The 72,089-nt window shown below is 46.0% G+C and overlaps 1 long non-coding RNA gene across 1 annotated transcript, besides 2 other annotated features; it reads left to right on the top strand.

The window, feature by feature from the left end:
- Positions 31,351-31,400: an enhancer, noted in NCBI's record as "active region_29526". NCBI's record gives its function as "activates an Ori minimal core promoter by ATAC-STARR-seq in GM12878 lymphoblastoid cells {active_cell/tissue: GM12878}" and the evidence as "EXISTENCE:reporter gene assay evidence [ECO:0000049][PMID:35858748]".
- Positions 31,491-31,770: an enhancer, noted in NCBI's record as "active region_29525". NCBI's record gives its function as "activates an Ori minimal core promoter by ATAC-STARR-seq in GM12878 lymphoblastoid cells {active_cell/tissue: GM12878}" and the evidence as "EXISTENCE:reporter gene assay evidence [ECO:0000049][PMID:35858748]".
- LINC01283 (long intergenic non-protein coding RNA 1283) lies at positions 37,206-70,791 on the top strand. The gene is made up of 4 exons (NR_186823.1): positions 37,206-37,288; positions 68,158-68,442; positions 68,915-69,078; positions 70,525-70,791. It is a non-coding gene; the product is annotated as a long intergenic non-protein coding RNA 1283 (long non-coding RNA).
- The last annotated feature ends 1,298 nt before the right edge of the window (positions 70,792-72,089 follow it).

Raw genomic sequence — 72,089 nt, 5'->3', positions numbered from 1 at the left:
CCCAGAGTTACCCAGGGTAATGCAGTCCCCCAGGGGGTCAGAAGCTGCTTGAGGACTGGTTGGCATTCAGATGCTCCTGCCCATCTTTGGAGATCACCCCTCATCTCCTCACCTTGGTTTGGACTCTTGTGACCAGTTTGCTGTTGCTTCAGGGGCCTTTAGTTCTCCTTTAAAGCCAAATCAGTTCACATCCCTGCCCCCCCTCCAAAGCTCCTGGGGGAAGAATGACTTTTTCCCTTACTTCCCCCCTCCCTTTCTCTTTGATCCTGTGGTTCTTTCACTGGGGCATCTTTCATCCTCTCCTGGGGCAAAGAGGCATCCCTTGTTTACCCACAAATAATTAACTGCTATAGTAATTTAACGTATACACAGACGGCATCACTGTAATTACAGAAAATATATTACACATCAGGCCCATGGAATGGGGGCAATTCACCACACGGCGGGACCTGGAATCAGAAGTGAATGGATACATCTCTGGCCCAGATTTTGTTCCTGGCTGGGCCCCTTTGTTCAGTTCCAGCCTCTCTCCATGCCCTGTAGGAGGGGCGTTGTGGTCCTTGGCCCTGAAGCTGTGATGAGTGGCCCCCTCTGAGTGTAGATATATTCTTAGGTTCACCCCCTGCACTCCCCTTTTTGCTGAGGCAGTAGAAACCGTGGGTTTGGGGAGTGCTCACTGTGTAATTGAGCAAAGGAGAGGAAGCAACAGAATAAGGTGGAGAGAAGAATTCGGTGCTCTCTAAAACTCAGAGAGCAAGGCTTGTCAAACTTGAATGTGTACACGAATCACCCAGGCCAAAAGGGTTGCTGTGGGTGGGGCCCAAGAGTCTGTACTTCTGACATATTCTCTGGCAGGTCCAAGGACCACACTTTGCATAGCAAGGCTTTAGAGTAATTTTAAAATTTATTTTCTCCTTTAATCCTCCCAATGACCCTGTTTTACAGATGAGGGAATTGATGTTCACAGATGCCAAGTAACTTGTGTGAGGTCCCACGGCCATCCAGTCTGCCGCTTTCTGTTTAGTATGTAGGGCCGTGTCTCTGAGTGAGCTGGAGAACATTTCCGCATATGGGGGCTGGGGAGGATGGATCAAGCTCAGAGGGTTGGAGGATGCCTGGGATGTGTCCTGGATGAGAGCCCAGAGGCCTTGTTTTTCAAGTACCAAGAAGCTGAGACACACAGAGGAAAGAAATGGCTCGGGGGGCATGAAACAGGATAGGATTATAAAGAAGAGTTGAATATATCTTCTGTTAGCCCGGGCAAGCTGGACTTTGTTACTAGGTTGTGTGCCTGGAATTTCTCAACCTGGGTATTGGTTGTCTCTTGGAAAATGCTCACACTTTTATAAGATCACATCTTTGTGCTCTGCCTGCAAAGGTCTTGATTTGGATTCATGAAGGAAGAGGGGCTGTCAAAGGAGAGCAAGCAATAGAGCTGTCATTCGAAGGAGGGTGTCCTCTGCATGGATGGGCGGGTGGTAAGGAGAGCAGTTTTTTTGGTGGTGGGGTATATGCCAAGGGTTAGCCATTAAATGAGATAATGCATGTAAAAAGCTTAGCATCATGCTATGGGCTCGTTGCACAATAGTTATTGTTAATTATATTAATAAATCATAGAAGTCTCTTGAAACATGATGTAAGAGTGGTGGCAAGTACCACCCTGCCATGGGTCAGAAACACCTGCCCTAGAGCCATCAAAGTGAGGAGCCTTTGGGATTGTTGTGAGTTCCTACAGAACTTAGAATCTACCAGGGAGATACCAAATTTATAAAGAGGCTTTCCACGAATAAACCGACTCAGGTGTCTGCAAGGGGTCAATATTGGCTAGAGCCAGGGTGGTCCATCTGGACAGGTTGTGGAGAGGGAGGAGGAGGAGGTCATGGCAATGCTTCTGGGTTAGTCTGAGTTCTTCTGGTAGCAGATGCCAGAAGAGAAAAATGGACAAGGATTTTATTAGGGAAAATATCTGTGAGAGAAAGTGAGGCAGGACCTGGGAAAGGCTGGTGGAGTCGAAAGGCTGTGTCTGACCCCAGGTGAGTGGTGGAGGTCAGGGAGGGTGTGTGGCAGCCTCCTAGACTGCGGTGGGGTCTTTGGAAGCTTCAAGGCTGGCAAGCGGTCCTCATATCAAAGCCAACTGTCAGAAAAGTCCTGTTTCTCCCAGGGTGGGCCTGCCCTCATGCCCTGCCATGCACAGTCATTGACTGGGAGCCACCTATGGGAGCTGTAGCCTTGGCCCAAATGCTGGCATGGATTTCAGAGCTCACCAGCTGGGGCTCTGTATTCTTTCTGTCTTAAGCTCTCTGGAGTTGAAGGTCTATGAGGCACATTCTTGCAGATGCCACAATTTCCAGTACAGCTACTTTCCAGTAAGTTGCCTACCAGAAGGGGAAAGACCTTGAGCTCTACTGGGACAGAGGCCCCAAGCCAATTGCAGTGCCTAGCATATAGTTGTCACTCCATAAATATTTGTGAAATGACTGAAAAACTGGAAACAGTATCCATCTCTGAAGTATTTTTTTTCCATTTTGCTAAATGTACTCCCCCTCCAAATGAGGTTGATTCCTTTCTTTCCTAAATTTTCCCCCTTGGTGACATTAATCTATTTTGGTAATATGTTGCTAGAGCCTCATGCAACCCACTGTGAAAGTCCTGCAGGGTGAGAGGCCTGGTGGCTGGGGCCTGCTGGGCTCCCGGGGCCTTTTCTGCTGTGGACAGCATGCCTCTGCTGGATTAGCTGGCTTGGGCAGAGCCTTGGTCCAGCAGAGCCACCTTCGGGTCAGATTTGCCAGGAGAAAGAGATTTGAGTGGAAGCTCCTTTTGCATTTGGAGGGCAAGACTGTGTGTGTCTTTCATTGCAGTGGCTTATTCCTGTCCCTGACCCTCCGCCTGACATGCAGCACGTTTGTCCCCTTGGAGTCTGTGTCCATAGCAGTAAGCCCATGGCAGACACAATAGCAGACAACTTGGAGAGGCTTTGGAACCAGGCAAGCGCTGAAAGACTGGGAAGACCGGGCTTGTGATTAGGAGAAAAGTGGCAGTGACCCACAGCACTGGCCTCCGAGGCCTCCCAGGACTCATGAAGTCAGGACCCCAGGGCCAGCCTCTATCCTGCTTCTCCGGGGGCTGCAGAGCCATCCCGGATGTGTTGTCCTCTGACAATGCAGGCAGATGCTGTGCATCCATCTTCCACACACAGGCATCTGCCTGGAGAGGAAGATAAAGCAGCTTGTTCCTCCTGCACTAATACATTACCACGGTGTGGCCTGCGGCAAACAAGGACTGATTATTGGGTGTGGGTGTGTGTGTGTGCATGAGCATGTATGCGTGTGTGTGTGTGCCCACTTGAGAATTACGGAAGGGAGGTGATACTGAAGAGGGGTAGTGTAAGGAAAGCTAAATTTCCCAGCTGGCAGTTATGCCACTGAAAATATTTTAACAGAATCTGTTAGTGCCAATAGCGTAAAATCCCAAAACAACAACAACAAGAATAACAGGTAGCACTTCCACAGCACTTGCTATGTGCAGGTCCTGTTCTAAGCTCTTTACACATATTAATTCATTTACCCTTGACTTTGCCTTATAAAGAAAGTCTTACTATCATACCCATTTTGTGGATCAGCAAACCAAGGCTTGGAGAGGCTGAGAAACTTGCTTCAGATAATACATGTAGTAAGTGGCAGACTCATACTCTTAACGCCTTTACTCCCAGGTCTGTAATCACCTTTTTGCCTTTCAGAGTGTTCTCTGGTTTGAGTGAGAGGAGAAAAAGAAAGGTATTCCCTAAGTAGCAGCGGGTTTCTGTAAACTTCTCATCACAGTGCACCGCAGCAGTGCCCAGACCCTGGAGAAATTCACGCCTCCTGTTTAAAAAAAAAAAACAAAGCAAAACCCTCCCACCCTCTGTTTCCCATATTATCAATTACCAAAACCTGCTGGTTGGTAGAACACACACTTCTTGGCACCAGAGAGGTGTGGAAATGTTGGAATGGATATGCATGGACCATAGGAATTGCTTTCAGGAAGAATTTTTGCCTTTATGTCATTGGCTTGTTCATTACTTCCTAGGAGTTTAAGTGGCCAAACAATTCTGGACACAAGTGCTTTCTAGTTTTCTGGATTGTGAATGAACCCATGTAGGGCCTGGGAGTTGTTGAGGCTTATTAGACACTTCTCTCTGATACCTGGGCACTGTGCATTGTGAATAGATACTCAACATTCTGTGCTCTGCAACTCTCCAACTGCCTTTTGATGATTAAAGAAAGACTGGATTGTTTAGCCTTGTTTTTGTATTATTGTATATATCTTTATATCTTATTTTATTTTTACTGCATTGACTCATTGACTTTTTTTTTTTTTTTTTTTTTTTTTTTTTTTTTTTTTTTTGAGACAGAGTCTCTCTCTGTTGCCCAGGCTGGAGTGCAGTGGCGTAATCATGACTCACTGCAGCCGCCAAATCCTGGGCTCAGATGATTCTCCCTCTCAGCCTTCTGAGTTGCTGGTACTACAGGAGCATGCCACCATGCCCAACTAATATTTTTATTTTGTAGAGACAGGGTCTTGCTATATTACCCAGGCAGGTCTTGAACTCCTGGACTCATGTGATCCTCCTACCTTGGCCTCCCAAAGAGCTGGGATCACAGGTGAAGGCCATCTGTGCCTGTGCCGGACCCTCACTGACTTTTTTTTTTTTTTTAAGATGGAGTCTTACTCTGTCACCGAAGCTGGAGCGCAGTGGTACAATCTCAGCTCACTGAAACCTCTGCCTCCCGGGTTCAAGCTATTCTCCTGCCTCAGCCTCCCGAGTAGCTGGAATTACAGGTGTGCACCACCATATCTGGCTAATTTTTTGTATTTTTAGTAGAGACAGGGTTTCATCATGTTGGCCAGGCTGGTCTCAAACTCCTGACTTCAAGTGACTCACCCACCTTGGCCTCCCAAAGTGCTTCATTGACTTTTGAAAACTGGTATTATGGAGATGGAAGCTGTTCTGGTTTCTTGTTGTTGTGTGACAAGTCACCCCACAGCTTAGTGATTTAAAACAAAGACAGTCATGTTATTTTCTCCCACAGCTCCTGTGTGTCAGGAACTCAGGAAGGGCTCAGCTGGATGGTTGTGGCTTGGTGGAGTTGCAGTCAGAAGGGGGCTGGAGCTGAAACAGCAGAAGGGAAGCTAGCCAGGCATTTCTCTCAGGGCCTCTCCATGTGGTCTTTTAGCATGGGCTAGTCTGGGCTTCCTGACATGTAGTGGATGAGAGCTCCAAGTCCTAGTGTTCCATTGAACCAGGAACAAGCTGCATTGTTTTTTATTATGTAGTCTCGGAAGTCAGAATCACTTCCACCATAATTAAACTTCAGAGAAGGGAAAGTAGACTTTACCTCTCCATGGAAGGAGTGTCAGTCAGTTCATAAGAAGAGCCTGTGGGCTCGGAGATATTATCAGAGCCATCTTTGGAAAATACAATCCGCCACAGATGGAGTATGAGAAGGGCTTCATGAGAGTGTAAGAGACCTGCAGGGGTCTCTTGACCTGGACTGCGCCCCTGATAGTTACACCTTAGCCACCCATCTGCCTGAGGCTGAATGGAGACTTGCCTGGAGCAGGAGCCCTAGGAAGCAGTGAGTGGGGGGCTGTCAAGGGGCAGGAGGAGGTGAGTGGAGGCAGTGAAGTGACAGAGGAGAGAGCCTGAGTGGCAGCTATGCAGGAGACAGTAAAGCCAGTGGCCCAGGCTTACTAGATCAGAGCAGAGGACTAGTGGCTCATGGGGGCTGAACAGCAGGATGGGACAAAAGGCACTAGGCTCAGACTGCCCTACGGAGACCTCAGATCCAGCTTTGGAGCATGGAAGGGGCTGTGAGTAGGAGGCCAGGCCCAGAGAGGTGAGTTAGCATTAAGGATGGCTGCTCCCCTTACAAGAGGCACCAGGGGAAGTGTGGTGGCAGGGGTGGTTGGGGGGAGGTTGGCAGGTCCTGGACTTCTGCAATTGCCTGGGTTGGCTTGGTGTCAACCCATCCAGCCCCCTGCTCCCAGCACCCCAAGCAAACAGAAACAGCTCCTTTCCGGTAGGGAGGGGGACAAGGACCCTGGGGAGGTGGGTAGAGGGGCTGCGTCCCAAAGCCCTGCCCTGGAGCACGTGGTCCACAGCCAGGCCTATATGAGAAATTGATTAAGTGGCCAACTCTACCGCTTAAGGCCTCAGCGAGCAGAGAGTGGCATCCATAAAGTGCCACCCCCCACGCCAGGCGCCTCAGCGGCCTCTGTTTGAAGGTAAATCCATCCATAAGCCTGCCGTCACTCTGGGCTTAATGTATATGATTTCTGGCATTTACAGCAGCGCAGCTCTGAACGCTGGAAGAAACTCCAGCAGAATAATTTGCCAGGCGAAGGCAAGCAGAGTGGCAATTGCTCATGGCACATCTGAACAGCTACGGCTCCTGGGAAAACAAGCTCCCTGACAACGCACATCCCTGCTGGCCCCTCTCTGATGGTAACCTCACCGCTAAGGAGGCTTTTTCTGATATGGAGATTTTGTGTTCTGTGGGCTTTTGCTCAATGCGTAGGTGCTGATGTTGGGTGTCTTTAAGCCCCTGAATTGGGGCTGGAAGCTGGAGGTGTGGCTCGGTGGCCCAGCGAGGGCCAGGCTGGACCCAGGGTGCTTCTCAGTTTGATGCCAGCCCAGCAGAGGGATGGGGTTGGTCCTTAGGGCCCTGAAGATTTTCTTGGACACTAGGACCCTCCACTTTGATTCAGGGTGAACCACAATGGTGCAGCTTTGCTTCTTGCCCTCTGGTGGGAGGGGCTGGGGGACAGCCACCATCCCCAGCTCTGGATGCTGCCTGCTCTCACCTGAACCCCTGAGAGTAGGTCCTGGCATCTGTCTATGGCCTTCTGGCTATCTGTCTCCTCAGCAGCTCTCTTCTCTCCCTTGATCATCCCCTCTGTTTCTGTTTCTCTGAATCACTCACTCTCCTTTTTGTCTTTATATATCTTTCACTCTCTCTCTCTGAGTCTCTCTCCCTTTGTCTCTCTCTTCCTCACTTTGTCTCTGTGTGCCTACAAATCTCCTGGCTTCTGTGTGTCCTTCTTTCTCTGTCTATCTCTCTATGTCTCTTATTTCCCATCTCTCTTTGTCCCTGTCTCTCTCCTTCCCTTCTCTGTCTCTCTGTCTCTGTTTCTCTGTTTCTCCCTATCTCTCTTGCTGTCTCTCTTTCCTCCTTTTTGTCTTCTCTCTCTTTGTCCCTGTCTTTCTCTTTCCTTGTCTGTCTCCCCATCTCTCCATGTTTCTTTACCTGTCTCTCTCTCCCTGTCTCTGTCTCTGTGTATCTCTGTCTGTCTCTCTCTGACTCTGTCCCTATCTCTGTGTCTCCATCTCCTTGTCTCTGTCTCCATATCTCTGTCTCTTTCCCGGACCCTGTGGCAGGGTGCAACCCGAGAGTGATTCCTGGGTGGACTGTGGGGCCAGTGAGCTTAGCACTGTATTTGGAACTCTTTTTCTTTTCCCTGCCCTGCAGCACCCTCAGCCCCACCTTACCTCCCCTCCCAGTCCTCTTAAGCAGGCAGGGAGTGCGACGGCTGCAGTCAGACTGGGCAGCCTCGTCTCCCAGGCACACGGTCTATTTCTGGTCTATTTTTACCACCAGTTTCTCTCTGGGTCTGCTGGCTTGGGGCTTTAGCTCTCTGAGCAGGTTGGAGACATGCAAACACGAGTGCATCCCATAAGCAAGGCCTCCCAGTGCTGTCCTAGCCATTTCCCTGCCATAGGGATTGTGTCTTCTCCTGCTCCTTTAATTTTGTGACACAAGAGTGCCCAGTATCTACCCACATAATGCAAATATGACCACCTCAATCCAGGTTCAGATGATACAAAACTCCTGCGCCTGTTCCTTCTTCTAGAAAACAATTTTGATGAGATTCCTTCACAAAACCAAACCCTTAGATGAGAATTCACGTGCAAGGGATTTCTGAAGGAAGTGTTCCCTAGGAAACTGGTAAGGGAATGAGGGAAACTAGACAAGGGAGGGAAAGAATCCAGGTAAGGATGTGATCTCAGGTAAGGTCCTTGGAGAATTGCCTCAGCCTGGTTCTGCAGGAGAGCCCTGGACGGTGAGTTGTCCCATTTCAGGGAAGGGACCATGGGACCATTGTATGTTAACAGCTGTAGGGGATAGGGGAGGGGATGTGAAGTCCCAAACATGTTCGATTTCTCACATTTGTAGGGGAAGAGTTCCATAGCCCAGTGACAGCGCTTGGAAGACAGGCTAAGGGTGTGGGACCCTGGAAGTGTGCTCCCGAATGGGGGCACAAAAGCAGTCAAAAGGCATCCCAGGGGCTCTGACAGAGCATGGTATTGCCTGCTCCCCCAGCCAGGACAGTTTTATTTGATTTCTTCTTCACCTTCTCCTATTCTTCTCATGATTTCCCCTGAAGCCTCCCACTGTTCTTAAAAGACCAATCGAAAGCAAAGCCAAAGCAGATATGACACATAGAGCCATCCATCCACCCTTCCCACAGTAAGCCCAATGATCCTCCCCAAAGTCCCATGGATGTGTCTGGTAATGACAATGACGATAATAATGCATTCAATGAACATTTAAATGTATACCAGGCATGAATCTACATGTTTATTAACTTACCGAATCCCCACAACAACCCTATGAAGTAGTTACTATTATTATACCAATTTTATACATGGAGAACACTGAGACAGAAAGAGGTTAAGTCTCCCCAGGAGACACTATGAGTAAGTTTCAGAGCCTGGACTTGAACCCAGCAAGACTGGCTCCAGAGCTCACATTCTTAACCATCATGCTGTGCCCAGTCTCCTCTAACATGTGGTCTTGAACACATGGAAGTGATCCCCGTCCTCCAGCCTTAGAAACACTGACTTTCATCCCTCCCCAAACACTCCATTTTTAGAAACCAACTCTCTGTCAACTTGTACTGATTCTTTTAGTGGTTTTGATGTTTTTGAAAGCCCACATTTCACAGCCTGTGGTCTTAAACTTGCTACTTTTTGGGACAGATGCCAAATGGCACAGCACAAAAAGAGACCCCTAAAGGAGAGAGGCTGTGCCTTCTCTGTAAGCCAAGCCTCTGAGAAAAACCTTCACCTCATAGCAACAGCAGCAACAAAAGCTTCTGCCTTGATGGGCAGAGGGTAGGGATATGAGACATAGTTGATTTGTTTGGTGGCAGCAACCAGGGGTGGACAAAAAACTCATCAGGGCATTTGAAAGCCTGGGCCACCTAACTGGCCTCTTGATATCCACTCACACCCCTTCTTTGCAAAACAGCCAGAGTCATGCAAATATGGCTATAGCACTGACCTGCTTCAAGCTTCAAATGGCTTCTCATCACTCTTGGGCTAAAAACTAAATGTGGGGCAGTCTGCCACGCTGTGTGCACAGTCTGGCCTCTGCTGACATCTTCAGTCTCACCCTCCACCTCTGAAGCTCTCCACACCCCCAGGGCTCCAGCAAATCTGGCCTTACCGAGTCTTATTCTCTCCTGCCTGCCCCAGCATCTTTGCACATGCTGTTCTCACAGCTCTCTTGCAACTCCCTTTGTCCGAGTTCAGTGGTTCTCACGGTGTGGTCCCAGGAACAGCAACATCAACCTCACCTGGAAACTCTTTAGAAATGCACATTTGTAGGATACCTCCAGAGTCCCTGAATCAAAAACTCTGATGCAAGCTAACAGCTGAGAATTCCTGGCTTAGTCAGCCCCTCCTTATGTTCCATATCTCAGCCTTAACACCACTTTTTATACTCTCAGGGAGACCGCCCAGTGTAAGCTGGGGTCCTTTCCTGCAGAGAGGTTGTTTCAGTTTGCAATTGCATATGGTTTGTGGGATTGTTTGGCAATAGCCTGTCTCTCTGACTAGATTGTAAGCTCCTTGAGGGCACGGATCATGTCTGTTTTGCTCAGAACACGGACCCCAAGGATTCTGTAGGATGCCTGGCACACAAATGACACACGATAAGTGGATGAGTGAATAAGGGTAGAATCCTGACTCTTAGTCTCCTTGTCTATTTCATGGGGGTGCCAATAATTCCCCCTGGCCGCAGGCATGTGTGATGGGGAGAAAGTACATCACCGGAAGTAGCATCAGCAATAACAGCATCACCACATGAACATAGCACTCACTATGGGCCAGGTGCTGCTCTAAGCACTTTGTGGAGTTAAATACAAGGGCACATGCATTATAAAGTCTGATGTGGCTGTAGAGCAGTTCTTCTCCCAGCAAGCAGGGGAAAGAGATGGGAAGTAAAGTTTAGGTGGGGCCTGAGGCAGCCTGTGGGGTTATCAAGTGACCGCAGTACATGACACCTTAAAAATCACAAACTCCTGAAAGCAGGAGGCATGCTTACCACTTTACACATTGTCTTAGCTAGCTTGGGCTGCTATAACAAAATACCATAGCCTGGGGGGCTTAAACAACAGACATTGATTTCTTACAATTCTGGAGGCTGGAAGTGCAAGATTAAGGTGCTGGCAGATTCAGTTCTTGGTGAGGGCTCTCTTCATAGCTTGCAGACAGCTGTCTTCTTGCTGTGTTCCTACATGGGAGCAGAGAGAAGGTTCTAGTCTCTTCCTCTTCTTATAAGGACACTAATGCCATCATGGAGGGCCCACTTTTCTGGTCTCATCTAAATATAATTACTGCCCAAAAGCCCCACCTCCTAATATCATCCCATTAGAGGTTAGGGCTTCAACAGATAAATTTTAGGGAGATACAAACATTCATTCCACAGCACACATCCTTTAGGGCCCCTGCAACTGTGCTTGGGGCATGTCAAAGGTCTGGCTCAGTGATCCCTGGGATGTAGGGTACCTGGATTCTGGGATGATGGGCTTTTTCCTTCTCTCCCACCTCTGCAGGATAGGGGTCTCCAGAGTAAAAGCAGTGTTAGTCCGTTTTGTGTTGCTATAAAAGAATACCTGAGACTGGGTAATTTATAAAGAAAAAAGGTTTAATTGGCTCATGGTTCTGCAGGCTGTACACGCATGGTGCCCGCATCTGCTTGGCTTCCAGGGAGGCCTCAGGGAGTTTTTTTACTCATGGCAGAAGGCAAAGTGGGAGCAGGCACGTCACATGGCAAAAGCAGAAGCAAAAGAGAGAGAGAGTTGGGGAAGGTACCACACTTTAAAACAACCAGATCTCTGGAAAACTGGCTCCATGACCCAAACACTTCTCACCAGGCCCCACCTCCAACATTGGGGATTACATTTCAACATGAGATTTGGTGGTGACATATATACAAACTATAACAAGCAGTTAAACTTCTAAAGCCAGAAACCATTCCAAAGAATCTTGCCGAAGCCACAGAGGGTGGGCAGTGTCCTGATGACACCCTTGAGTGCTCCCTGGACCACACACACTGCCACAGGGGCCAGAGCAGTGTGTAACAGGGAGACAGGAAGGAGAATGAGACTGGATCAGAGGTATCATGTCCTCAGGAAGTTAAAGGATGAAAAGAAGAAAACAACTACAGAAAAATCAGCTCAGGGATTATTGCTCTGTACTTGCTAAATCTGCTCTTAGCAGCTTCTGTGGGACCCTGGGGCTCTCAGGGCCACAATGGGGAACTCCTGTTTGATAACAGCCTGAGATGATCTCAGAGGCCAAACACACTCCAACGAGACTAGGATGAGCATAGGAGAGGGGAGGCAGGTGTCTCATCGGGGACATGGCTCCTCTGGCTCACAGACTCTCTGGAGCACTAAGGCCCTGGAGTCTGCAACCTAAGCATTTGACCAGAAATATATAAGGCCTCCCTCCACCTGGAGGGAGGGGAATGGGGCTTCCCTGGCAACGTTGGCCTCTGGCCACCTCTTTTTGTACTAGTGTAACAAACCATCCTTTTACTGTTGCCATGCACAACCGCTCTTGATGGGCTTTCCCGGCCAACACCAGGCATCTGTGTCTTTTGTAGGTGGATTGCCCTCAAGCTACTGCAGCTGCTTCTCCTGGGGGCAAACAGAACAAAAATGCCTGGGAATTTCTGTTTCCCTGGGGTACCCTGGACCAGTAATGCTAATGGGTATGTGTTGGGGTTGGGTAAATACCCCAGCCAAGACTCTTGAGATGTGACCTCCACTGTCCCCATAGTTACCTACCATGGGACTTTGCCTGATTTTACACCTTTGTTGGCCTCCCCTCCTCAGTACCACTTCCTTACTGCCTTACATTTAATACTAAAAGCCACTTTGATGTGAACCTTGTCTCAAGGTCTCCTGAAGAATCCAACCTAAGACAGTTTTCACCAGCCTGAATCATTCAAACAGAAACAATAACAACAATGGCCATTTTCTGAACACTTGCCATGTTCTGACCTTTTTGCAAATAAACTAGCCCCTCGAGTCTTCAAAACACTCCCAGTAACAGTAAGGAAACTGAGGTTTAGAGAGAGCAGATATCTGTGGCCAGACTCACACATCTGCAGTTGCGGACTTTAAAACTGGATGGAATATGCCCCACTGCCATCCACTGCACACATGTTCTTCTCCACGTTCCTGCAGGGGACTCTCTAGCTCCTGCAGGAACATTTCACTCAATGAACAAATATTCTCTTGAGCACCTCCCAGGAGCGAAGCAGTAGGTATTGAAGTGCGATGGTTAAAAAAAGTGTTTGCCCTTTGCCCTCAGTTAGTAGGAAAGATACACAAGCAAACGAACAATTGCAACAGGGTGGAACAAGGTGGGAAAAGGCTGTGAAGTCAGTTTGCTATGGGACTTCCTAAGAGTGGTGCCATACAGCCTGAGGATATTGAGAGCTTGAAGCTGTGTCCAAAAGAGAAATCTTCCTCTCTGCACTTCAAATACTTGGAGAAAGTTAAAGTCTTTGTCTTAAGGCATCTTCTCTTTGGCCGAAGTGTTGCTCCCCATCCTCTTCAGTCTTTCCTCCTTACACTTGGCTCTCAGTCTCTTCAATATGTTGGTTGCCTCGGTTGTAAATATTTCTTCTAAAGCATGAGACCCAGCCTTGCTCAGAACCCCAGATGTGGTTGAATCAGGGCAGAAAGCAGTGGGCACATGGGCTGTAACCTCCCCAAATGAGACCCCTTGCTCCTATTAATGCATCCACAGTTGTTTCACACAGAACTTAGAGCTAGATCACACTCCTGCAGCAATTTCACGTGAAATGTGCCCTATCTAATTTTTATGCAACTGACTTTCTAAACTGAATGCCAACATTTTACATGTATTTCTGGGAATCTTTGCACGAACAATTCTCTTTTTCTACTTCCAGATCCGTTCTCTGCTCTTTGCTGTGTTCTGTGTCTTGGGAGGCTGACCTCTGTAGATGGCATCACTGGTCCTGTGGCTCACTGTTGGCTGTGGTTAATGGGTGGCACCCACAGGAGTTTAGAGTGAGGTAGGAGTGTGAGTTTGGGTATTTTGTCCATATTTTGGGTATTTAACCCATCCCCAAATAATCTCTCTCATCCAGGTCACAATATTGACAGTGGCTGCATTTCTCTACCCATAGCCACAGCTCATGTCTGGTGGCATCTTTTCCATGGTTGTTGTGCTGAATTGTGACAAAACCATTTGTTTCCCTTGCCCTTTCAGGCCTAGAAGCGGCAGCAGCTTTCTGCTGTTCTAGCCTCTGCAAGCTTCAGCATTTGTTGTTAGTTTCCTTAACACTGCCTCCACCTCTGTAAATAGCTCCTTAATTAAACTCTCTTAAGTGAAACTTTCCGAGTGTGTGATTTGTTCCAGATGGGTTCCTGACTAAACTGGAGTGATGAGCTTAACTCAAAAATATTAATTTATATTTAACATTTTAATTAAAATATACCTTAATTTATATTTAATATTTTTGAATTCAGCTCATCACTCCAGTCCAGTGAAATCTTTTTGAGGCTTAGTTTTTTATCCATCATAATAGCTTTTATTTCCAGGTTTGTCTTACCTGGAAACTTGCTAAACAAGCCTTCTTTCCTGTCCAAAGCCAGCCAAGTCCTACACTGCCCAAATGCCTACAGGGGATCTGGTTTGAAAGCTCATGCTTTGCCTAAGCAGGTACCACAACCATTCTCTGGACAAATCAGACACATTTCCTCTCCCACTCAGGAATTTCCATGGAGAAGCAGGATATAGAATTGTTCACCTGGTGGGAGGAGAGGAAGTAGACAAACATACAGAGAGAAGTAAGTTTAGGAGAATAGTTGAGTCACGTTTAATACAGAGCATCATCAAGTGGAGAGAGTGAACTCCTGCTGCCGGGGAGGGGAGAAGGTTTATTTGATAATCTAGACTCTATGGCTGTGTTAGATATTTCCATTTCTGCAATAGTACAGTCGGTGTGAGATCTGGCCATATGGCATTCTCTCTTACTGGAGACTCCCAGTAAACTGCCATTACATAAGATAACCTGAATGAGTTACACCCCAGAGGGATAATAAGGCACATTCTACGTCTTCATCTAAGTCACTGAAAGGAAAGAACGTTGCTTAGGGCAGGGCAAGAGATAGAGTTTTGAGTGCCACCAGAGATCTTCCTGAAGAGTGACATCATTGTGGATCAATACTTGCAGAAGACATTGCTAGTGCTCAGTGATATCCATATTCTCCTCTTCTTTCTGGCCACATGGCTAAACCTCATTTCCCAGCCCCCGTGTACTGTGTGCTCCCATGTGACTGAATTCTTGCCAGTGGAATGTGGGTGGAGATTATGTACACCATTTCTAGTCCTGGCTTGCAGAAATCTCCCACACAAGATTTTCCTCTCTACTCTTTCTCTGGAAGCCTTGGAGGTCATAAATTAAAGATGGTAGTATCATAATATGGAAGGACCCATGCATCTGAATGACTATGTGGGGAAAAGTTTCTCTTGCTGATCATATTTTGCTGTGATGTGAGCAAGGAACTTTATTGCCTAAGCCATTGAAATTTTGGGGTGAGTTGTTAAAGCAGTTAGTATACCCTGGCTAATATAGGAATGGGTACCAGAAGTGGGGTTCAAACCCACATAGGCATACAATTAATTCAATCAGCTTCAATTTAGCAAATTATATTACCAGTCAGTTCACTTTTGCTCATATTTTCCATAAGAATAAGATTTGAGATTTTTGTAAAATGCTCTGCATAAATCAGGTATAATTATGTGCATTGCTTTTCTCTGATCCATCGGGTGACTTACTCTGATATATCACTGAAAAAGATACAGAGTCAGTGTGGCCTGACTTGAGTCCTTCATTCGTTTGTTTGTTCTTTCTTTCCTCCCTCTGATCCTCCCCTATTTTGTCTTTCTTTTGCCAGAAGTTAAAAGACTACCACTTTAACAATCAAATTAATTTTTTTTTCTGGGAAACGTCCTCAACTTCATGGTTCTATAATTCCTCAAAATCTACATTTCTCCTTTTTTTGAAAAGCAAGACATTTGTTCTTTTTCAGTAGATTTAGTTTCCATGAATGTATAAAAAATATGTACTTCTGCCACTTTATAGAAAATGCCAGAACCTTACGACAGTTCAACTCCATTTACTCCCTCCTACCATAATAAATTCCATTTACTAAAGCTATATGCCAGTATTCTAAACACTGCATACATATTAACTCATTTAATCCTCACTGCAAACCTGTGGGGCTGATAATTTATTATCCCCATTGTACAGTTGAGAAAACTGATGCTCATAGAGGGGACATAATTTCCCCTGGGGTTTTTCAGTTTATAAGTGGCAGAGCTGGGATTCCAATCCCAGCAGTCTTCCCTCAGAGGCCACTTGCCCAACCACCAAGCTCTACAGGCATCAGCTGCTGATGGCTAGGCTGGGTTTTGTTTGTTTTGATTGTGTTTTGGCTCCTTTCCCAAAAGTATCATCTCTGCTTTACCCCCCACCCACCCGCTGCCCCGCCCCCAGCAGTGTCCTGGTGAACACAGAAGGGGCACCCCAGCCCAGCAAGGTTCAATTAACAGGCTGGACAAGGAAATCCAGACCTCTGGGGAGTCTGAGCCAAGACTGCTACTCTCAACAGGGAGGATGAAAGCGTCCTTGGCCCTCCTGCCACTGCTCAGCCCCAGTGTCAGTGGAGCCCACCAAAGCCATGTTCTTGGACACCCACTCCGTTACTACCTGGTAACTTCCCTTGGAGCAGTTGGGGGGCAAAGGAGAGGGAACATGCCTGCAATGTAATTAACACTATAACAACTTGTTTCCCCCTTGGAGAATTACACCATTAGCTGCTTCAATTGTGCATGAAATATAAATTACATTACTCGGAGGCATCATGTCGGAGCAGACGCGATGCTAAGTGACGAGGCTCTCCACGGTGCATCCCACTCCCTAGCCAGCAGGTCAGAAGGAACACGGGCCCTGAAGCCTACAGCCAGAAGATCTGCCTATGGTCTCCTTGGCTGTTGCAGCCTCAGAGGGCCCAACACGGAAACTCTTTCCTGGGCAGTGGAGACTCTTTCCTGGGCAGTCCAGGAAGCCAGATCCAGGGAGCATCATCTCTAGCACTTTTTTCTGTGTGCGTGTATGAGTGTGTGTGTGTGTGTGTGTGTGTGCAGGCACACACATTTTGGAAAGCTGGAGGAGCCAGTCCAGAGCATTAAATATCTGTCAGGTAATGGGTGCAGTGGCTCACACCTGTAATCCTAGCACTTTGGGAGGCTGAAGCAGGAGGATTGCTTGAACCCAGGAGTTTGAGACCAGCCTAGGCAACACAATGAGACTTTGTCTCTACTAAGTCTCTACTGAAAAAAAAAATTAGCCGAACATAGTGGCACACACCTGTAGTTCCTGCTACTCAGGAGGCTGAAGGGGGAGGATCCCTTGAACCCAGAAGTTGGAGGCTGCAGTGAGCTATGATTGGGCCACAGCATTCCCATCTGAGTGACAGAGTGAGACCCTGTCTCAAACAAACACACAAACAAATAAATATCTGTCAGGCTGAGTGAGAAGTGAGTGGCCAAATCCACTTGAGAAGGGAGGGAGGTAATCCTTCACCAGGCAGATCCAAACTGGTCCCCAGTATGCATTTTTCCTTCCATTCATTCATTTGGCTTGCTGGAAATGCTCTGATCCCCTACCTGGGCCAGGCCTACATAACTCCCTACTTGCTTGCCACACCAGCTTTCTGGCCACTAACCTAAGCCAGCTTGAGACACTCATTCTGTATATAACTAGGATGGGTTCAGAAGGTGCTGAGAGATATGCTACAGGATTTTGGCTGGTCTTCTTTTTTGAGGACAGTAAGAGAACTTTCCAAATCCTGGTGTCATGAGAAGGTGTCCTTGCTTTTTCAGAAGAAGCACAGGTTTCATTTGTACCTGTTTCCATATTGAGAGGGGGAAGTGACACTGGGTACAATTAACAGTGACCACCATTGTGCCTTTTATGAAGCCACCATACCTCCAACCCGGGGGCCCCATTCTTCCCCTCTTCCTGGTCCTGGAATACTGGGTCCAGCCTGGTTCCATGGAAAGAATGGGAAGGGCTGTCCCTGGGTGCTGTTAGCAGCTGCTTGGGAGGCTCAGAGCCAGCTTCTCTCACTAGAGCCCCTGTTAGGGCAGGAAGTTTGGAAACCCATCCTGAAGCTGCAGGAGAAATTTGGGAAAATATCATGCAATTACCCTAATGACAGCTGTACAAATCACACAACCACCCCTCAAATCCCCTGCCGCTGAGTAGAGCCAAAAACTGGAAGAGCCAAAACCCACATATGGATTCAGGGAGACCTCTGGAAGCTGTCCCTTTGGAAGGCCTTTGTTGGGGTAAGGAGGGAGGGCAGTGAGAGCTGCAAAAGCTCCAGGGCCTCAAGCTCTGTTGGAAGGGAGGGGACCACTTCAAGGCAGCCCCCTCCTGCACAAACCCATTCAGGCCAGACCCACCCCATGGAAGCCTACCGTCTGCCCTCTGCCTGACCGGCTTCCCATCTCACACTCCCTCCCAGACCAGACCAGCTCAGAAGACTCTTTGAACAGGGCACATGGGATAGGGTGACAGCTGTCAGCTGTTAGTGCCCTGGCTTGGGAAACCTCCCTTCTGTAGATCCAAATATTTTCTTGGACTTCAGTCAAGACTCAGATCAAGCCTGTCTTCCCCCTTTTCTCACAGAGCCATCCTAGGTTCCCTCCCACAGGCTGGTCAGATCCACTAAAAGCACTCAGTTGTGCTATGCAGTCCGCCTCTTAGTCCCGATTCCCATAGAACCATCTGCTGTGAGAAATCACAAAACTGCCAGATGGGGGACAGGGAGGTGCTTCTGTTCCAGTCATCTCTCTCTGGCTGTATCATAGTTCAAGGCATACAGTAGGTGTTAACTCACAGATCTGCAGTGCAGTGGGAAAGGATTGTTCTACTAGTCCGACAGCATAGGCTGGGATTCTAGGTAGGTATTAGCATCTTCATTTTACAGATCCTGAAACTGAGACTTGAGAGGCACAGAGGTAGCTGACAGGTACTTGGTGTGTGTTGGGCACTTATGCCAGGTTGAGAATTAGGCACTGGGGATAGAGATGTAAGTCATCATCCCTGCCTCTCCAATGGGCGGGTGGGGGGGGTTGGAGGAGGTTACTGTTGAAAGACAGGGTGAGAGACTCAGGTTCTTTGCTTTGGTAGATTGCAGGGTTGCGGAGAAGCCCATCCCTGGGGCTCAGCTCCTGGGGAGTTCTGAACAATTTACTGAAAAAGAAAGACAAGAGAAGGAAGACCTTGGCTGTGAACTCTTGGCTGGCAGGGCAGTCCCTTGCCTATAGATCGGATGAGAACTGGCAAGACATTACAGGCTGTGTGGTCTAGTGAGGAATCTGAAAAGATGAATGATTTTCTCAAGGACAAGCAGGCTTCTAATGTAATTCACAACAGCAATAGCACTCTTTTTTCGAAAGGGTTACCCTGTGGCAGGCCTGGTGCTGAATTCTTTACCCACATTATCTCTGTAATGGAAAAGGGTACTGGTGGCAACTGTGGCTTCAGTTGCCAGACTGCCCTGGGTTCCAATCCTGGCTCTCTCACCTCCCAGCTCTGCGACTTTGGACAAGTCACTGAAAGCTCCTTGTGCCTCCAGCTTTGTCTGTAGAATGGGGATGTGAATAGGGTTTTTACCTCACTAGGTTATTGTGGGGATTGAATGAATTAACATATGCAAAGAGCTTAGAACTATGGTTCTGCAAGTGTGGTCGGTGGACCAGCATTTCCTGGGAGCTCCCTAAAAATGTAGGGTAACAGGCCTGCCCCAGACCTGCTGAATCTGCATCTGCATGCCTACAAGACCTCCAGGGGGTTCATGTGGAAGTTGGAAGCACTGGCTGTTAACAGTGCCTGAACCAAGTGCTCTATAACTGTTGGCTGTGATTACTGTTATTATTTATTATCCCATCTAATCCTGAAGCACACCCACTGGGCAGGAAACCATGACTCGGAGTAGGTAACAACTCTGCCTCAGCTCCCACAGCCAGGAGGAAGTAGGATTCCAGAGAGTCAGCAATCAGCCTGGTGTGCCTGTGACTGAGCGGCTTTCAGTGCTAAATCAGGAACAGACAGGGCAAACCAGTGTAGTTGGTTACCCTCAGTGCAGATCACTCCACGGTTCTGGGGCCTTGGCGACTAAGGGGTGCAGCATCATTACAGCACACACTTTAAAATTGTGATTACATACACATGACATAAAATTCACCACTTTAAAGTACAATTCAGTGGCATTAAGTAATTTCACAATGTTTGGCAACTGTCACCACTACCCAGTTCTGGAACTTTTTTTATACCCCTAATGGAAACCCCATACCCATTAGCAGTCATTCCTTATTCCCTCTTTCTCCCAGCCCTGGGCAACCATGAATCTACTTTCTGTTTCTATAGATTTATCTATTTTGGACACTTCACGTGAATGGAATCATACAATATGTTGCTTTTCGTCTTTCACTTAGCATAATGTTTTCGAGATTCATCCATATTGTAGCATGTGTCAGCATTTCATCCCTTTTTATGACTGAATAATATTCCATTGTATGTATAAACTATATTTTGTTGATCCATTCATCCATTGATGGACACCTGGGTTGTTTCCACCTTTTGACTCTTGTGAATAATGCTGCTATGAACATCCATGTACACGTATCTGTTTGCATCCCTGCTTTCAATTCTTTGAGGACGTGTATGTAGGAGAGGAATTAGAGGATCATATGGCAATTCTGTGTTGAACTTGCTGATGGTCAACATATGTTTTTAAGTCCCCTCATGTGTAAGCACTGAAGAGTCCTTTAAGATCTAGCAAGAAACAACACCTAGATCCTGCCCTTGAGGGCCCCCAGTCCAGGGGTGAGTTGGAGGGTTTGCCTGTTGAGGCCCAGGTCCCCCACAGTCCCATTCCCCTCTCTGCATCCTCCTTAAGGGAACTGGAGGAGCATTTGCTTTGGGATGAGCCAGCCCCAAAGATTTCTGTCGCTCCCTGACACTTAAGAAAATCAGTGAAAACAACAACAACAAAACTAGCGGAGAGCACCGAAGTATGTTGTGGCTCTCAAGTGTGGGGCCATAGCAGCAGTGACTTAAGGGATAGGGGAGGGAAGGTGGTGGGGGGAAAGGAGAGAGAATCAATTTCTGGATCCATCCTTGGGAAAGCAGGAGTCACTCCAAAGCAAAAGGATGAAAATACCTCTCTGCTTTCAGGAGGAACCCCTCAGCTGAGCAACCCCTTGCTCTGAACATGCCGGGTCTGGTCACGTTGAAGGGCTAGGCGTGGGCGGGCACACAGGAAAGTGTTTGATGCCTGGGTGGTCACTGCTCAGGGGCCTCCTGTGTATTCTGGGCTAATTAATGGTCTTCAGTGATTCCCTGGGGATTCTTTCGTGGTGACCTGTGGCCCCCGAGGCATGATGCCAGGTGAAAGCTGTTGTGGAGAAGTGGGAGGGTTGGCCTGGAGACACCCCCACCCGGGCTGAAGCAGGGAGCTGGGCTGGCTCCCTCACCTTGACCTGGAGGGATGAGAAGTTGGCTTGCTGATTCTCTGGGTTAGAAGTCAAGATTGAGCTAGAGAAGGGGAAGCAGAGGGAGGAAGGAGGAGGAGAAGGAGGAAGATGAGAGCTTTTCCTAGAGGAAATAATGACCAGAAGGGCTACTAGTCAGGATGAAGGGTGGCAGGCCGGCAGGCAGAAGCTGTGCTGAGGTTGCTGCATCATGGAGGAGGGGAGAGTGGAGGGTGAGAGGTCAGCGAAGGCCAGCCTCAAAGCTGCCTCGAAGAATGTTTCCACTTCCTAACCCAGCTGCACAGGCTGGTTTTCTGTCTCTCTACTGTAAACACTGCAGCCTTCACCTCCACCGCGCACTGAACCCCAAAGTGGGGCCCTTATCTGCCCGCCCCTCCCACCGACCTGTCCCTGTTGCCATGGAAACTATCTCCGGGGTAAGGTGATCTCTCTCTACTTGCAACCTCCCTGCTTTCAGCACCAATCAATCAAACCCCCCAACCCCATCTCTAAGGGGGAGGTCCTAGGGGAGAGTAAGGAAGGAGAGAAATTTAACACAGGAAAAAGAACAACATTAATGAAAAATGAACAAAGAGAGGGGGTGATGTAATTCCGGCTGTTGATCAATTCCTTTTGTCCCTCCAGCAACCACACCCTTCCCATGCTTCACTCGTTGGGGAGGAAGGGACTGTCATGGTGAGGGGTGGTTTCAGAGTTGCCCTGGACCCAGGGCAGTATTCTGGCCACGGAGTTCTTCTGAGGATTTGCCTCTCCTCTGAAGGAAGGTCACAGGAATGACAAATCAGCCTGGTCATGGGTAATTAGAGATGGACTAGAGCTTACCTGCCAGAGTGAGCAAGGTCATAACTGGGCTGACCACTGAGGATTTATTTCCTGTGGCAGATTGTATTTTGCACAAACAGCTGAAACAATAGTTTCTGTCCTATATGCTCCTCTGGAAAATGGTCTCACTCCCATGCAAATATGGAGTCTGTGTCCCCTCCTTTTGGACCAGGGCAGGACTTATGGCTGCCTCTACGAATGGAGTACAGCAGAAGTGATGTTCCGTGACTTCCAAGGCTAGGTCAGAAAAGGCAATGCAACTTTTGCCTAGATCACTCTCTCTCTCAGGACATGATCTCTGGAGCCCAGTTGCCTTGCTGTGAGGAAGCCCAGACGATATAGAGATGTGTGGAGAGATTCCTGACAACAGCCCCCAACAAGTCCCAGTTAACAGCCAGCATCCACAGCCAGACATGCAAATGATTATGCTTTTGATATGATTCCAGTATCAGCCACTGTCTGCCTGAAACCACAGGGAGAGTCGCCTAGCTGAGCCCAGCCAATCCCAGAACCATAGGAGAAAATGATAACTGATTGTAGCAGTTTTATGCCATTAGGTTTGGGGTGTCTGGTGTCACAGCAATAGAAAACTAGGATGAAGCTGGACATTAGGAATTAGAAGTTTGGATTCTATGGCAAGATTTGACACAACACACCCACTTTAGACTCTCAACTTATCTGCCTCTAAAGACACAGAGGTTCAGTGGTTTCTCATGACCTGTTTGATGGTTGGTTTTACATTTACACGTAGTCATAATCAGTCACTACTCTGTAAAATGCTGTGAGAGATCTAGGTGAAAATTATGATCCAGATGACAACTTTGTGCTCCAAAAGAAACAAATGTCACATTTCCCCTGGGCACCTGTTTTGCAGTTTGCTCATGGATTACCTATAGATCGTCTATTCTTGTTAATTACAAAACCAGTGGCTACCTGTATGCTTTTCCAATACCTCCTTCTATTTGTGAAGTATTGACCAATTTTCCATCTGAACTGGGCACTGCCTCCTCTGTAAGTAGCTGTCACATTGTTTTCTGTTCACAGTCAAACTTCTTTAAAGTTGTATATATCAGTGGTTCTCAAACTTTAGCATTCATCAGAATCACCTGTAGGCCTTGTTAAAAACAGATTCCTGGATTTCGGCCTCAGAATTTCTAATTCAGTAGATCTGAGGTGAGGCTTGAGAATTTGTGTTTCTAACGAGCTTCCCATATGATACCAATAGCTACTGCTGGTCTGTGGACCCTGCTTTTGGTAGCATGGTAATATATTGTTACCTCAATTTCTTTTATTTCCTTTTCAGCCTATAACAGTGTGGTTTTCTCCTCTATCACGGTTCCTGTGAAGGTCACAAATGCTTTCGTAATAGTCAAAACTAATGACTTTTGCTCATTCCTGACCCTCTTTTGACATCTGTGCATCATCAAATGCCATTGACCACTTTTTTTTTCTTGCAGTGTCCTCCTTTGCCTCTTGCTTACACACCTCTCCTAGTCCTGAACCTGTCTATGGCTCTTTCTCCATCTCTTTCCCTCACTCATCTCTCAACGGTTGACATTCTCTAGTGTTCCTTTTTGATCTTTTTTTCTGACTCCACCCTTTCTTTCTGGTTCCTATTGTCATCTACCACCTCCACACCAAAGTCTTCTGAATTTATAGCTCCCACTGTAGCTTCTCTCCTGATGTCGAGGCCCGTATTTCTGCCAGCTGGGTATGCTGTAGGCATTTGACATATCCCAAACCATCTTCCCCACTTCTTCAGTAAACCTGTGTTATATCCGTTATCTTTTTAGACACAGAAGCTAGTTATCTCTCCCTCAGAGCCAACAGTCATCAAGTCCTAGCCATAAATATCTCTCTGATGCCCCTCTCCTCCTTCCCCTCACCTTTTTTAGGGTCCCCAGTAGGCTTGGACCATTGTCATGGCTTCCTAAGTGCTCTCCTTGCAACCAGCCTGTTTTCTTGCCATTCCATTTTTAACACCATTATCAGTTAGATTTCTGACATAGAGATCAGATCACTTAATTCCTTCATTAAAACATTTTAATGACTCTGCAACAGTAGCAGAGGCTCTTGTCTCACTCTGCAGTCTTTTTGCTATTTTTATGGACATTGGCTCCCAGTGTGCCTCCACTCCTGGAAGCCAGTGTCTCTCTGTTGAGGGACTTCCCTCAGGCTGCCAGAGCCATGCCACTTGCATTGTGGGCTACTGTGGGCAGCTCAAAGTGCCTGGGGGCTGCTCTGAACCAGTGATTACTGGGTGAGAGGCTATAAGTCCTCCCACCTCCTCTTCCAATCTAGACAACTCTGAGATATGACCTATAGTGTCTCCAGAGTACCCTTGTAGGATTGAGCAGAAGTTGCCCTCCATGAGACTTTGCTTAGTACAGTCTGTTGGCTTGGCTTTTGACCCTTCCCTACTTCTTTCTTGGCATTTCAAGGTAATACTTCCTAATAAATCATTTTCACAGGAATCCTTTTCTGCTTCTGGGGATCTTGACCTAAGACAAGTACTTATAGGATAAAGTGAAACCTCCTTAACCTGGAAGACAAGGCCTTTTGGAATCTGATCTTAACAATGTTTCTGGATTTATCTTTCATGAGTCTCATCTGACACTATAGCCATATCAAGAACTCGAGTTCCCAGAAAATGCCATGTGCTTTCAGACTCCTGCATCTCTGATTGTGTGTTTTCCTTTGGAGAATGTCAATACAGCTCACCCTTGAAGGCCCAGCACACACATACTGAAATCTTTCTTCCGGTGCCACCACTCCTGTTCCTTTTGTCCTTGTATTTGTATATTTCCCTGATACAATACTTAATGAGTTAATGCATGAAAATCTGTTTTCCACATTCAAATGTGAACTCCTTAGGGCTAGGACCATGTTTTATTAATGTTTGTATTCTCAGTGCCCTGCAGAATACTTGATCCTTAGTGGGTATTTGTTATGGGTTGAATTGTGTCCTCCCAGAGAAGGTGTGCTGAAGTCCCAACTCCCAGTGCCTCAGAATGGGATGTTGTTTGGAAATAGGGTATTTGCAGATGTCATCGTGTTCAGATGAGGTCATTAGGGTGGGCCCTAATCCAATATGACCAGTGTCCTTACAACAGGGGAAATTTGGACACAGAGGCATGCACACAGGGAGAACACCATATGAACATGAAGGCAGAGATCTGGGTGATGCTTCTATGAACTAAGAAACACCAAAGATCACCAATGACCACCAGAAGCTGGGTGAGAGGCAGGGAACAGATTCTCCTCACAGCCTTCAGAAGAAACCAACCCTAGCAACACCTTGATCTCAGATTTCCAGCCTCCAGAACCGTAAGACAAAACATTTTAGTTGTTGTAAGTCACCAGTGCATGCTACTTTGCTACAGCAGTCCTGGGAAACTAATACAGTGTTCAATAAATGTTGGTTGAGTGAATGAATTTGATGTGACACTTATTTAGCATTTTCCACTTGCCAGGCCCTGTTCTAAGCCCTATACAAATATTAACTCTTTTAATTCTCATAATAGGAAATACTACAATGAGGAAGGTATTGTTATTATCTCCTTTTACAGAGGAGGAAATCCAGACAGAGAAGTTAAGTAACTTGCCCAAAGTTGCACAGTGAGAGATAGAGTCAGAATTTGAAAGGTAGTCTGACTCTGGAGCCTAAGAGCTTTCCAACTGTGCTATGCTGAATTAAGATCATCCTTATAACAACTGTTACACTTGAGGTTCTCAGGACAGCAGAGGCGGAAACTGAGATGGAGAGGATGAACGGCTGAGGTTTGCATGGGCGGTAAGGGGAAGAGATGGAAATCGACCCCTTTTTTCCTGATTCCTAATATATTTTCCTCTCTGCAGACGAGAGGAGATGGGCCTTGAGAGGATCTCATGATAAATACTCACATTTGAGAGTCATTGCCACTAGACTGGGTACCAGCCAGTAAAAACGGGGCGGATAGTTGTTGTCAGGGAGACCTGGCTCCTCGCAGGGGAGGACGCTCTGTCGCTGGTTATGGGCTAACAGTGGTCGTGTAAATTTTCATTCCCCGTGAGTGTAACTTCCATGACTGATGGTCATAGGTAGAATTGCTTGGGCTTTAGATTTGTGGACCTGTTGCCCATAAACCACATTTTCATATAGAATACATGTCTGAGGAGAAGTGGGCATGTTTTAATCTCATGAGTTACGGCGCTGCCTCCCTCTAAAATCTCTGAGCCAGCCTCCGATGAGTGAAGAGGTTGCTGTGGCGAGGGAAAAACCCACCCAACGCCTCACAGCCTCCCTTCCCCACTCTCTCCTCAGAGGCCAGCATTTATTTACTCGGTACGAAGGGAGGATGTTCTAATCGGTTTTTAAGGGCCCTTGCTGCAAGAGTGGGAAGAAGAAAAGAGATGTGCAATTTTGGCCTCTTCAGTCATGATTCCCAATTGCTATTGGCCACCGAGTGGCTTAGCAATGGATGTGGTTGCAAAAGATGATGGTGGTGATGGTGGTGGTGATGGGGTGTGTGTGTGTGTGTATGTATGTGTGTGTGTATGTATGTGTGTGTGTGTCTGTGCCTCTCCACAATCAAGTGGGCTCTGCATACCAGGTTTTTTTAATCTTAGGTTTCTTTGAGGTTAGCCAAGTGTGAGAAAAGAAGGTGTGCTTGCTTAAAAGCTTCCAGAAGAATGGTGCTTGCTATATACATGGATGGAAACTGTTGGCCAAAAGTGGACAAATTACAAACAAGTCTTGTGCCAGAAGGGGGTGCTGTGGAGCACAGACTGGTGATTTGAGGCAGGGTGCAGGTACAAATCTGGGCAGGTGCTGGTTTGAGAGGGGTGGCTGGTAGATCGAGAACTGGAGGCTGGGTGGGAACCGGAGTGGAGTTGGGACATGCATATGCATTCTGGGGCTCTGCGGATGTTTGGATGAGGACCCGGCCAGATGCCAGGAGATATGTATGATACAAGAGGGGAGCACAGAAGCCAGGTCTAGACAAGGACAGGAGCTCAAGCAGAAGGATGTTCCAAGAAACAGGGAGCAGGCAACTGGGGGGCTAAGTGCAGCTTTGTCTATAAGGGGAGGCAAGGGAAGCACTGAGCCAGGTGGAAAGACCCCCGAGGACTTCACCCTCCCTGGAAGGATTTTTGTTGTTATTGTTAGGGGAAATTTTGTGGTGGTGTTATCCCTGTAGCCCACAATGCCTTAATTCTAAAGCCACATCATTCTTTTTTTTTTCTTTTTTCTCTATCATTCTTTTTTTTTCCTTTATGTTCTAGGGTACATATGCACAACGTGCAGGTTTGTTACATATGTATACATGTGCCATGTTGGTGTGCTGCACCCGTTAACTCGTCATTTACATTAGGTATATCTCCTAATGCTATCCCTCCCCACTCCCCTCATCCCCCAGCAGGCCCAGGTGTGTGATGTTCCCCACCCTGTGTCCATGTGTTCTCATTGTTCAATTCCCACCTATGAGTGAGAACATGCAGTGTTTGGTTTTCTGTCCTTGAGATAGTTTGCTCAGAATGATGGTTTCCAGCTTCATCCATGTCCCTATAAAGGACATGAACTCATCCTTTTTTATGGCTGCATAGTATTCCATGGTATATATGTGCCACATTTTCTTTTCTTTTTTTTTTTTTTTTTGAGATGGAGTCTTGCTCTGTTGCCCAGACTGGAGTGCAGTGGCACAATCTCAGCTCACTGCAAGCTCTGCCTCCTGGGTTCATGCCATTCTCCTGCCTCAGCCTCCCGATTAGCTGGGACTACAGGTGCCCGCCACCACGCTCAACTAATTTTTTGTATTTTTAGTAGAGATGGGGTTTCACCGTGTTAGCCAGCATGGTCTCGATCTCCTGACCTCGTGATCTGCCTTCCTCGGCCTCCCAAAGTGCTGGGATTACAGGCGAGAGCTATCACACCCAGCCATGTGCCACATTTTCTTAATCCAGCCTATCATTGATGGACATTTGGGTTGGTTCCAAGTCTTTGCTATTGAAGCCACACCATTCTTTACCTGGCTCCCAGAACATCATCCTGTCTTGGTTTTGCTCATCCCTTTGGCCACACCTTCCCAGCCTCCTTGTCTCATTTGCTTTTCACCTCCTCGACCTCTCACACTCACAGTGTCCCAGGACTCCTGGGCATGTCTTTTTCTCATCTCCCTCTATTCCCTCCCCTAAAGTGGCCCCATTCAGTCATGTGGTGTTGAATGGTATCTATGCACTCAGAACTCCCTGGTTCCTATCCACAGTGCATGCCTTCCCGATTGCTACTCAGCATTTCACCTCCACACCAAATAGCATCTCAGACTCAGCCAAGTTCCCATTATCTCCTTGCTTGAGCCCATTCTTCCTGGTCTTTGGAGTCTCAGTTTTGGCAGCTCCATTCTTCCAGTCGCTCAGGTCCAAAACCTTACATTCATCCTTCAGTTTTTCCTTTTGCCCATTCTTGCAGTAAATCCCACTGGCAGCACTTTAAAACAGAGATGCAGAACCTCGCCACTTGCCACCCTCTCTAGTCCCGCCTCACCCTCTCAAGCCTGGATCACTGAGGCAGCCTCTTGAGTGACTGCCCTAACAGCTTGTTCTTAACACGACAGCTAAAGTGCTCCCTTATTATTATATATTTTTTTCAGAGACAGGGGTCTTACTTTTGTTGCCCAGGCTGGTCTTGAACCTTGGCCTCAAGTGATCCTCCTGCCTCAGCCTCTAGAGAAGCTGTGACTACAAGCACAAGCCACCATTCTGGGCTTAAAATGCTCCTTGTAGAACATGAGTCAGACCGTGTCCCTCCACAGCTCACTACCTTCCAATGGCCCCCAGCTCATCCGAAGGAAAGCCAGTCATCACAGTGGCACACATGGCCCTACCCAATCTCCCCTTCCCCCATTGCCCCTGTGACTTCATTTCCTACCACCCTCCCCATTGTCCCCCTGCCTTAGTCATGACTGCTTCCTTGCCCTTCCCCCAACAGGCTAGGCACACATCTATCTGAGGGCCTTTGCCCTGGCCCTTTCCTCCTTCTTCTTCTTCAGGGCTTGACCCCAAAGTCACCTTCTAGTGACACCTTTCCAGACCTATTAAAGGCTGCAACCCTATTACTCTCTTCAACCCTCCCTAGCAACCTTCCTTGATTTGTTGCTATTCATAGCTCTTTACAACCTTGCTATATATTTTACTCCCCCACTAGAATGTAGGCTCCGTGAGGGCAAGAAATTGGGGCAGTTGGTTCACAACTGAATTTTTAATACCTAGAAGAAGGCCTGGAACAGTGATGTGCCTGATAACAATTTGTTGAGTACATAACATTAATTTTCTTGGGTCATAATCTATGCTGTTAGTGACCAGTGTATTTTTCTCTCCTTTCCTTTCTCTTTCCTTCCTTTCTTCCTCCTTTCTTCCTCCCTTCCTCTTCTTCTTTCTCGTCCTTCATCCTCTCTTCCTTTCCTCACATCTCCTCGCTTCCTCTTCTCCTTTTCTTTCTTAACTAAATAATGCTTACTCTACCTTCAATTTCTGTAGTGCCTTGTAGTTTGTAACACTCTTTCACACAATCTCATCCGATCTTGGCAATAACTGTGGGAGGCCAACTGGGCAAGCCCTTCTATCCTCCTATGATTGAGGGGTCAGCCTGAGGTGAAGGAAAATGAAGCAGGTGTTCTAGATGGCCCACAGTTGATTCTCTGGGCTCAGATGCTGGGCTGCTTACCTCCAGTTGTGGTTCATGGTTTCCAGTCCCCTAACAGCCTTTCAGCTCCAGTGACCACATCTCCCTGCTTCTCTGCCCTGGACATGCTCAGTTGAGCACAAGTGCAACTCAGAGGTACAGGGGGAGTTAATGTCCCCAGGGCAACCCTGAAACATGGGGGATGAGAGTTGGTAGATGTTGTGGATTGAATGTTTGTGTCCCTCTGAAATTTATATGTCAAAGCCTTAACCTCCAGTGTGATAGTATTTGGAGGTGGGGTCTTTGAGAGATGATTAGATTTAGATGAGGTCATGGGAATGGGGGTCCCCATGATGGTACTAATATCCCTATACGAAGAGGAAGAAATGAGACAGAGTTCTCTCTCTTTCTGTCATGTGAGGACACAGCGAGATTGCAGCTGTCTGCAAGCCAGGAAGAGAGCTCTCACTAACAACCGAATCTGTGGCATCTTGTTCTTGGACTTCTAGCTCCCAGAACTGTGAGAAATAAACACCTGTTTTTCAACCCATCCATTTCTTTGGTATTTGTTATGGCAGCCTGATGGACTAATACAGTAGGTAAATACCCAGTCTCCCTGTCCCCAGACGGGACAATTCTAAGGCATGTTGCACTGGGTTTCTGGAAGATTCTCTGGAGGGATTGAGCCCCAGCTGCCCACAGGGGTAATGTCCTCATTAACACCTCTTTTATTTGCTTCCCTCACTTCCCTGCCTCACTTCCCTGATTCCTTGCTGTGCTTCCTGGGATCACCTCCCAGTCAAACCACCTGCATCTAAGTCCTTTATGAGATACCTAACCTGATGCAGAAGGGGACACCAGGTTTTTCTGATGATACTGAGAGATGCTTCTGCGACCTTGGACAAGGGCTGCCAGATGTACAAATAAATACAGGACTCCCATTTACATGTGAATTTTAGATAAACAACAGATACATTTTTAGTGTAAGTTCTGTGCAATATTGGGGGCATACTTACACTAAAAATTGTTGTTTGGGCATATTTATACTAAAAAATCATTGTTTATTGGAAATCCAAATTTACCTGGGCATCTTGTATTTTCTCTGGCAACCTGAATCATGGCTGGAAAGAAGGGTGAACTAATTAGGAAACTGGAAATGATTACAAAGTCCTGGATTTTGTGTCATTCTGGACTGGATAAGGCAGATTTGTGAGCCTTTTAACCTTTATCATACCTAATCTGGGAGTGGTTTGCACCCCATCATCCTCTTGGGCACCCTATACAGCTAACTGCATGTGAGGACAGTCGGGGAGAAACATCACTCAAGGAGGTTAAGGAAATGACCACAACCCAGGGGTCTGTTCCCTGAGGTGAAAACCCTAGTGGCCTTCAAGGCTGTAGTCATACATTTCCCAGGTAGCCTTAGAAGGAGTAGCAGTACAGAGTGCCAACAGCAGAAAATGGAAAGTCTTAATCACATTCCTTTCTTTGGCTACCATCAGCATGACAGCAGTAAAATTGTGTTTCAGCAGCAGGGGGCCCAGCCAACCTGCTACTGGTCACTTCCCCACAGGGCCTGGGACTGAGGACTGCATGAGTGCTGGATACTAACTCCATGCCTCACCTTACTCTAAGCATGTCACAGAGATTAGCACATTTAATACAGCAACAACTCAAGGAGAGAGGTAGAACCTCAGATGAGGAAACTGAAGCACATTAAATCACTCAGCTCTGAGATGGGAGATCTGGCATCCAGACCCAAGCAGTGTGACATGGGTGATGTCACTTCTAGTCACTGTAACACACTCCTCAGAACTGTTCCTGGGACCATGAAATAGTGCATGTAAAGGACCCAGCCCAAAGTCACTGCCCAGGTGGAGTCTGAAGGTGTCCATTCCAGATATCGTCATTATTTTAATATTACTCTTATCCCCATCTTCTCTTGAGCCCTGAAAATGGCAGTCAGCCCTAGTGATGGTGACTGTAGAGAGACCAGGCTGGTCTGTCTTCCCGAGGGCTGCTGGGCAGCCCAGATAAACTTTTCAATCCCTTAATCCCCTTCACCGAGACTGCAGTCACCTCCTGCCTCCATCTTGCAGGCCATGAGTTTATCGCACAGTCAGAAATAGCTGCCAGGTCCCCTGGAAAACAAGCCTGCAAAAGAAGCCTGTGAAGCACAAGCTCCAGGCAGGAGCAAACCAAACAACAACCTGCACTGCGGTCAGGCAAAAAAGCCCCTCTGTGTTTGTTATCAATGCTGACCGGGTGCTGGGATGGTTTTGGTTTTGGTTTTCTTTTAACAGTGGCTTAGCTGTTTTTATAAGAGCTGAATTCTGATGCTAGGCCAGGCAGCTAAAGTAGAATCCACCCAATATTCCCCCTCCTTTTACAACTAGCCATAGGGAAGTCCTGAATTTGGGCTCCAGATCTCCCAGCTTTCAGGATACACTCATCTGGCCTCTGCCTTGCCCTCATCTTAAGTCCTAGAGTGTTGCTAACAGGGGCAAGATAAGGACACCGACAGGGTGGGCGCCTCTATATGCTGTCGGTGCCCCGCCCTGTTCCCTCAGCCTGTTCAGGCTGACTCCTAACTGCCAGTGTGTGTGTCTCTTTGCCTGATGGCTTTCTAGAAACTGTGGACCACCACACTGCCCGTGCACATGAAAGAATTACATGACTATTGCAAGCTAGTGTATAAACAGCCCAGCTCCATGAATGAGATAACTTGGATAAGGTTGTGCGTTCTCCACCAGTGCTACTTGAAGTGTGGTCTCCAGGCCCTTGACAAGCTGTGAAATGTTTATTGCTTGTACATTTCAAGGTACATACACAAATGGAAAGTTGGCGTTTACGAACGTTTATAGCAATTTGACATTGCTGTGACATTTTAATTGTATTTTTACAAAAGTATCCACTTATAATGGATTGATAACAACAGCAGACAACCTGGTACTTTCCCCAGACAGCTTGAGAAGCACTGGTCTCTCTAGTTCCTAGTTTCCCCAGTGGGATTAAACTCCAGTTGCCCACCGTGCCAGCCAACTTGATAATGCACCTTTGACTGGCTCCCTTTCGTTACCTGTCTCATTTTCCTACTCCGCTACCAGTGTTTCTTGCATTTCTCAAATAAACTATTTGCATTCATTTCTTTGTTTTGGGGTCGGCTTCTGGGGCAACCCAAACTCAGACACCCTCCCTTGTAAAAGGCTGCCCACGCTGCCATCTGCTGCCTGGGGCATGTCACTGGTGGCTCCTTCATTTTTTCCCCAAGGAATTAGGTAGCCCATTAAGGATGATAAATTTATCTGCCCACCTCTGCATTTCTTCCAGCATCCATGGCCTAAGGTCATGAAGTCACTGCCCTCGGCGTTCTTTGCTTTTTCAGAATGACACACTGGCTGGAGCTGACAGAAAACACACTTTCAGACAGTTGGCAGCCAAGAATCATCAATATTCTGCTTAATATTGAATGCCCCCCACTGCCTTTCTAAGATGGGCTCTTACAGGGCAATGTGGCTTCAAGATAAAGGTCTGAAGCATGCCCTGGGCAGCAGATAGTGGCATGGGTAGCCTTATACAAGAAAGGGTGTTTGACTTTGGGTTGCCCCAGAGGCCAAAGTTGAAACAAAATTTATAGGCTAGAAGGGCCAGTTAGAAAAACCTGTTCTTTTTCGGAAGTCACTTTTGCATGTACGTGGAATGCTTTTGTTCAGATATAAAGCACCCAGGCTCAGTCTGTTATGCCCTGAATCATTTTCTTGTGGCTCAGGGCCTCCCTTGACTTGAGTGCTATTATCCCTCTGCCTGTTAGACCATGCTCTCTATCTCTGGGCTTGCTCCTTGGTTGTTTACAGATTTCTCAATCTGTCTGCTCAGGCTGAAAGAGACCCCACCGCCCATAAAAACTCTGTGGTTCTAAATCATTTCTCTCTCTCTTTCACTCAACTCAGTCCCCAAAACTCCCAGAGCCCGGAATTAAAACCATCTTGAAATCCAAATTTGTACTTCTCCATCTAGCAAAGTAATTTTACCTTTGGCTTTTTGGGGGTGTTTATGTCGGTACTTCAGACATCCCTGTTGGCCACCAGTCCTCAGTGCTTGCCCTACTCTAGTGGTCTGGAGTAGAATGATTCTCTTGAAGCTTTTTACATATTTTGCAAATAATGTCTGTCCTCCCGGCTCGGCCAGGCTGGAGTCAGCAGGCCACCTGCACAAGCATGCACACTGGCTCTTAGGAACGTGTTCAGTTCTGGGGTAGGGGCTTGCTGGCACTAATGTACATCCATTTAGAAATCCCTCAATGAGAATGTGAGTGAGTCTAGCACCGTTTCAGGGACTGTGGCCAAGGGTTGTAGCTGTTTCAGTCTGGCTGGGGGAAAAATGAACTATGATCAGTAAGAGCTACTGAGAGGCAGAATAGGAGGAGGGGCAGAGGTCAGACTCTGGGGCTGATTGCCTGAGTTCAAATTCTGGCTTTGTGTGACTTTGACAAGTAATCTAACTTCTCTGGGCTTCACGTTCTTCAACTATAAAAGGGTGATAGTAGGAGCCCCTATCTTAAGGGATTGTCTTGATGATTTCACGAGTTAATCTAAATTAGTTTTCAATGCCTCAAAACGTTAGCTGTACTATTACTATTAATACTACGACTGCTCTGTGATATTAAATAGAAGTGATACACAGAAAATAGGAGTTAAGGTGGACTTTGGTAATCAGAGAAGGCTTCCTGGAGGAGGAGGCTTGATCTAGGCAAGGAAAGTTGGGTAGGATTCTATGAATTGTGGTCAGAGGTCAGACTAACAGACTATTTTCCAAAGACGACAGCCAGCAATATCCCTTGAGCCACAGACTCTTCTATAAGGTGTCCTTGACCCTCCTCCCATTGAGAGGTGGGGGTCTATGTCCCTTCTTGAATATGGAGTGGTCGGTTTATGACTGCTTCAATCAATAGAATCCAAGGGAAATGATGCTGAGACTGGACCATAAAATGGCCATGCAGCTTCCCCCTTATTTGCTAAATCACTTGCATAGGAGGCCCATGAGCTCTGAGCTGCTATGTAAGAAGCCTAACTATTCTGAGGCCACCATGCTGTGAGGAAGCCCAAGCTATGTGGACTTCCTTCTGTAGGTGTCTGCCTGGCAGTCTTTGAGTCCTCCCAACCCAGGAATCAGACATGGGACTAGGAACCCTCAGGTGATTCCAGATTGCACTCCCCAGCTGCAAGTCATCCTTAGGCTTGAGTCTTCCCAGATGAGGCTTCAAACATCCTATAGCAGAAATAAACCATCTTTGCCATGCCATGTCTGAATTTCTGACCCACAGAATCTCTGAGCATAATAAAATGATTGTTGTTTTAAGCCACTACGTTTTTGAAGGTGATTAGTTACCCACCTGCTTGTTATATGCAGTGAAAAGGCAGCTCTAATGGCAGGGCTGGCATGAGCAAAGTCACTGAAGAGAGCACAGTGAGAATTCTGAGGGTAAGGACAGCAAGGAAAGAGGGCAGCAGTGGGGCCCATGTCCTGTTCCTTCCCACCCCTACGCAACATCATCTCATCATCCTACAGTAGGTAAACATGATGGAAGGTGATTCATGATAGTTCATGAAAACATCTGTGCAAATTTTAAAACATCAACTCTGGTTCAATTCATTCTCTGACAGGGTGAAAGTTCAAAGAATATTGCAATAAATAACATGAAATGCGTATTGATAGGGTTTGGCTGTGTCCCCACCAAAATCTCAACTTGAATTTTATCTCCCAGAATTCCCACTTGTTGTGGGAGGGACCCAGGGGGAGGTAATTGAATCATGGGTGCCGGTCTCTCCCATGCTATTCTTGTGATAGTGACTAAGTCTCATGAGATCTAATGGGTTTATCAGGGGTTTCCGCTTTTGCTTCTTCCTCATTTTCTCTTGCCACTGCAATGTAAGAAGAGCCTTTCACCTCCCACCATGATTCTGAGGACTCCCCAGCCATGTGGAACTATAAGTCCAATTAAACCTTTTTTTGTTCCCAGTTTCGGGTATGCCTTTATCAGCAGCATGAAAACAGACTAATACAGTACATTGGTACCCATAGAGTAGGGCATTGCTGAAAAGATAGCCGAAAATGTGGAAGCTGGGTAACAGGCAGAGGTTGGAACAGTTTGAAGGGCTCAGAAGAAGACAGGAAAATATGGGAAAGTTTGGAACCTCCTAGACACTCATTGAATGGCTTTGCCCAATATGTTGATAGTAATATGAACAATAAGGTCCAGGCTAAGGTGGCCTCAGATGGAGATCAGGAACTTGTTGGGAACTCAAGCAAAAGTGACTCTTGTTATATTTTAGCAAAGAGACTGGAGACATTTTGCCCTTGCCCTAAAGATCTGTGGAATTTTGAACTTGAGAAAGATGATTTACAGTAACTGGTGGAAGAAATTTCTAAGCAGCAAAACATTCAAAAGGTGACTTGGGTGCTGTTAAAAGCACTCAATTTTAAAAAGGAAACAGCATAAAAGTTCAAAAAATTTGCAGCCCAACAATGCAGTAGAAAAGAAAAACCCATTTTTTTGAGGAGCAATTCAAGCTGTCTGCAGAAATTTGCATAAGTAGCAAGGAGCCTAATGTTAATCCCCAAGACCATAGGAAAAATGTCTCCAGGCCATGTCAGAGACCTTCACAGCAGCCCCTCCTATCACAGGCCCAGAGGCCCAGGAGGAAAATGTGGTTTTATGAGCCAGGTCCAGGGTCTCAATGCTGTGTGCAGCCTAGGGACTTAGTGCCCTGTGTCCCAGCCCCAGCTCCAGAGGATGGAAGCCCCAAGCCTTGGCAGTTTCCACAAGGTGTTGAACCTGTGAGTGCACAGAAGTCAAGAATTGGGGTTTGGGAACCTCTGCCTAGATTTCAGAAGATGTATGGAAATACCTGGATGCCCAGATAAAAGTTTGCTGCAGGAGCAGGGTCCTCACGGAGAATGTATGCTAGTGCAGTGCAGAAGGGAAATGTGGGGTTGTGGGGTCAGAGCCCCCACACAGAGTCCCTACTGGGGCACTGCCTAGTGGTGCTGTGAGAAGAGGGCCACCGTCCTCCAGACCCCAGAATGGTAAATCCACCAACAGCTTTCACTTTGTGCCTGGAAAAGCCACAGACACTCAACACCAGCCTGTGAAAGCAGCCAGGAGAGAGGCTGTACCCTGCAAAGCCACAGTGGGGGAGCTGCCCACGACCATGGGAACACACCTCTTGCATCAGCGTGACCTGGATGGGAGACTGGAGTCAAAGCAAATCATTTTGGAGCTTTAAAATTTGACTGCCCCACTGGATTTCAGACTTGCATGGGCCCTGTAACCCCTTTATTTTGGCCAAGTTCTCCCATTTAGAATGGCTATATTTACCCAATACCTGTACCTTCATTGTATCTAAGAAGTAACTAGCTTGCTTTTGATTTTACAGCCTCATAGGTAGAAGGAACTTGCCTTGTCTCAGATGAGACTTGGGACTGGACTATTGGGTTAATGCTGACATGAGTTAAGATGTTGGAGGACTGTTGGAAAGGCATGATTGGTTTGGAAACGTGAGGACATGAGATTTGGAGGGGCCAGGGGTGGAATGATATGGTTTGGCTGTGTCCCCACCAAAATCTCAACTTGAATTGTATTTCTCCGAATTCCCACATGTTGTGGGAGGGACCCAGGGGGAGGTAACTGAATCATGGAAGCTGGTCTTTCCCATGCTATTCTGGTGATAGTGACTAAGTCTCATGAAATCCAATGGGTTTATCAGCAGTTTCTGCTTTTGCTTCTTCCTCATTTTCTCTTGCTGCCATCATGTAAGAAGAGCCTTTCACCTCCCGCCGTGATTCTGAGGCTTCCCCAGCCACGTGGAACTGTAAGTCCAATTAAACCTTTATTTTGTTCCCAGTTTCAGGTATGCCTTTATTAGCAGCATGAAAATCAACTAATACACATATGAAATAAACTAAAAGACCTTGAGGACTGATACTTAAGGGAACCCATCTCTCTCAGGGAGTCAATAGTTTGTCTTTGGGTCAAAGTGTAGAAGTCAATCTTCTTGGGTTCAAAGTCTGCCCCTGTCACTAATACCTGTGTGACTATGGACAGATTACTTAACCTCTCTGAGCTTTTTGTCACACTGTATATTGGTGATGGGTAGAGATATGGGGGCTGCAAGCAAGGGCTGTGGAACAGCATCCTTAAGATTCATAGAAGACATTTTGTCTACATGAGATGATCTAAAAGACATTGCATTCTATCTATTGAAATCTCAACAGAGGGTCTTATGGCAGTCCCCTTGATCTGACTGTACTCTGAGTCCATGTTTTACTGGCAGCCTGGAGGCCACTTATTACTTTGACAGTATTTTGCCAGGAAAGATCAGGGATTAAAAAGTTTTATATTTAAGCCCAACAAGTCCTGGCTCCTTTACATTTTGTCTAAATTCTGCATATAAACTGAATAGTTCTTTCCTTAGCTCTTCTTTACTCTCCTGTACTTTATTGCTATTCATCTGTTGTTTAAATTGCTAGTGACTGGTGGTAGAGATTTTAGATAGAGTGGTGATATGGTTTGGCTGTGTCTCCACCCAAATCTCATCTTGATTTGTGACTCCCATAATCCCCATGTGTTGTGGGAGAAACCTGGTGGGACATAATTGAATCATGGGGGCGATTTCCCCCATACTGTTCTTGTGGTAGTGACTAAGTCTCACGAGATCTGATGGTTTTATAAGGGGTTTCCCTTTTTGCTTGGCTTTCATTTTCTCTCTTGTCTGCCGCCATGTAAGACGTACCTTTTGCCTTCCACCATGATCGTGAGGCCTCCCCAGCCACGTGGAACTGTGAGTCCATTAAACCTCTTTTTCTTTATAAATTACCTGGTCTCACATATGTCTTTATCAGCAGCATGAAAACGGAAGAATACAAGTGGAAAGGAGAATGGAATTGCAGCAAAAGGGAGTAACCATGCTGAGTTGGGACCTATTAAATCAATAGGTATGAAATTGTGATACACAGGCCATCAGCTTTAGCATCATCTCTGGTACTTGTTAAAAATCCATATTCCCAGGCCTCTGGTCAGACCTGCTGAGTCAGAAGGGGCTATGAGGGAGGAATCTGCATTTTATGGACATGCATAAGTCCACTAAATGTAAAGACATTGCCTTCCATCAGGCTTTGCAGTTACCCACTTTTTTTCACTTGTGCCCAGACTCTAGTCCTAGGATTGGTCTCTCTACTTCCTTTTTAGTCCCCTGTATGGCTCTAAGTCTGGACAGCAAACAGATGGCTCACTCAAATAGAGTATGCCTTTAATAAAAAGGTGCCAACCTAGGAGAGTGCAGTACCCCAGGCTAAGTAACAGTGGGGAGTTGTCACCACCAGGAGGAAGGGGAGCTATAAGTTATCTGAGCTTGGAGAACCTCAACACCATTTGGCCTATTTCCTGAAGAGTTCTTTTAATGCCCCTGGGTTGTTTAGTGGGAAGGTCCTATGCAGGGGCTCTTAGGCTATGGAGTGGGATCTTTGTGCAGTGGGGCCAGGTGGGGGATGAAGAATCCAGCTCTTTAACAGGTGGCCCCAGGGGACTGCGTGGCCCAAATTGTCCTCAGTCTCTCTTGTTGCTGCCTTTTCATGATTTTTCTGTCTTTTGGCAGCCCTGGAGGCCCTCCTATCTAGGCAGGAAGGGAAGCCAATAAATAAATTCACACTACGGTGCTAGAGAGTGATAACAGCTAATCCCTTCCAAGGACAATTGCTCTTGGAGAAAAATGATGGCTCATAGAAAAAAAGAACGGTTTAACTAGAAAGAAAGGGTGTCTCCTGGAAGAATACCACACTTTGGCACTGGAGTAGGAGCAATTTATAGGCAGCCACATCTTAAACTTTTCAAAGCAGCCCCTCTTCTGTTCTGTGAATCTGATGTTAAGCATGTTCCCTAAGAGGCTTTCCAATGCGTCCTACTCATGGAAGCTCCATGAGGGAAGGGATATCTTGGTCTCTTTTGTTCACTGATAAATTCCTATAACCTGCCACATAGTGGTGCTCTGTTATGTGTTTGCGAATGAATGAAGGAAGGAAGGAATAGATGAAACATCTCTTCAGGAACCTGGCTCCTGTCTCAAGTGAGACACACGTAGTGCCTCCCCTCTCCTTGTGGCCTGCCTGGGATTGAGCTGAAAAATGATTTTCATACACGTTGCCCTTATTATAACATCATCCCTCAGAGCGAAGCTCTCTGACCACCCTGAAGACCTGTATTTAATGTGATGAAAGGTGATTTAATGGAGTTGAGGAGAGCGAAGCATAAAGTGGACAGCCATTTCAGAAAAGCAAAGCAGTCTGTCCCTCCAAGGGGAAAGGGAAAAAAAAGGAAAAAAGAGGAAAAAATTCAACACCCTCCCCCAGAAGAGAGTGGAATAAGAAGACGTTTTGGTCAGCTCCATAGGAAGGCAAAAATGAAAGCCAGATAAGCCCAGAGGCCTCCCCTCCCTGGCAGCAGATAACTAACTTACCATTTATTTACCTTGGAGCTGATTATGTACTGGGTTGAGGCAGGCAGGGAGATTTTATTGACATTTGGTCTCCCTTCACACATTTTTGCGACAGCCAGACATCAGGGACTGAGCTGCAGGATATTAAAGGATTTGGAAAAGTTATCAAGGAATGGGACATATTTATCAAAGCCACAGTGATATTAGAAAGCTGGGCTGCTGCTACACCTGGGTCTGTTACTTGATTAAAAAAATAATAATGATTCATCCTCTGGCTGGCTTTTGCACCTGGGTGAATGCTGAGCAGTTCTGTAGGACCACCCTTGGCCAGGGATTTGCACATAAAGACCCTCTTTGGGCCTGGCAAAGATTGTAGGTGATAGATCACACTAGTGGCTGGGGGGTTTGTGCCTGCACCCATGCATGTGCACGTGTGATAAAGTCTTGTGTTTGTCAGGAAGCTTCTATTGGTGTGTTACCAGACCTCCCTGGGCCAGGCCAGTTTACATGATGGTCTTCAAATATGCCTGTGTACTCGGAGTATCTTTTATTTCTAAAAGATAACTAGTAAGAGTTTGTTGAGTGACCGAAGGATTGGTGCAAAAGGGGCCTCATGAAGGATCCCTAACCTGCCTCAACCACTGCATTTCTGGTGAATAGCAATTATGTAATACAAGGAATCTCCATCTTTTAACACCAGCAAGTAAGAATATCTCACAAGTCACCTCTACTTAGCTCTCCCCCCAATTTTTCCACATGAATTATTCAGCGTATGACTGTTTCAATATGTCTGTCTTTGAAAAAAGTGCTGGATGAACTTAAAGCAGCAAGAGGAAGTGCCTGCTTTGCAAAAACGATACCCACCTGCATATTTATCTTAAAAGGAAAGCCTTTAATGCATTCACTCAGGTGAAAATATCATGGATAGCAAGGACTGACCAATGGCCATCAGGATCCATGGGGTTAATCCGGGTTTTGCCATCTGATTCCAATCCATCAGGCCTGGCTATAAATTGCTTATATGTCTGGGTGATAAAAAGCAAATACAAATTTTCAAAAAGTTTAACCTTGCATGGTATATAAAGAGAATACATAATATTCTCAAGCATAAATATGTCTCAAGACAAACTCATTGCATATACCCAGAATACATAATGGAGCTTACTGAGACATATTTTCCCCCTAGCAAGAAAAAGCCAGAAATTCTGCAGTAAACTGTGTAGTTTCTGCAACTCAGAAATGGGACCTATGCCTCTAACTCTTGATATCCTTCTAAAATGGCACGAAGTCCAGCTGAGGGAGAGGATGAAATCTGGCTGAAGCTGGAGGATGGGAGACCTGGGACTCCAGCTGGCTTCTTGGGGAGCTTGGCTAAAATCATTTCACGTGATTGATTTCCAATTTCTGCATCTGGAAATAGAGGAGGCTGATCCAGAAACTGACGGTTTCTAAGGCGGTGCTTCTCAAAATCTACTGGACAGGCAAATCCCCTGGGAATCTTGACAAAATGCAGATTCTGATTGGGTAGGTCTGGGACGGGGCTTGGAATATGGAATTCTCCTTTTCTTTTCTTTTTTTCTTTCTTTCTTTCTTTCTTTTTTTTTTTTTTTGAGACGGAGTCTTGCTCTGTCACCCAGGCTGGAGTGCCCTGGCACCATCTCAGCTCGGCTCACTGCAACCTCCGTTTCCTGGATTCAAGCGATTCTCCTGCCTCAGCCTCCCTAGTAGCTGGGATTACAGGTGCACTCCACCATGCCCAGCTAATTTTTGTATTTTTAGCAGAGATGGGGTTTTGCCATGTTGGCCATGCTGGCCTCGAACTTCTGACCTCAGGTGATCCGCCTGCCTTGGCCTCCCAAAGTGCTGGGATTACAGGTGTGAGCGGAATTCTCCATTTCTAGTATGCTGCCTGGTGATGCCGATGCTTGCTGGTCTGATCTGAGAACCACACCTTGGGTAACAGGGTTCTAGCGTTCTCCCCAGATCAGATGGACTCAGGCAGTGACTCTCACCCTTGGCTTCACATTGCAATCGCCTGGGAAGCTTTAAAAAAATGTCATTGCCCAGACCACATCTCAGGCTGATTAAATCGGAATAATCTTTGGGGATGTGACCCAGGCAAAAATATGTTTTAAAGCTCCCCAGGTGGTTCCAAGGTGTGGCCAAGGTTTAGTAGAACTGGTTGAAGGTACCACATGGCTGCACAGACTTTGATGGAGCCAGCTGTCTTGAGGTTTGTGGTATTATCACCCGTACTTGTGATAATCCAATAAATGGAGCAGATACTATTTACTGACATGGTAGTCTACACTGTGCAATGGTGTCATAGAATCATGGCCTCCTCCCTAAACAGGTGAGGATGCTAACTGAGCCTGTTTGTCCAGGAGACCAAGGCTGATGGGTTCCATGAACTTCTACAGGTAATGGGATGACAAAGTGAAACATTTTTTCTTTGTAATGCTTCTTACCAAAGGCCAGATTAGAGGTTGCCAATGCAGATGCATACAAGGGCTGGGTGGGCAGCAGAAACCATAAATCAGAGCTAAATGTTTGCATATTTAAATATACAAGTGTATCCTCTGAGAATTTCACTCTTTCACATTTCCTAAAACTCATGGCTGTCTTTTCCTTTATTTTCCTGTGTTTGACAGAGACATGAGTACAAGAAAAATGTGTATCTACTCTAAGAAATATAGTAGAGCAAGTGCAGGAGTGGAGCCAGGTTTATGTGGGACCTGAGGTTTGTACAAATTGGGGGACCTCTTTAAAAACTGCAAAATACTTTTAATTTTGGAAATTCACAAAATTTTATAACTGTGAAAAGATATTGCTATCTGTGCCTGAGGATGTGGAACAGGGTCCATATAGTGAGGGGATCTGAGGTTTAAGCTTCATTAGCTTCATGGGAAATCCACCTCTGGTACAAGTGGGAGGTAAAAGGCAACACAGGTGGAATTTTAACATACAGTACTGTACTGTGTACCTTAGACCAAAACTACAGTAAAAACAAAAACACACTGATAAAATGGCTGCAAAAGTTTAATGCAAATAATTCCATGGAACAGACGAGACCTTTAATGATGTTGAACTGTGACAGCAGCCATGAGTAAGACACAGGTGTACTAGACCCTTGATACTCAAAGTGTGGTCCACGGATCAGCAAGAGCAATAGCATCACTTGGGAGCTGGTTAGATGTGTACAATCTCAGGCCCTAGCCTAGATCTACACAGCCGGAACCTGTGCCCCTATCTGACAGGTGTGCACATTAGATGTCGAGGGAATATTGATGATGATTTCGAGAACATAAGAGAAGAAAAGAAGGAAGGTAGCTATGTGTCAGTTTATTAGTTCATTTGTTTGTTCACTCATTCATTCCTTTATGCTTTCAATCAATATGTATTCTTGGAGTGCTTCCTTTATGCCAGGAACTGTGATATGCTAGTTACATGGGATTAGGAAAGAGACTCGCAATACTCTTTTATAAGCTGGCTTTTCCAATCCCCACATTTTTCTTTCCCTATTTCCCCCAACCCCAGAAGGATATCTTTACACATGCAGCATGATGGGTAGTGCATGACATTTGGTCCAAACAGAAACTGACTTGTTGGACTGCAAACAGCTAATGGCTGTGTGTGCTGAATGCCTTAAAGAGCCTGGCACAGTATGTGGGGCTGAGGTGGTGCTGAGTGGACCTCCCTCGAAGTTCATTAAAACTAGACAACGGGAGCGACCTTTTGAGATAGGTTTTTGAGTCAAAGGGAATGACTGCCTTACAATGTCAGCCCTAGGTTTCTACCCTGGCTTTCGGCTTCTAGATAACTCCCCACTACTTAATTCTTTGCCTTGAAATGCAGAGGAATGAGGGTTAAGGGTTTGGGCTCTGGCACCTGATTGCTTGAGGTTTAGGATTGCAGTTCCACCATCCACTGGATTTGGGACTGTGGGGAAGTTAGAGCAATTCTCCATCCTCTTTGCTTTAACGTGCATGTGGTAATAATACTTAGTGGTGATGTGAGTCGCAGCGAGGTCATGCACAGAGCATAGAGAAAGTGAGCCCCATGGTAAACATGAGCTGCTGCTAGGGCCATATCAGTCACTTGCAAGTTAGTATGAGTTAGATCTTACAGGAAAGCATTGATCAGGGTGAGGGGAGAGGGGTGAAGCTATAGGGGAAGGGTCCTGAGATAGATGAAAGGGCCAACTCCCTGCCAGCAGCACACTTTAGAGAGGGGCTGGCGCAGAGAGCAGGGTGTGAGGTGCCCTTTGCAAATGTGAGGAAGAAATAGCAATGTGCAGAATTTTAAGGGCTAAAAGCTGTGCTGGTTACCTTCTGGCGAAGGCCAGCTTCTGACGCATTTGTTCCTAGCTGGCTCTGTGTTTATGCAATAAGACATCAAACTTGTGTCCTCTCATTAACCCTTTGTTTCTTCTTTGTTCCTGATTTAGAACCCCCCACACTCTGATTATTTTTAGAGCCGTGAGAAGTCAGAAGTCACTTCTGTTTACAGAGGCCTGCTGCCTTCAAAGGCACGAAGGGAGTGCTAACAGCTCTCTCCTCACCCCCTGCCCCGCCCTTTGCAATACATTCTGGGGCGCTTTGCTCAAAGGAAGAAAAATCACAAAGGAAAGCAATCTTTTCTTTCTCTTAGATGTTTACTTTCTGCATTTCTCCTGACCTGAGTGGGTTTAAAAAACATACACACACACTTTTATGCTTCCCCTGCAAAGTGGGGAGGAACCAGGCAGACTCCAACATGAGTCAGTGTTTGTGAAGCCTTTGCATTCTACCCTTCCCTCACCACCTTCTAGTTTTCCTTCTACCTTCTCCCCAGCACACCAAATTGGTAGCCTCCAAACCAAGGCCAGAGGGCCTAGAGCAGCCATCTGTATTAGGGGTACCCTTCAGTGGACAATTCCCACCAGATCCTAAGCCCCCTAGTTTGAAGAGCCATGGCCATAGTATTTCCTTATTTCCGCGCCTAGAAATTTCTGCTTTAGTACTGTAGAATGAAGGAGCTTAGAAATTCTGTAATCTAACCGCCCCATTCCCCCAATGAGGATTCCAAGGCCCAGAGAGTGGAGAGGCTTTTCCTAGGATACAAAGCATGACAGTGTCACTGTGGTTCCTGGTCCCCACAGGGCCCTTCCCCACAGGGCCTTTCCCATAGAACATAAGGTTTATAAGTATTAACCCTATATATGCAAATTATGTTGGAGGCCTTTTCCCAACGTATTTTTGTTCTTTCCCAACGTATTTTTGTTCTTTCCCATTGTTTATGGATTCCTCTGCGATGGTTTAAAAATTATGTAGTTATGCTTATATTCAATGATTAGCCTATTTCTCTTCCCCATGCAAAGGTTTTGGATTTGCACCTCTTTCCCATGCAGTGGTCTTCCACATGGTTTTAATGTTGCCTCTGAAGGGTAGTAGAATATGCCACTCACAAATATGCCACTTTGGGATATGCCACAGTGGCATATTTGGGTTATCCTCAAGGATCCCCCAGGTGTTACTAAATAAAGCTGCTTTGAGCACACAGGGAGCCAGGACAAGTAACAGGACTGATCAGGGTGTGTGAATTAATACTACTTAGAGAGAACATAGGGGCAAGTGTCTGTTCTGGTGTATGGTCAGTTACCCTAGACACTAGTGTCCAGGCTCCTCTGCCATTTTATGTTCAGAGAAGTAGTATTGCATGCTCTGCTGAAATTGTGGCCATGCTGGGTACACATCCGCATGGTTCGATGTGACCAGAAGATTCTGTCACTTCTTTTTATTGTGATGTGTTTACACAGCACCAGGGTAGGGCCCCAGAAATAATAGTCCTACAGTTCTGAGATCATCTATGTGAAAAGACACACACACACACACACACACACACACTCACACACGTGCCTTTGAGTACACAATGCTCCTGTTCACATCCGCACATACCAGCATAGAGCTCACATGGATGATGACATCGCAACTGCCACACCACTGGGTATTCTTTTCCCGCCTATCCACATGCATGTAATTTGTGCAGGGAAATCTGTCTCCTCTAGATTTGGGGATCAATGTCACAAAATGTCAGTCTCTGAAAGGGAATGTGGTAAAAAACCTGCCTGGTATGCATGGCGTTAGCTATCTGTAGAATCTTCTCCGAGCTGACCAATGTCATAGGCACCATTGCAAGTGCTTTCCATATCAGGACTCTTTTAAGCTGAGCTGTTTTCTGCTATAGTAGCTTTGTGATCTTTGGGAAGAAACTTAAATCTCTGTACCTCAGTTTTCTCACTTGTAAAATGACAGTAATCTTACCCACCTCTTGATATTGTATGTGTATGGTGGGGGATTCACATAGAATAATAAGACAGTGTGAAGACACTCAAATTACATCTGGCCAAGGAAAGGACAACAACAAATATTAGTTCTTTCTTCTCTTTCTGATGAGTTAAGAATGTTTACAAGTATGTTGCTAGGATAATATGGTGGATTCCCCACCTTACTATCTCAATAGTTAGCTATGTGACTTTGGGCATGTCACTTTATCTGTGTCTCAGTTTCATTCATTCATTCAGGCAGGCAGGCACTAAACACTTATGGAGTGTCTACTAAGGGCCAGTCATTGTTTTAGGTGCTGAGGAAACAGCAATGAACAAAACAGACACAATTTTGGCCCTCATGGAGTATATAAAGGAATCGGATGAATTATAAAACAATCAAATATATCTTTCAACAGAAAATAGGCAGTCTTCATAGAGTCTAAAATGTTAGAATGTGTCAGTCTTAATCTATCTAAAAGGGTGCTGAAGTCTGTTCAATTCTCTGTGCTATGATTCATGTTTCCAAGGTATATCTGTTAGGAATCTTTTGATTTTAAATGTCAGAAGACTCAACTCAAACCAACTTAAACCACAAGAGAATTGGCTCACATAACTGAAAAAAAAGTTGAGCAGAAATGTTGTTTTCAGGCACAGTTTGACCCAGCAGCACAAAAATCGTGCTACCAAAAACCTGGTTTCTCTTTATCTCTTTTCTCTGTATTATTCCATTTTGACTACAATTACACATGGTGGCCCCCACTTGTCCAAAGTACCTCATTATGATAACCAAATGCTACCCAGCACCAGATCTTAAAGCACGTTCACATCACACTACCCACGGGCTTTCTCAGAAGTCCCACCAAATTGCTTCTCACAGTTGACCCCAACCCTGAGTGTGGAAGGGATGTCTACCTCCACACTCCAGTATGGTTATACTGGAAAATGGGGAAGCAATCCCCCAAGGGAAAAATCAGGATCATTTTGCTTGTAAGGGTTGAGAAAAGCTGGAGAAACAACCCAAGCTGGTGTATTAGTGCATTCTCACACTGCTATAAAGACATACTGAGACTGGGTAATTTATAAAGAAAAGGCATTTAATGGGCTCATGATTCCACAGGATGTACAGGATGCATGCCTGGGGAGGCCTCAGGAAACATACAATTATGGCAGAAGGCGAATGGGAAGAAGGCACACCTACATGGCAGGAGCAGGAGGAATAGAGTGAAGGGAGAAGTGCTATACACTTTCAAACAACCAGATCTTGTGAAAACTCACTCACTATCACACTGACATGAGAACTTCAAGGGGGAAATCCACCCCCTTGATCCAATCAATCACCTCCCACCAGTTTCCTCCCCCAACATTAGCGAATACAATTCAACATGAGATTTGGGTGGGGACACAGAGCCAAACTATATTGGCTGGAATGTCCCACAGGAAGCCTAAGAACATGCCCAGATCACAAACAAAGCAGGAGAAACAAAGATGATTTTTAAAAGAAGCAATTTTATTTTTAACGTATATATTTAAAAGCATTAACTTTATCATAATGGGAAAACTCGGAACATTATTTTCATTGTAATTGTTTCATAGTTGAGCACTATTTTTATTGTGAATAGCACATGGGATTGCGTACAGCACACTATAATCTTTTCAGTGCTTGAAGGTGCCTAAAATCTTAATACAACCCTCTGGGCAATCAACAAAGTACACCTCCTCCAGCTGCAGCCATGACTTCCAGCATAGTGTTCTGTGTTCCTTGAGGGGCAGAATCACTGGAAAGGGGTAGGAATGAGTAAAGTGGTCTTTGGTTTTATCTATCTGCAGGTTCTTATGAGTTTGGTTAATGTGGGTCAGTCCTGCCAAGGCTGATGATCCCTGAGAGAACTGAAAGTGTGGATTTCTGGGCCAATCAGGATGAGGCCCAGGCCTCCACCAAGGAGATCACAGGCAGATACAGACCCTGAGAGAGCTGTCCCTCCCTCTCTCCTCAGCACTCTCTTGATGGCCACAGGACTCCTACTTAACTCAGTCAAAATGAGGCTCAATAGAAGAAAGTCTAGAAGGGAATACAACCAGCCATTAGCAATGGTTATCTTTGAGTGCAGAGATATAGTGATTTTTAGTCATTTATTCCGCAAATATCTATTGACAGCCTACATTGTATCAGACACTTTTCTAGACACCGTGACTATAGCAGAGTACAAAGCATAAATAAACCACCTGCCTTCATAGAGCTCACATTCGAGTGAAAGAAGACAGATAATAAACCAAATAAATAAGCAAAATCTATAGTATGACAGAGATAAGACTAGGAAGAAAAAGAGATCTGGGGAAATGAATGGGGAATTGGAAGAAGAGTGAGATTGCAAATTTAATTAAGTGTCCAGTGAAGACTTCACCAGGAAGGTGGCATTTGAATAAAGGCATGAAAAACACTCAGGAGTGGGCTATGTGGCTGTTTAAGGGAAGAGTGCTCCAGTCAGGGGAGAGGACCAGTGCAAAGGCCTTGAGGCAGGCTATGCCAGGCATGGTCCAGGGGCAGCAAAGAGACCAGTGCAGCTGGGACAGATCTTTGGTGGGAGCAGGAGAGTAATAGATGAAGCCAGAGGTGAGGAAGAGTGGGGGCAGACTGTGAGACTGCACAGGACCTCGTAAGGACTTCAGCTTTTGCACCAAGATGGGGAGTATTGGAGAGTTATGGGCAAGGAGTGCCTCTATCTGGTTTAGGGTTTAAAGAATCCCTCTGGCTGCTCTGTTGAGGATGGACTATGTATCAGCAAGGGAGGAACAGACTGATTGGGCCATTGTAAAAGCAGATACAATGACAGTTTGGCTAGGGTGGCAGTGGTGGAGGTGGAAAGAAGGAGTCATGTTCTGGATAGATTTCCTTTATTCATGTTTCACTATTTTCTATAGTTCCCCCAATGAAAGTGTAGGAAAGAAGACAAGTGAAAGCTACATGCATTAATTAATTGGGGTGCACGGTGAGTTGCTGATATGGTTTGGCTCTATGTCCCCACACAAATCTCATGTTGAATTGTAATTCCCAATGTTGGAGGTGGGGCCTGGTGGGAGGTGATTGAATCATGGGGGTTGTTTCTAATGGTTTAGCACCATCCCCTAGTGCTGTCTTGAGACAGAGTGCTCATGAGATCTGGTTGTTTAAAAGTGTGTAGCATTTCTCCCTTCTTTTGCTCTCTCCTGTACCGCCATGTGAAGATGTGCCTGCTTTCCCTTTTTCCCCTTTGCCTTCTGCCATGATTGTAAGTTTCCTGAGGCCTCCCCAGCCATGCTTCCTGTACAGCCTGCAGAACTGTGAGTCAATTAACCCTCTTTTCTTCATAAATCACCCAGTCTCGGGTAGTTCTTTTATTTTATTTTATTTTTATTTATTTATTTTTTTGACAGAGTCTTGCTGTGTCGCCAGGCTGGAGTGCAGTGGTGCCATCTCAGCTCACTGCAACTTCCATCTCCCGGGTTCAAGCCATTCCCCTGGCTCAGCCTATCGAGTAGCTGGGACTACAGGTGCGTTCCATCACGCCCAGCTAATTTTTTGTATTTTAGTAGAGATGGGGTTTCGGCATGTTGGCCAAGATGGTCTTGATCTCCTGACCTCGTGATCCACCTGCCTCAGCCTCCCAAAGTGCTGGGATTACAGGGGTGAGCCACCGAGCCTGGCCTCAGGTAGTTCTTCACAGCAATGAGAGAATGGACTAATGCAGTTGCTATAAGTCTCATTTGCTATAAGTCTCATTGCTGTTGTGAGCATGGAGACAGCTCTATCCTGGAGCCCTGGGCTTGGGGCACCCAGAGAAGACAGGAGGGCTTCATACCAAGGGTGGCCTTCCCAGCACCACATCCAGCCCTCCTGCTCACTGCAGGGCAGCTGTGACACATTCATCCAATGAAAGGGTCACCAGGGGAAGGTCACCATTGAGCAGAAGGTGAGATGGGGGCTGGGTCTCTCACAGTGCCTCCTTTCTCCAGCCTCCTCAGCAGAGACTATAGGGCCAGGAGGAGGTGACGTGGTGGCAACTCAGACCTAGTCCCACTGATCACATGATGCTGGGGAGCACTGAATGGTTGTTGGAGCATCTGGACCTATGACAGGACCTTGTGACTTAGCCCTAGGAGGGCTGTGCCCATGCTTCTGCCCCTTTGCCTGTCGATGATGGAGAACTGTCCAGTGATCGCCTGCACAGAGGTCGGTCTGCCATCCTCTTGCAAGATTAATGCCTGTAGTCCCACTCTCTGCTGCAGGTGCTGTCCTCTATAGGAGCCACTGGCCACATATGGCTTTTTAAATTGAAATATAAATTAAGAGTAAATAGAACGAAACAATCAGTTTCTCAGTCCTACTGGCCACATTTCAAGTGTTCAGTAGGGACCTGCGGCTGGGAGGCCACTATATCGAGTAGCACAGATCTAGACCATTTCCATTATCATAGAAAGTTTTGTTGTATAGTGCTGAGTTAGAGGATGGGACAGGCTGTTTGACATTTACTTGCTGATGCTCACAGTAAACTGGCCACCCCAGGGGTAAGGCTTGTGGGGTGGGGCAGTGTGCCATCAGAGAATTCTACTCGATGCCTGCCTCTTCATTCCTCCACAGCCTTCATGGTTCACCTCAAATGTCACTTCCTCTGTGAATGACTCACTCCATTCCTGGGATCCCATGACACTCACAAACACAAATAACATACTATTCCATGCTTGGAATTATGCAGAATCATGTATGTTGCAGTCTGCCCCCATGTGACCGTCAAGTCTTTCGATGGCAGTGACTGTGCCTTATTTAGCTGTGTATAGCCAAAGCTTGTGGATGCTCAATAAATATCTGTCGCATTACATGTCACAGAGCCCATTCTCCCTCCATGAGTGTGTGTTCGCACAGGTCACTTAACCTGTCTGAGCTCCAGCTGTATTGGCGTTAAAATGTAGGTGCCTGGGACTGGTTATATTATTGAGACATGCAGTGAAAACCATGCATAAGATTGGCAGAAGCTTCTTTGGGTGTGATGTAATAGAAAATAGATCTTGGTAACAGGCATGTTTCTTCCACTCACCAGCTGTGTGACCTTGACCAATGTACCCAACAGCTCTGAGCCTTTCAATTCCCACTTGTGACAAGGAAGTGAGGAGAGTTATTGTGGAAGTGGTGCTGGGAACAGGGCCTGGAATATTATGGGGGCTTACTACCCATTAAAACCTAACCTATTTGCAGATAAAACCACAATCTCTGGAAACACGGGTTGGCGGTCCTGGGAGAGCCCAGGGCAGGGCTTGGAGCTGGAACTCCCCCCAGCACATGGCAGTCTGCCTCCGCGAGTTGTTCTTCTCAATGCACCTGATGGTGGTGGTGAGCATAATTCATCCTTGCTCACGGTTAATGGCTGGTGACATTTTGAAGATGGCTGCCTGGCTTTGGCTTTGCGGGCAGCAGGGGAATTTAAAAATGCCCAATTGATGTCAGGTTCCAAGAAATACAAAATAGAATTGCACACAGCACCTGAGAGCAGACACAGTCACGAGAGTGAGATGAAGGCTCTCAGATTCCCCCGCAACCCCCTGACCTTGCCCCCAGTGACTGAGAGTTGGTGGCCAGAGGGGGTCATCTGTCCTACCTGTTTGGACATGCTGAAATGGTGGACCAATTTACCATGGACAGAAGCATTTCGTGGGGACTTGGGGATTAAAATTCCACATGTCTGGAATCGATATTCTATGCTGGTGTTATAATTCACTTTTTGAGAGAGGACGCAGCTCTCCGAATTCTTGGGTGAAGTAAATCACATATCTATGGGATTAAGGGGATTCCCCTGCTTATAAATCGCACCCAGCAGTGGGTGGGTAGATGGTGTGGAGGAGGATGGTGGGGGAGGGGCAGAGGAATGGAGTCTCTGAGTCCCACTGGAGACCCTCGATCACAGCATTTCACGGGAGGCCAGCACGCCAGAGTGAGCATCAGACCGGTGTGATTTTTCTGATGGGAATGACACAAAAAGGTGGACTGGAGTACTTGGGTTGGCAGAAGCAGCCAGAAATGACTTTAAAGTCAGGCAGGCTGTTTAGGTAAGCACCATAAACAGCTGGGCCCCTTTCTGACACCAACATTAGCTACCGCATCTTAAAAGAAAACAACATGGACAGATTTACAGGATATTTTTTTTCCCCTTAGACTTGCTACTGAGTGTGTGTCTCTGCTCATTTTGTTCTGCTTTGCGGGGACAAATTCGGATCAATGACCTTGAATGTATCAGGCTCTTTCACATGGGGCAGAGCCAATTTGGACTGACTCCCAGCTAGTGTCCTTCACCCTTTCCCCTTCCTCAGAGGCCCTCCCAGACACTTTTTCCTTTGGGGAGAGAAACCCTGGCAGAAGCTCTTAAGAGCTGGCAGGAGGCCCGTGTCCCCAGCAGGATCACTGGAGCTTCCTTGGACTACAAGTCCAGGGAGGGCCAAGACTGGAAGTGAAATGCATTTCTTGTTGTCAGCCTGTTCCCTAATGGGTAACAGTTGATGTCGCAGAATCAGCCTGATGATTTGGCATGATTAGAAGGCGCCGCTTCTTAGGCGGGCCTGGGGATCATGGCTTGAGTGTGGAATTAGCTCTCAGCGCCCCAGGGAGGGATCCAAATCCCGCTAGAGAGAAGCCCCCACTCCCGCTAAGGAAGCAGAGGTAATAACTAATAACCTTCCCTCCGCCCCGCCTTCCCCTAACCTTGTCGTGAACCGTGGTTGTTTTGTTCAAAGAAGTGCTCGTGCAACCAGGCTCACTTTAATGAAAAGCAGACCCTTGCTCACCGTTGCCCCTCCTTGGGCAACAGAGATAAAAACCTAATGGCATGTCAGATCCTTGATGGCAAACTCGCCAGGAAAACAAAATTATCAGGGTAGAGCGGAGGCAGCGGACCGTATCTGCTTTTGTACCATAAAATAACATAACCCGATGACCCCCTCATTTGCTGAAGGGGCACCCGGCTGGAAACACGGAGGCCTCTCACAAAAGTTCCCGCTGCCTGTCACGGCCACGAGTCGGCTTCGAAACAACCTTGCTCCCAGCTCTCTTTTCTTCCCCTCCCCTCAGGCATCTCGGCCTTCATTTCGAATTTCCAAGGCACAAGCCCTTGATGACAACACGTTTATTACCATACAAATTGTGAGACTCTTGACAGGAAAAAGTCCTCAGACGGTTTCCTGTGCAGACACACACACCCACCCACACACACTCTATTCCACACTGAAAAACAAAATTCCCAAACTATCTCTATCAGATAACAATGTCAAAAAGTCCCTTACCTAACAAGTCACTGAAAGACTGTCTTGACAATTCATACAATGACGTTTAATTGCATCCAAGAGATGTTTTGAAACAATGTCAGAAGTTGAAGAATGGTGAAAGTCCTTTAAGAACAACACTCTTGTCAGAAGAGCATAGTGACCTCAAGGAAACTTTCCTGAGTCATGAGCCTGGCTGCCATGGCTACTTCTCTCTTTCTTCTTCTCTCCCTCCTTCCACCTGTCACAAACATTTATAGAGCATATATCATGAGCCAAGGTCCACGATAGGTTCTGGAGAAACACCCTTAAGCAAGACAGGAATGATCCCTGACTAATTTCTGACCACTCATCTGTAGCAGAGCTGCTTCTTGCCCCCCAACATCCAATATCACTTTCTTTCTCAATAATAAGATCCCCAATTTTTAGCTAGGCATGTGGGTCTCCATAACAAAAAATACATGTCCCAGCCTCCCTTTCAGCAAGGTGCAATCATGGGACTAAGTTCTAACTAATGGGATGTAAGCAGAAGTATTGTGTGACATTTCCAGGAAATGTTATTAAAGCAAGGGAAGCGTATAATTTCCTCCATCTTCCTCCTTGTGGGTTGGAATGTGGATATGATGGCTAGAATTCAAGCAGCCATATTTTACCATGAGGTAGAAGTCATGAATGGCTAATGGTAGAAGAGCAAGATAGAGCCTTCAATTGTAGAATCACTTTGGAAAACTGGTAATCTCCTACAAAATTAAACATGTACCTATACTATACTCAGCAATTCTACTCCCACTCATTACCCAAGAGAAATGAAAACCTATTTCCACACACAGATTTGCACACAAATGTTGGTAACAAATTTTTTTCCTAATAATCCCAAACTGGATAAAATCTAAATGTCCCTCAACAGGTGAATAAACAAATTATGGTGTATTCATACCATGGAAGACTAATAAGCAATAAAAAAGAACTACTGATACAGCAACATCAGTAAATCCCAAAAGCATTATATTGAGTGAAAGAAGCCAGAAACAAAGGAATAGCTACTGTATGACTCCATTTATATGGAATTCTAGAGCAGGCAAATCCATTCCCTGGTGATAAATGTCAAATCACTTGGAGAGGGGCACAAGGAAACTTCTGAGCTGATGGAAATGTTCTCTTTTGGTTGGGCAGTTAATTACATGGTGCAAACATTTGTCAAAATTCATCAGGATCTGTGTATTTCACCGCATGCAAATTATACAATAGTAATGACAATGATATTGATAACAATAATAGCCTGGTCCTTTCGACTTTGTCATGCCACCTTTTCAGCCCTCAACCGTCCACCTCTGAACCTGATTTATTATGAGAGAAAGAAACTTCAGCCAGTCTTCTTTGGCATTTTCTATCACTTTTAGCTAATCCTGTCTTGACAGCACTACATCTTCTCCATGCCAGTCACCGGTCATGCAGCTGACTCCTCCCTCTGCTCTGAATGGTAAAGTCCACAAGGGAGTAGGTCCCAGGAGCTATGACACAGGTGGAATTTGACAACAAGGTTAATCCAAGTGCTGCAGTTTTGAAAAGTCTCACTCCAGCCCTTGTTTCAGGATTTCCCCAGCCTGAACACACAGCCAAGTCTCCTCACTCATTCTCAGCCCACCCAGGAGAGTAGAGCATTGCAGAGTCCGTGCCCTCACACCTGGCAGCCCATTTGGCAAGCAGGATCCCACCTTGTGAGGTTCACTTTGGTCACCCGATTATTCTTGAATGCCGGTACCAGGACTATTCTTAGCACACCGTCAATCCCCAGGAGACTCTGAAGATGCACGTGGCTGAGTAACAGCTGCATCGCGGCTATTACCAATGCCATTATCATCATCATTATTGCAGAGATTCAGCTTTTGTGGTATGCCAATCAGGGGACGTTTGGGGGCCTTTTCCATAATTGGAAGAACCAGTCCAGGGCACGCGTGGGTTTCCATTCAGAGTGGGTGTGACCTCACGGGAAGCATACTTTCTTGTACATAGCTGGGGCTGGCATTTCTTGTCCAGTAGGCAACTGCCTGTGTGGAGGGATTTCAGGTTGATCTTCTGTCCTTCTCTCCTATCTTGCCCAGTCCTGCCACCTCTGTCCCACCAAGTAGTCCCCTCACCAGCAACCACAAATTCTACAATTAGGGATTCATTCCTTTGACTTTACATTTTCTCTGCCATTAAAATGCAAATCCTCCTGCCAGCTTTCCAAGAATTGTATTTTATTTCTTTTTTTCTCATTTTTCCCTTTTAAAATAAGGAGGTAGAATACATAAAGGGCCTCATGAGAGGGTATTATTGTGGAAGGAAGAGCATGAAGAAAAGGGAGATGGGGCAAGGTCAGTGAGGACAAAACAACAAGAATGGCGAGTACTTCCTGTGTTTCCAGCATGCCCTGGGTTTCGGCTCACATGATGTTATGAGAGTGACCCTCTTCTGAAGTTTTCTTTAACAAACGCTTGGTGCCTACTATACACCCAGGCACTGTCGCAACAGCTGTATGAAACTTAACTCATTTCATTCTCATGTTAACTCCAAGAGGTGAGTTTATTAGTATCCACAGATTACAGAGAAGGAAACTGAGGCACAGAGAGATTAAGTAACTTGCTCAAGGTCACATGGCTGGTATGTAGCAGAGCTGGGATCCCAATCCCTGCCACCTTGCTGCAGAGGCTGTGCTCATAAGAATTTTTATGTAACTTTATGTAACTATAAAAGAGCAGGTTATTGCTCTGCCATCATTGGATGGTCTCAATTGCCCAGATATCTTGCTTTTTTTTTGAGACAGGGTCTCACTCTGTCACCCAGGCTGGAATGCAGTGGCACGATCTCGGCTCACCACAACCTCCACCTCCCAGGCTCAGGGCTCAGCCTCCCGAGTAGCTGGGATTATAGGTGCACACCACCACACCTGGCTAATTTTTGTATTTTTAGTAGAGATGAGTTTTCACCATGTTGGCCAGGCTGGTCTCAAACTCTTAACCTTGAATGATCCACCTGCCTCAGCCTCCTAAAGTGCTGGGATTACAGGTGTGAGCCACTGCACCCAGCCGATATCTTGCTTTTTTACTCATACAATATTTCTTTCAAATAGATACTATTGTAATTTTTTTACAATGAGATGTTTTCATTGTAAGGGTGCACCCACATATTCCCAGCATTTCACTTTCCTCCCAATATACTTTTCCAAAGGAAAAAGATGTGGTATCTGTTTCATTTTTTTAAAAAAAAATGTCTACAAACAAAACACCAGGAAAATAACAAAAAAACCCAACTAGTGGATGCCGTGCCATCAGCTCAGAGACACCGGGACCCAGGGTGCATCCCCTCAGGCCTCTGAGATACATTTTCTGAGATTTTAGGGTGAGGGTTCTTAAACAACAAGAGGGGAGAAACCTAAAAATATTGTTCAACCTGGAGATGCCACAGGTGAAGAAAGGAGACACCACCCCGAGGAGCAGCGAGGACAAATATTGGAGTGTTTCTGATGGGAGAAAAGCCAATGTGTAGAAAAGGTCTCTTGTGTTAGCTGTGGCAGCTGTGGAAGGTGCTGGAAGCTGTCGGCTCCAGCACTGGCACTTCTATAGACCTAGGCAGTTGGGAGCCTGCCAAGGCCGGGAGTGGGGGGTGACATTTTGGAGAACAACACCTGGAGCCTTTTTTCCCCAAGAAATAAAAACCACATGTGTAACTAAGGGGAAGCAGACCATTCCACAGATAATTTCCTATTCATACCTGGGTGGAATTGGAATCTTCTGTGAACTTTGCTCCTGCCTCTGTGTCCTTACGCTAATGACACTGGTGTTTCGTTGTTTGCAGAGGCCACAGGAAGGAATGGTTCATGCTTTGGAAAGATGGACCAGGTTTAGGCAGGGGTGAGACAGAAGCAAAAGGACACAAGCTCCTGGTGGGTGCAGGGAAAAGGCAGGATTCTGAACTGAATACAGGCCCTGCTCCAGTGATAGGAGCTCTGATGACATCCATGGCCTCCTGCCCCTATAGTCCTCTGCTCCCTAACTGGGGCTGCCAATCTCTGACTTGACAGCCTGGCCGTTCCTCAGGGCCAGGGATCAGTCGAGGCCAAAGTATCACTTGATCCTTCCCTGAAATGCCTCTGCCAATCTGTAGCCACATCAGTTTAGCCTAGAGTCCCTCAGAACTTGCTACCAACAAAAACCTCTTTACACCACGACCCTGTTAACCCTTCACACTCCCCCATTTTCAAGGCCTCTGCTGTCTGTTGCCACACTCAGAATTCAGAAGGACTTTCTACTCCTTTTCATAGGTATTCTGCTGCCCAGAGCCTGCCTAATCCAGTGTGTGAATCTCCTGTGGCCCAGATCCAACCTGTCCCATGCTACGGGAGCCCTCTTTCTAATTGAGGTCCCAGATGAATTGAACTCATGAGTGAATAGGCATCTATGTGCACTTTATCTCATGTCAGACCCCCTAACCATCCTCTGAGATAGATACCATTGTTCCTGTCCAAATAACCTGGATACCTAGGGCTCAGAGATGTTAGGGCACTTGGTCATGAGCTATAGCAACCTTTCTCAAAGTGGGTTCGGTGGAACACTAATAGCATGGTGAAAAAGAGTCAGAAAACATCATTTCACATACTATGCCTCCCAACTGTATTCAAGATGGACATACTCACTAAAGGCTCTGAGACCTGTCTCACATCTTTCAAAAGATTAATTGACACCCCCCGACCACCTCCAACATCCCAACTCTTTTTCATCTTATTTTAAAAACACAGCGTTTCCCTAACTTATTTGACCATAGAACATTTTCCCCATGTAGCTTGTAGATTAAATTACCATACAACAAAAAATTCACTCCGTCTCTCTAAATCTTCTTGGGAAGAGTAAACTTCCTTGTCTCATTGATGAAAGGCTTGGCCATGTGACTTGCTTTGCCCAATGGGATGAAGGTGGGGATGATTGTGTGCCAGTTTCAAGCCTAGGCTTTAAAAATATTGCATGCTTCCATTTGCCCTTTTGTGACTTTCTGTGCTCAATGAGAGAAGCACACCCCCGGGGGCTGCTGCCCCACCATCCTGAGCCCTGGAATGAGACACATGGAACATAGCTTCCCCAGACAACCAGCAGAGGCACAAGTGAAGAATAAATGCTGATCATTGTATGCCACTGAGGTTTGGGATTGTTTGTTACACAGCATCATTATCAATGATGCTGATACACCAATATACCAGTCCTATTTAATATGCCATAGAATTGTAGCACTCAGTGGAATCCTCTTTGGAAAATGCTGAGTTGAAGTCAGTAAATGGCCAATCCAGAGTTGCACTCAAGGCTTCTCAAGCCAAAATTCTAAGGCCTGCTTTTCTCACTGCATCAAGCTGACAGAGATGAGCAACATCTGCCTCCAAGGTTGAAAAAGCTGCCCTGAGACAGTGTGATTTTGGGGATTTTTTAATGAAACAAGAAATACAGGGGATGGGGCAGGTGATGTTCATGGAGTCTCCAGGCTGGCACTCTGAGGCAGGTCTGGAGCCCTCGGGAAGGTGCACCAGAGGCAGGAAACATGTGCTGCTGCAGTCCCTCCCAGGCCAAATCCTTGGAAGCACTGCATCACAGAGGTTCTCATCTCAGACTCTTAGCACTGCTTTTGAGTTCTTTCTTTCCTTAAACCTGCAGAAGCCACATTATTTTCCGAGGTCCTTGTCAGTAGCCTAAATTCATACCAACTTGCTGAGTTGGTACAAAGTGCAGAATTGATGGTACAGAAAGACATTAAACAACCTACAACCTTTTAGACCATGTCAACAGATCATCCATAGCCTCCACTGAAGAAACATTTCATTAAATCCTTGCAGTTTCTCCCCAGAGAGTAGGAATGCCCTTCTATCTTTTAAAAACAGATGGAGGCCTGGCATGATTTTCATTCCAGCTGGAACAGTGGATTCACTTGAGCTAAACTCTAGAGAGGGTTGGTTAATCTTCATTCAAGAAATACATCTTGAGTACCCTAGGCCGTGGAGAAGCTGGAATACACCATGTCTGCAGGGAATGGGTACAATCCGAGCCCAGAGGGGAGAGAGGCAGGCCAGTGACAACTACAGTGCAATGTGCTGAAGGAGTGTGTGAGTCTGAAGGTTCTTTGTAGGCAGAAAAGTACCTATCAGGGGCCGTCCATACATGAAGGCAATTGTGAAGCCCCCTCCACCCTAACAAATAGTAGCTATAGGGCTACCCTCACAGGTAAACTGGTACAATGTGCGTAGAATGGGACTGATTCATAATATATGGGGTGAAGCTTCACCCTGTGATGGTGATTGGCTGACAGAAGAGTGAATGAGCTCCAAAATGCCAGCTTAAGCTGAATAGGGGAGTGCCCTGGGAGGCAGCCCTGGAATGAGATAGGAAATTAGGAAATGCTAAGTTAACAAATCAAATCCCTTGTCTCGTGCCCTGTTTGGAAAGAGACTGTGAAAAGAAAGAGGCTAATCAGCCATGAGGCTTCCAGAAAAGTGAGACCTAGAGGCAGAGGCCGGAGGGACCCACTGAATAACTCCAGGGGAAAGAGTGCCTTGGCTCAGGATCCTTGAGTGTGTTAGTTTCCTTGGTCCCTTAGCTAAGATCAGGGCTCTGGGACTTGGGTGACTTGAGCAAGGTAACCAGGGCACAGCATGTTGAGGAGGCACTCACTGTCAGGGTTGTAGAAGTTCAGTGTTAGCACTTGAGAGTGAGTGCTTTCTTAAGTTTTGTGCCCTGGCTGTCTCACTGTCTTACCTGAGCCCTAGCCCTGGCAAAGAGGCTCAAAGCAGCCGGTTCATGAGTGGAAGGTGTGTATTGAATCTTGCCTCTGCCACTTATTATTTCTGTAATCTTGAGCCAGTTTCTTAACTCTCTCAGCTCCAGTTTCCCCTTCTGTGAAACAGGGATACAGTTTCAATCTCACAAGGGGATATAGGAGGATGATGCTTGCGGAGTACTAAATGTGCAGCCTCCAGTAAATAGTTATTATTGGCTTGGAAAGATATCCTCTCCACGAGGAGAGAGTCCTTATTCAGCATTATCTGAGAGATGTCTCTTAATGTCCTTGTAGTGGAGGCTGTGATGTGCCACCTGGGTTTCCCTTCAGAACCACAGGACTGCTTCCTCCAGCTGCTGAGAGAGCCATTTGGCATAAAGGCCTCAGCAGTCTACCTCCTGCAGGAATTGCCTCAGCTGAAGAGAGCTACTTTGTCCAAGGTCCACTCACTTCCTGGGGCAGCCTACATCCAATGACTGGCCATGTAGGGGTATAAAGGCCCTGACTTCTTGCCCCAACTTGGGACTACTCTGAAGGGCCATCTCAGCTCCAAAGCCCCCAGGGTGTCAGCTGAGGCCTCTCAGTGGAGGGATTGTAGCTCAAGGTCCTCCTCTCTTCTGCTTTGCTTCCCTCGCTCCCCTGAAGGCTCTCCTCCACAAACTTCTTGCATGTCTTGTGGCAACTCATCTGGGGAGTCCACTCATGGGGGAGCACAGCCTGAAATAATCATTCCACCTCCTCCTTGTATTTCTGTGCTCACCTTATTAATCAGGATTGTTTTGGTTGTAAACTTAGGCAAAAAAAAAAAAAAACAAAAAAAAAAAAACAAAAAAAAAAACCAATGCATCAGAGCACAGAATCCCAGGAAAGTTGAAAGCTGGAGAGAGCAGGGAAACCATTGGTCTCCTTTCCACTATGACTCTTTCTGTGTGTGCATGTTACTCTCTCTCACCTGTAGACTGCTTCTGCTACATGGTGAAATATGTGCATGTTACTCTCTCTCACCTGTAGACTGCTTCTACTACATGGTGAAATATGTGCCTGCTCAGAGCTTCCCAATTCTGTACCTTAAATTCCAGACCACTTGAGAAACACTGACTCATTTCTAGTTTAGAAAACTCCAGAGAAGACTTGTGATTGGTCCATCTTGGGTCAGGGGTCATCCCATGTGACCATGTTAAAAAGTACTTACTCCCAAGGAAACTACCATGTTTTGGCAGTTAACAGATGAAGAAAAAAATAAGAGTTTGGCCGATAAAGAGAAAGGCACCCGGTAGTAGAGACTGTTGTCAGATTTTTGGTTGCCTGGCATCTGAACCCCTTCTCTCTGAATCTAGGTGGGAGGTAGAGCCCACCTGTCACTTGAGCAGCTAAAAATGCATGGCACTTATTGTAGCAGACACTGTTGTGCCCACGAATAAGTGCTTGGCACTCACCACTCCTGTATATGCCAATGTAAGCACATGTAACTCTCGATACAGACAAGGTTAGATGGGCAGGGAAGGTGAGTTCGCTCAGGAGTTAACGCCACACTCAATCAATGATGGGTGGGAACTGGTCAATCAAAACTCCAGTTTCCCTGCCCCTCAGGTAGGATAACTCCAAGAGAATCTATACTATCTCCCAGAGGTCCCCAACAAGAATGAGCCCCAGTTGCCCACAGCGGTGACATGCCTACAGTTTCATGACCTGTCCTTTATCAGCTTCTCTCTTTTCCTATCTCAATACCCCACTTCCTACTGGCACTTCCTGGAATCATTCCCAAGTAAATTATCCTTACCTCAGGATTTTTACCTGGAGAAACCCAAACTAAGACACTTGCCTTCTCAATTTTCCTGGTGGTCAGGCCACACGTGTGTGACGTAGACTAAGCCAGTCAGATATACCTGCCATAGATTGGAATCAGCAGCTAGGAACAGTGGGAAATCCTTTCAGGCAGTAGCCATGGTGGCTATAACATCCAGATCCCAGCAGGCACCAGTGAACAAAGGAGTCACGTCTGTCAGCTGTTGGCAGTACAAGCTGGTGTTCTCACTGGCTTGGGACTGCCTCCCCAGCTGCTCTCCGACCTCTACCTGCTTTTCAAGGCTAGTTCAGCAGTTTTACCAGCAACTTGGCAAATCACCTAATATTGCTTCAACAATTGCTTCAATGCTCCAATTAAGCCAGACTTTGTTCTAAAACCCAAGCTGCCATCAGCAAATATGGCCACCCATATCACTTGTTCATAGGCAGAGAATGTGATGTCAGGCTGGTGAGAAGGTCTGGCATCACTGTGCATTAGTCTGATTAGTCATCATGGCTTGCATATTTAAGTCTCTGTTGAGCTGGATGAGTGAGTTGATCCATTCTCGGGGTGCTGAGAGTATCCAGTTTCTGAGGCTGCCTGGCTGAAGATCTGACTGCCACCCACGGTGGGTTCACCAAAACACCACCTCAGAGGAGAATGAGCAGGTTTCAGCCTGAGTGACCATCACATTCTTCCCAGACATCACTTTCCTGCATTCCTCAGAATCAAGGCCCTCTGTATTTGAAAGAGCAGCTCCAAGATTCCCCCCACCATCACCGAATCAGAGCCACTCACAGGTGAGGTTCCCTTTTCAGAGCAACACAACAAGTGCAGAGAGCTGGGGAAAGGGCCAGTAGGAAAATCTGTGGATACTCTGTCCAGAGGAGAATAAGCACAGAAAGGCAGTGTGCAGCTTTGAGCTACTACTAAAACCTCAGTGTGGAGAAGAGAGAAAAAAAGGCAGATTTTTTCCTTTTCTGCCTTCTTCCTGGCCTTGATCAAATTAACATTGCTAAGTGCCAGTCTTGTCTGAACATATGCAGAAGAAACATTAGAATAGAACAGAGTAAGAATAGAATAGAATAGAATAGAATAGAATAGAATAGAATAGAATAGAATAGAATAGAATAGAATAGAATAGAATAGAATAGAAACAAGCTGAGTTCATGACACAGGCAAACAATACCATCTTGCTGCTTCATGATTCCTGCTTCAGTCTTCCCTCTCTTCCATGAAACAAATGCCCTGTAACTTTACCACCAGCAAAGAGGGTGAAAATAAGCAAAAAGAAAGTTCCCTTGTTGCCTCCAGGTGACTGCGGGAGGTAGGTCAGAAAGGCACGCTTCCGCTGAAGCCACATTTACACACTGACACACTCCTCTCTTGTTAATATTTGCATTGAACAAGCCATTTTCTGTGCTGACATTTTGCATCTAGTTAAATGCCAGCAAATCCAGGGAGATGTGGCTTTGACCTGTGGTTCTGCCCTTTTGGACAAGCGTCTGATGCTATCATACTTTCATTCTAATTTCTTATATTCCACATTTTGAATTCTTTCATCTCTAATATTTTTAACTGGATAAAATGCTTCAGACTTAATATTATCTCTGCTGAATACTTAATTGAGAAATGTTTTTAAAAAGGCATTTGGCTTAAATGATCTAAGTGTATGCATAGATATTTCTTTTCCAACAGTAAAGTGGCTTTGAATGATTTTTGTTATTATTAGGAAATTAAAGAAAAATTTGCCTTAAAATGTTCAGTGTAGTATTTTTTTTTTTTTGAGTGCATGGCTTTGCTAACCGTGAGGGAGAAATTGCTATTGAGGATTTCAAAAGTCTAGGGAGACAGCAGGGTGTAGCGATGGAATTGTATGGGCTCTGGAAGAAAGAAATCTTCAAACCAGGCACCCTCTACTCACTACATCTTGGATATGAGGAAATGAGGTGCAGAGAAGTTAGGGGGCTTTCTACCTCTCACGGTGGTCCAAGGTTTTCAATGCCAGGTCTAATTCCATGGCTTCTCCATAGCTTTGAGGTGGGGATGGGGCGAGGATGCACTCCTCTTCCAGTTTACTCCACAAGCCCTGCTCTGTAGTTCTGAGACCACATTCTGTGGCCACAGCTGAGCGCAAGGAGGCATGGACAGTCAGCCAAGCTAAGTTCCTTCTAACACTTTGGCATTGGGACACAATTAGTTTAGTTGGTCTTCTTGGTCGGATGCTTGCTCCAGGCAGCAATGAACTACTAGTCTTATGCAGGAGTGTGTGCAGAAGTCCCAAGCCTGTAACCTGGTAGGTTAGGAGGCCCTGACCTCAGCTATTACCCTTCCAGCTCTTGGTTGCCATTTCTCCTGAGATCTGCTTGTGCTGCATGACCTTGGCGCCTATGCCCAGCCTCAGCTTCTTTACCTAAAGCCTCTTTCCTTTAGCTAGCTCTGAGTTTTTTATTTTCTGAAATCAAGCAATCTCTGAATAAATAGTGTAGTCCTCTGAATTCCAGGAGAGTTACAAACCAAATTGCTCTAAAACAGTTCTATTTTCTTAGCAACTTTCATCCTAAAAGATATGTTTTCATCAAAAGAAGAAAAGTGTTTTTCAACAGATAAAGTTTCATGTATTTTGGTTCATGAAACTTTAAAATTTTGGTCAGGCCGTAGAATTCAGGTTTTCAAAACCCAAGAACAATGTGGAAATTCTCCTTTAAATCTCTTTTATTTTCCTTTTCCTTTCTTGGTTCTGAAGAATTTCTCCCATGCATACATTCTGGTAACTCCAAATTCATAAGGTCTGTACCTTGGCTTCCTATTCCATTCATTCAATAATTCAATCAATAATTTATTCATTCAACAAACCCTCATTACCTACTAAGCACCTGGTATTGTATTATATGCTGTGAATTCAGAGATTAGTAGGAAAATTTCTTCAGGGTACTCAGTTATTAGGGGAAGCAGACACGAAATTGCTGAGTATAGCAGAATAAAAGTGCTCTGGTGGAGGTGGTTACAAGGTTGTCTGGAAGCACACAGAAGGGGCCTGGGACATGGCAGGTACCTCAATTATCTGAGTAGAGCTGGGGGAAGGTAGGAAACACCTCCAAGAAGTGAAGCTTGAGCTGAGGCTTGATGGCTAAGTATGTCAGCTCTTCGGAATGTCAGTATGGGAAGCAGACACCTAGATGGAATTAGACACCTGTGAGGGATACATGAGGGAAGCAGGAGGAGGTGAGAAGGACCTTCAGACAGGGAGGCAGGTGTAACCCTGTGGAAGGAGAGGGGAAGGAAGAAGGGGTGGTTTGGGAGAGCCTCAGCTGGCAGCACAACTCTGAGAAAGTCTCAGCCAGGCTGATGGGAATCCCCAGAGCACAGACTGCCCATCAGAGAGGTCCCATGTAAGGCAGGAATGACCCAGGGCTAGTCCTGACCACCTCTCCTCCCTGTGCTTTGTCATGGGTGGGAACAGCCTGGAGAGAGGGTTGCCCCGGCAGGAATTCTGCAGTGGATCCTGAAGGTGTGGCACTCGGAGGCTGTCAGACATTTACATTACCCCCAAGGCATTTTCCACTGAAGGGAGGTCTGGGCAGTGCCTTCCCATGGCTGCCACACTAAATGAAGCCTACCCTGGTGGAGGAGATGGAGAAAGATGTTTCCAGCAGGAATGAATAGCATGAGCAAAGGCCTGACGGCAAGAGTGAGCACAACAAAAGAACACACAATGGAGAAAGGACAATCTTTTTAATAAGTGATGCTGTGAAGACTGGATATCCACATGCAGAAGAGTGAAATTAGACCCTTATCTCACACCATACACAAAAATCAACTCAAAATGGATGGATGAAAGGTTTCAATGTAAAACCTGAAACTATACAACTACTAGAAGAAAACATAGGTGTAAAGCTTCATGACATTAGTCTGGGCAAAAGCACAGGTAACAAAAACAAAAATAGACAAATGACATTGCATCAAACTAAAAAGCTTCTGCACAGCAAAGGAAACAATTAACAGGGCGAAGGGAGAAAATATTTGCAAACCATAATCTAATAAGGAGTTAATATTCAAAATACATAAAAATGCAAACAACTTAATAGCATGAAAAAGAATAGCTCTATTAAAAATGAGCAAAATGGCTGGGTGCGGTGGCTCACGCCTGTAATCCCAGCACTTTGGGAGGCTGAGGCGGGTGGATCATTTGAGGTCAGGAGGTCGAGACCAGCCTGACCAACACGGTGAAACCCCGTCTCTACTAAAAATACAAAAATTAGCCTGGCGTGGTGGTACACGCCTGTAATCCCAGCTATGCGGGAGGCTGAGGCAGGAGACTTGCTTGGACACGAGAGGCAGAGGTTGCAGTGAGCTGAGATCGTGCCACTGCACTCCAGCCTGGGCGACAGAGCGAGACTCCATCTCAGAAAAAAAAAAAAAAAAAAGGGCAAAACACCTGTATAGACATTTATTAAAAGAAGACATACAAATGACCAATAGGTAAATGATAAAATGTTCAACACCACTGATCATCAGAGAAGTGAAAAATCAAAACTGCAATGAGATATAATCTTACACCTGTTAGAATGGCTACTATCAGAATACCCAAATATAACAAATATTGCTGAGGATGTGGAGAAAAGGGAACCATCTTACACTGCTGGGGGGAATGTAAATTAGTACAGCCATTATGGAAAACAGTATGGAGTTTCCTCAAAAAAACTAAAACAGAATTACCATATGATCCGGCAATCCCACTGCTGGGTATATATCCCAAGGAAATGATATCAGCATATCAAAGAGATGTCTGAACTTCCATGTTTATTGCAGTATTATTCACAATAGCCACATATGGAATCAACCTTAGTGTCCATCAACAGATGAATGGATAAAAGAAATATGGCATACATACACAATGGAATCCTATCCAGCCTTAAAAAAGGAAGGAATCTTGTCATTTGTGACAACATAGATGAAACTGGAGGACATTATGCTAAGTGAAATAAGTCAGTCACAGAAAGACTGCATGATCTCACTTACATGTGGAATCTAAAAAAGTTGAACTCATAGAAGCAAAGAGTAGAATGGTGGTTACTGGGGGCTGTGGGATTGGGGAAATGGGGAGATGTTGGTCAACGGGTACAAAGTTTCAGTTAGACAGGAGGAATAAGTTCTGGAGACCTAATGTGCAGCATAGGGACTATAGTTAGCAATATTGTATTGTATACTTGAAATTTGCTAAGAGAGTAGAACTTAATTATTCTCACCCAAAAAAAGCAACTGTGTGAGATGATGGATATGTTAATTAGTTTGATTGTGGTAATCATTTCATAATGTATACATATATCAGAACATCACACTGTACACATTAAGCATATACAATTTTTATTTGTCAATTATACCTCATTAAAGCTGGAAAAAAGAAAAAAAAGAGTGAGTGTGGCAAGCTTGAGAGAATCACAGGTAGTTCAGTGGAACAGAGGGAAGTTTGACTTTAGGCTTAATATAAAGGGAGCAACCGAAAGCTTAAAAGAAGGAGAATGATAGAGTCAAATCTCCTTGACTGGAAGTTTGTAATGTCCACTGAAGCTGGGTTGTGCGATGGACACTTTCAGCCCCCAAATGTACCATCTCTTCCTTAGGACTAAAGGTGTTTGCCAACTGGATGGGAAGACTCACACACTACTATCATATATTGAGTACCCAATATGTACCAGGCACTATGAAGCCCCAGTCCTATAGTAACTCATTTAGCCCTTTCAACAATCCTGTAGAGAAGGTCCTGTTATGTCCTCATTCACAATTGTGGAAACTGAGGCACAGAGAGATGTAGTAACTTGCCCAAGGGCACACAGCTGAGAATCCTGGGACTGAACACACTCTGTCCCCAAGCCTCCACTCTCAACCACTATACTCATCTTTTTTCAAAATTTTGTCTCTCTAGAGAGGCATGCAAGTGAAAAATTGTCCCATAAGCATCTCCCACTCGGCCCCATCAGCCTATGTAAGAAGGCTGCTTAGAAATGTGAGGGGGTTATACAGATGTGTGTGGGAGTGGGGGGTCACCTGGAGGGAAACATAGTGTTTTTTTCCTCCTAGGTTCCACTTCCCACAACACCTCTGCCACCAACCAATTGAGGGTCTTCAGGAGAAGTGTTCTTATCTGTGCAATAGAGCCTGCCAGAAGGGGCACCTGGCAACCCTCTTCAGAGGCTTGATCCTGTGCTGCAGAAACCTATGGACCTGCTCAACCTGTGCACTGGAATTCCAGGGATAGACTGAGCTGTCCCTAGGAGGCTGGGAGCATTCTCCAGCAGAGACCAGCAACTGCCTCCTGCCTGGAGAATCTGGAAGGAGGAAGGGCGGCTGGAATCACCTGTGATGGCAAGTGAGGGAGAGAGGGCAGACAAAGGTAGCAAAACTGCACTCCTAGGACTTGGAATGGCAAGGGTGAGTGAGCTTCTGGAGACCAAGTGTCTTCCGTAGAAGGTAACTGGGCTGGCACTGTTTCAAAGAGTCCCTACCCAAGAGAGCTGCCTGCTAGAGTGAGGGGTCCCAGCAGAGAGAGGTTGTGGGGGTGAACCAGACTGGGCAGGAGTTGAGAGGGTGCCTTGTTACTGTACAGTCTTACAGTAACTCATGTAAACCTCACAACAATCCTACAGGGAAGCTCCTGTTAGGCCCGCAACAGAGACAGTGCAGTGCTAAGGATGTTTCAAGGCTTCCCAAACACCTATGGAAATGCCCCAGGAGGGGGCATCATTTGGGAGCCTTCCTAGAGACAGCCAATGATGGGATTATTACAGGGTGGACAGGGAAGTATGACTGTACTCTTTTCTCCCACCTCTCTGCTCAGACTCCAGTGTGTCAGAGAAGACAGGAAGACCAAGAAACAGCCAAGGAGAGGGGCTGAGGAATGAGAGATGGAGGAGACAACAGATTGTCCTTCCCATTGCCAAACCTTAGGCCGGGCCTGAGGGGATCAGACTGGGCAATTGAATCCTCAAAGGTTCCTGGAAGGTATGGGCGCTGAGTAAGATGTCAAGGGATAGGGAACGGGGAGCTGATGGTGACAGGTGCGAATGCAGGTGTTTGAGCAACAGTCTGTTTCCTATTACCACCCCATCAACTTCAGTCCATGTAACAGGCTAGTTTTACATGCATCTACTGACCAGCCACATATACATTTAGTCCTTTGAGGAAGAGGATACTATTATCGTCATTTCACAAATGAGGATACTGAAGCTCAGAGAATTTAGGGTACTTGCCCCAAATCTTTAAATTCAAATCACTTCCTTCTTGGTTAACTTCATAAATTTAGGATTTTTTTATGTCATAAAATAGGAAATGACCACACCTATGGTGTCAGTGCAAAGTCTAGTGAGGCTCTGAGCAGGAGTGGGAAGAGACATCTGGCCGTGGGTCTCTCCTGTGGCAGGGGGGCTGTAAGGTTGGAGACAATCTAATTGCCACCCTGATGACTTAGCCTCAGCTGAGGATGGGCATGTGGACACATAGAATGATTTCACCTCTTATTTTCATGGTGACTGATGCCAGTGAGCAGTCAGTTGTGGGAGAGGCACGGCAGGGAGGGTGCTGTGTAGAATTCACAGCATGCCTGGAAGCTACCCACTCTCCCACCCACCTTAGCAGGCTCCAGGGAGAACAGCCTTTGCCTTCCCACATTCCCTTTAGGCTCCTCTGTGATCTGTTACGATCCACAGATGTGCACACACACACGTATGCACACAAATGCTAACACATGCACATGCATGTACAACCATGAATACATGAACACACATGTACATGCGCACGCACATGAGCACAAACACATGCACACATAAATGTCTACAAACTGGCATGCACACATGCAAATGCAGACCCACATGCCCATATACATGCACACACATATGCACGCAGACACATGTGCATACAGGCACACCCCAAAGACAGACACACACACGTGCCCCCACACCCAGGAATGCACATCCATGCACAAGCATACATGCATGCATGCAAGCTGCTTTTTGTCGCAATCTAGAAATCAGTTTCATGACCCTGTAGATGTACCTCCTCTATGAGTCAAGGTGGCATAGTAAGCTCAGAAGGAATACTTTCCTTCTTGAGATAGGTGGGTTTCCCCTGAGGAAATGATTCAGAAAAATGTTTCCTTCCCAAATCAGAACAAATTAGAAGGGAAATTTTATGCCAAAATATTTGCTTTCTTGACATGGAGACAAGTGAAGCAGCACCCTCATCCCTTTGTGCCCTTGGCTCCTCTACCTCATAGTGCCTGATGCGTGCAGCTGCATGGCTCCAGGCCCTGGTTGGATGGGTGCCCTCTCACAGGGCTCCATCATGAGCCAGACTGGGGGGCCACCCTGCAGAGAAAGACCTGGACCAATGTGTATCCTTACTGAGCATGGTTATTTGATCCCTGTTCTAGCTCATTCCTTCTGTTCTTAGGACTACTTAGGAATTGAATGTGCTGAGACTTCCTCTCAAAGGAGCCCCTCCTTCTTAAATGAATCCAGGAGAGAAGTTCTGAAGACTGTGGTCTATGCTAAAGGAATGCAGATATTTATAAATGGTCATCTGCATTGAATGAACCAAGTCCAAATGACAATCAAGGAGAACTGTAAACATAGGAAAAGAGGGCTGAACCCATGCTTCCAGGGAAGGAAGAAGAGAGAGAGAAAGAGAAGAGAAGAGAGAGAGAGAGAGACTGACTTCTGGAATCAATCAAGGGAAGTCTGGAAATGGTGGATGAATGGAACAGAAATCCCCAAGCCAAGTGTGAACAGGTGACAGGCCTCTCTAGGGCCAAGGGGCTAGACTCTGTAGCCAAGCATTGAGCACCAAATGTGAACATGATAGAGTTGTCAGTCAGAAGAAACTGCTTGCCTATTGTCTAGTAAGCTGCACCTTGAACAACCAGCTGGAGTGGTGGTTCTGGAGTAGCTGCCTCTTCTGGTCTGGAATGCATATAAACACCACGAAAAAGGCCCAGAGCTGGGCTGGCAAGGGGTCTTTCCCTGGGGAGAGCAGACCACCCACACCTTTTGGGAGACTACTTTAGGCTCATCCAGGAGGCCTTTTGATGTGTCTGTTATACTGAAGATAGTGTTTTGAGGTCCCCAATCTTTCTTTATGTTGTTGGCTGTCATATAAAAAACAAACATCAGGAGAGAGAACAACTGTTTTAACTCAAGTAATAGCTTAAGACTAAAAATGAAATAAATTCAGGGTTATTAACAAGAATCTATCAGATCTTCTGCTAAAAGAGAAAAAAAGAGAGAGAGAGAAAGAGAAGGAGAAGGGGAAAGTGGGGGAAGGGAGAGAAGAAGAGAGGGATGAAAAGAGAGAATGGAGGAAGAAGCGAGGGTGAAGGAAGGAGAAAGGAAGGACTATGAGAAAAATCAGCACAGATCATCTTTGGTGTGTATTAAAAACAATATAGGAAGTTTTTTATGTCCATAAAAACTGCCTTTTCCCATTTGTGTTGACTATGTTGCCCTCAAGGTCTAGTGTTATATTCTCTCACTTTTGATAAACACATGGTAGCAAGATACAAAAACAAAAGCAAGAAAAAAACCAATATAGCCATGTGGATAAAGGAGTACTAGTATTTAATTTCAATATTAAGGGCAATAGGGCTGGGTAGGGACTGTGGCTAATTGGTATACATCAATCCTATCTAAAAGGGGAAGTCACCATTCAGCACCAGGCTGCTGTTGCCTTGAGTGAATGCAGAGCTTATATTGCCAGATCTGATTTTGTAAGAGATACTGAAAATTCAGTTTTATATGAAATCTCCAAGTTTTAAAGTATTGAACCAGTTCTTTGTAAAGCCCATGTCAGGCTCCATTTATATTGGGGACTTCTGGTTTGTCACCTGAGACCTAAAAGGACAACTGAAATATTAAAAGTGTGACATCCATTACTCTTTTCAAATGCTGCACTTCCCCTCCACCCCCCAGACATAGTAGCAGAAACAGGTTGGTGTTTTAGATGTTGGCATAATCAGGACT

Source organism: Homo sapiens, chromosome X (genome assembly GCF_000001405.40).
Source record: "Homo sapiens chromosome X, GRCh38.p14 Primary Assembly".
NCBI classification, from domain to species: domain Eukaryota; kingdom Metazoa; phylum Chordata; class Mammalia; order Primates; family Hominidae; genus Homo; species Homo sapiens.
The sequence above is the reverse complement of the archived record's forward strand: the minus strand, read 5'-3'. Positions and strand labels throughout refer to the sequence as shown.